This window comes from Leopardus geoffroyi, chromosome B4 (genome assembly GCF_018350155.1).
Source record: "Leopardus geoffroyi isolate Oge1 chromosome B4, O.geoffroyi_Oge1_pat1.0, whole genome shotgun sequence".
Classification (NCBI taxonomy): Eukaryota; Metazoa; Chordata; class Mammalia; order Carnivora; family Felidae; genus Leopardus; species Leopardus geoffroyi.
Window position 1 is genome coordinate 30,433,787 of NC_059341.1, and position 72,089 is coordinate 30,505,875.

Genomic DNA, 72,089 nt, shown 5'->3' on the forward strand with positions numbered 1-72,089 from the left:
AAATCTAAGGTCTCCAACAAATAGAACATGGCCATGCAGGGTCTCAAATGTTAAAAATAAGCCATCATGTGAGTGAGTGATAGCTGTACTTCAGGGGCTGGGAAATGGCTTTTAACCAAGATCTATAATGAGTATGCTGAGTGGTTTGAGGTGTGTCAGAATGGAAGCAGCACATAGAGAAAAGTCATTTCTTCTTCCAGGAACCACATTAGCCATCTCTGTATCACTCAGCACATCGGACACAGCCCCGGGCTTCCCGGAACTCCAGCATCCTGGTGGAAATACTCTATAGAAAGCATGGAAAAGCCAAACCAACAAAGCCAGACTGAAAGGTTTTTAATTAGATCAAAAGGGTTGAGTGTGGTCTGGGTTTCACATGAAACATATTCTTTTTCATCTATTTTCTCACTCAAATACTATTGTGTGAGTAATCTCCAGGATCCACTCAGCCTGGTTTATTTAATTTAATATTATTTTGTTACTTTATGTCTTATGATACAAATGCAACTCTTTATAAGACGTACAGATTATTTCCTGGGCGTCTGAAAAGGAATCTGTCAGGGTCCTTCACCTAAAGGACTCACACACACAACACACACTCACACACACACACAAAATCCTCATTTTTTTTCATTCAGGTAAAGAAAGAAAAAGAACTGAAAGGGGCCAGGAAGCTGGACCACCATTTTGCTTATGATCAGCAGTTTTGATTCCGAGGAGAGAGACAGCACAAACCAGCCATGCAGCAAGGCAGTGTGCAGCCAGGATTTATATGGCTCCAATTTCCTCAGGAGGACCCCCTGGTGTGACCGCTCTGCTGTCCACAAGAAACACGGGAACCCTGGTGCCACTGCTTTAATAATTAGATGCTACCCAAGCCCTCTGATTTTGTGTTATGAAACCTTTCTTCCATGAAAGGAGGGTTTTCCCTGGCAACCCCCTGAGCCTTTGGGACCTCAGGTGACTTCTGTACCCGGGTGGATGTTGTACAGCTTCACCTCCTGCAAGTTGCCTCGTCCCTTCAAGAGCACGTGTGGGCTGGGGGGAAAGAAAGTTGCTCCCTTTGAGCTCAAGCTCATTTGTTCAAATGAACAATTCTTCTTCCAAGAACTTTTCTCTGCATCTTTGTTACTAAATAATGGGCATGGAATCTAATGAAGTTATCACATTTGATGTATCAATGAGGACATTGAAATTAGACTAAAAATTCGTAACTACTCAACTTACACCATCTTCTATATTTTGCCTTCTGACAATCACGTGAAAACCCCAAGGATGTCAGATTTTATGCATCTATTATTAGGCCTGGGCATGATTCTTCCCGTGGAATTATCCCCTACTTGGAGGAGGGGCACTAGGAATGAAATTTCAAAATTGCATCAAAAAGATGTGAAGGGAAAGGCTGTATCAAACCTGCTATTTGCTGTAAAACCACATTGTCTGAGTGTTTATCGAGTCTCTGAAATCTGGCTAGACAAAGTTCCTCTTTTGCTGAAAAATCCAAAGTTTGGAAAATCATTGTCATTTTCAGGCTAATGTCCATTTTCTTAGCTCTGCAATAGAGAAAATTCCATCAGTATATATTTCCTTCTCAATTACTAACATGTTTCTTCAACAATTTTTAAAATTTAAGCTACTTTATACACTATCGTAAAATTCCAATTTAATTTACATACATCAAGATAAAACGACTAGGAGTTTTTAGGGGTCATAATGTAAACAGAGAGAGGGCAGGTATGATAACGAGGGAAGGAAATTCTGGTGTTCTGGCCCTTTCCATGCCGTCTGTCTTAGATTGGTGTGTAAGAGTCTCTCATAGAGCCCAGGTTACTAAGTGAACCTTAAGACAGCTGTAATCCATGGCATCCTATGCAACTTTGCTCTTTACAAAATACTTCCTTCTCAAATTCACAGCTCTTTATCCACAGCTATGAATCCTTAGTGACTGGGAAGTGCTTCTAACACTTGAGCTTTTTTGTATCAAGGCCAGAAAACATGAACAAGTACAGTGTTTTCAACCAGAGTCCCTTATGATTCTTCCATCACCACTATCAGCTATATTCAGAAAGAATTCCCTATATAGTTCTAAGTAAGATTTTTAATCTAAAACAGAAATAACAATAATGACCATTAAAAAAAAAAAGACTGCTATCCTGTCAGTGTATTGGGATGCTAAAATAATAATTGGAGTCTTTCTACTCACTCCCCTCTTGTGGAGTAAGATGTTCAAAAGCAACAGTGGTTGCTGGCAAGGGATTTTATTGGGTAGGATTTCACCATTAATGTGCTCCTATATATTTACCTCTTTCTCCAGTAGGTAACTCCACAATTTTTTCTCTGCATCTTTTATTGTCTTTTAAGGAATTGATAAGGGTCTCACTTCTAGTTTCATCTCTAAGGCCTCTTTTCTAGTTAATATATCTCTTTAGATGTTCAACAAAGCAGAATCAACCAAATTCTCTAAGAAAACATGTCAGAGTAATTGTATGAGAACAGAGAACAATATTCTTCACAGTGTTGTCTATTATTATTAGTGCATGCATAAAAATGCTTAATATTGTAATTCTGAGTGAAGTAGGATTTTGAACAAAATTCAATTCTCTGGAGGGAGGAGAGTGGGAGAGGGAAGGAGAGGGAAACATCTCATCAGAACTTCCTAAAGACATTATCACTGGAAAAGGCTAGAAATGAGGAATAGGGAGCAGTGCAGTAAGATTACCAGGCTTCCAACTGAAAGAGAAGTCTCCTGCTACTTATGACAAGAAAATTTTATATGCTGTCCCTCAGGGAAGGTACAGCCACTATTAAAACCACATCATCATTGAAAAAAAAAAGCTATATCTTGATTAATAGAATCAGGGCCAGATGCTAACTTTCAGAAACAGATAAAGAAATCCAGCTTCTCAAACCTAATGCAATTATTCATAAGGGATGATCGTCATAATTGCACATGCCCAAGGTCCTTGGGGGTATAGTTTGAAATTACCTGCTATAAGCCGGAAATTTCTTGATAGTTTCTTGTTTTCACTTTAAAAAGCTTTGTGAATTGTGCATTATACTCCATAACATACCCAAGCTCATTTTAATATAGAAATAATGTTTTCAGTTGCCACTTGTATATCCCTGGCACATTACTGGTATATAAGTGCCTCGATTTAATATACCAAGGGGAAGACATAATTTTGACCTGTGCAAAGTTTCTGATTCTACATGTCCAGGGTGGGATTCCAGGTTCCACATATCTAAAAAACTCCTGGGTTATTCCTGTATATCTGACACAAACAGCTGCACTTTGAGTATTGAAGCTATAGATCAGCAGGTTGTATGGTGTGATCTCTGACCAGCAGCTTCAGCATTTCCTGGGAACTTGTTAAAGATGTAGACTCTTAGCTCCCATTCAGATCTACTGAATCAGAAACTCTGGGGGGTGGGGCCCAGGAATCTGTGTTTTTTAATAAGCCCTCCAAGAGATTCTGATTTAGACTAATTAACCAAGGCAGTAAGAATTTAGTCAGCCAAGAGTAGAGATTATAGGCGTTTAGGTCCTTATAAACCTATAATACATAGATGGCTTCGAGATCCATGCAGATGACATAAAACCAAGAAAAGAAATTTCCTGAATCTGATTCAAGAGTCATGAATTACAGCTGGACTCACTGCAACCAGGGTGGTCACAGGACAAATATACTGCACAGTAAAGAACCAGAGGGGATAACCAGGAAGTGTATCAGAGAGAAGATTAGGAAGAAGTCCCTAAGAGGAGATGAAAGTCTACCTGAACAATTTCATCCATATGAGCTTAGGCAGCAGATATCTGAGTTCGACATGCAAGCCTGAGAAGTAGAGGGGGCGGGGAATATTCCTATGGAATCAATGTGCCATCAGATTGTAATTAATGTGACATACAGAACCCTGATCGCTGTACATTATCAGTTGCTCCTTGGGAAAGATTTGCTTTATGTACTTTAGGGTCTTCAACAGTTTCCAAAGGAAAATTCCCAACTTTGTCCTTTCTTATCTTCTAAAGCATTTGTATGAGCTTTTGCTTTGAACAGGCAAAGAGATATATTCAAGTTGAGATATAAATAGCTATAGAGAGAGTACTAGAGGTCAGGTCTAGAGGAGCCAGAGGCCCCATGCAGGTAGCAGGGGCTTATGGTGGGAGACAACTAGAAAAAGTCTAAACTAGCCTCTGGAGACAGCTGGGACGGATGCTCACCTCCTGCCTGGAGATGCCCTCACATGGTCTCTGTATGGCTAAAGAGCTGCACTGCTGCAAGAAAAACCTGAAATCTCCTTCAGCTTGGGTCAAAGTCGAAGCTTGGAGTCCCAACATGAACCTGGTATTGCTGCTCACAAATGATGTGTTTTCTGTAGAGATATGAGGTGTGGCTTGTGATTTTATCACCATGCTTCATACCAGAGGGTAAGTGACAGGGTTATTGCTCCAGAGAAGGATTGCTTTCTGTTCTGTTTTTTTTTTGGTGTTGTATTTCCTAAATTTTTAAGGACAGCCTTTAATTCATGTCTGCATGAGCTTTGAGGGATACCTGGACACCCGTCTTTCCCTAACACCTGTCCCCACTGTCATGGCCTATGGCTCCCACTCTTCCTCCGCCCCATCTGCAGATTGTCCCCACTTCTCCTCCGGAGGGTGTCATCTAGTCCTGGCCACCTGGCAGGACTAGACCCTTCTGCTCTGTATGAGCAGCCCTGGCATTATGAAGGGTCCCTGAGGGAGCCGGCCATGGAAATCAGGTCACAGGGCTGTCATAGACCCCTATGAACTATAAGGATCAGGGCCTTCTTTTTGTCCCAGCCCTATTTCTGCTCACCATCCTCTCTCGAGGGCCCTTTATCTTCTTCACCAACTTCCCCCATACCCCCAAAAAAATACTTTTGGCAAAGAAAAGTGAGGTTAAAGACAATCATTCTTAGAGAATCTGAAGAAAAAAAATATTTATATAGAAACATACATATAAACAGATCATGTCTATGCCCCAAGCCTGAAATGCTCCTTCAAAAGGATATAAAGAGGGGCGCCTGGGTGGCGCAGTCGGTTAAGCGTCCGACTTCAGCCAGGTCACGATCTCGCGGTCCGTGAGTTCGAGCCCCGCGTCGGGCTCTGGGCTGATGGCTCAGAGCCTGGAGCCTGTTTCCGATTCTGTGTCTCCCTCTCTCTCTGCCCCTCCCCCGTTCATGCTCTGTCTCTCTCTGTCCCAAAAATAAATAAACGTTTAAAAAAAAAAAAAAAAAAAAAGGGATATAAAGACTTAAGTCAAAGAGGTTAACACCTAAGACCCAACAGGATATTCAGAATGAGTACATTCAGTAATTAGACATATACCTATTAAATTGTTGACAAGCACTAGGTACAATAGTCTATAAGGAGACAAAACAGCATATATGCCCACAAGTGCACAAAGTCACTTTCTCAACAGCTGTTTCTAGTTACATTAAGTTTTTCTACATTCTATACACTTGGTTATGTACAGAGACAAGGCCTTTAGTTATAATGAAGAACTTGAATTGAAGCATGAATCAGATACCCAGAGGAGCTGACCTGGTTTGCCAAACACAAATATTATGAAGATAAAAATTGAACCATATAATTTGTTTTATTGTTGTATTTTCAAAAGAAAACCTCATTAACCAGAATAGAATATGTTTCCTAATAATCACAATATGATGCATAACATTTATTGAACAATTACTAAGGGAAAGGCACTGAGTGAGTTGTTTTAGTATAATTCAGTCCTCACAAAGTATTATAGGGCAGAGGTGGAAACAGGACAGTAAGTACTTGAGTGTCAGTCAATTCCAATGGAATGAATGAACTGAAACCAGTTAATACTCTTTTTTTAATGTTTATTCATTTATTTTGAGAGAGAGAGAAAGAGAGAGGGAGGGAGGGGGGGAGAGAGAGAGAGAGAGAGAGAGAGAGAAAGAGAGAGAATGCAAGTGGGGGAGGGGCAGAGAAAGAGGGAAAGAGAGAGACAATCCCAAGCAGGCTTTGCACAATCAATGCAGAGCACAACTCAGGGCTTAGTCTCAGGAACCATGAGATCATGACCTGAGCTGATATCAAAAACAACCCAAGTACCCCTGAAACCAGTTAACTTTCGGTTTTGCATCACCCCATTGCATCCTCAGAATGAGTTTTTGATACATTGAGCCTAGGGTATGTGCCTATGCCTTGGCTGTGCTGTGGTGGGGAGAAGCAGGAGTTGGGAGGTGTCTCTAGGGACATGGCTGTCTTCCCAGCAGGAGGGCAGTGCTCCTGATCGGTGCCACCAAGGCTGAGGCCAATGGAAAGGAGGTAACTTCCCAGAGAAAATCAGAGCAAAATGTTGGGTGCTCAGGAAAGGAAAAGTGTCCACTTCAGAAACACTTCAGAAATGAGTTGTCCAAGTTCCATAACTACAAAATGTTCACTCTTGGACAAGAAGACAGAACATCTGAAGCTCAATGCAGGTTCTACCTGAAACTTTGAAAGGACTTTGAAATTATTGTATAGAAACTGAAAGAAAAAAAAAGGAACATAAATGTCTTTTAGGAGACAAACTGATTGATTTCAAATGCACCAGGCCTCCTTTCCCTGGCCTCATTAAGACAGAAAATACTTTAGATCAGCCAGAATCCCAAAATGACACGCTTATGTCAAGAAAGTAATAAGTAAATAAATAATAAATGGTGAAGATTTTGAAAGGCTCATATTGATCTGGTTTTAAATCCCACTTCTGCTACATAGTACCTTGTGAGTTTGAATTATGCAGCTAGCATGGTGCTTTTCTCTTAGTAATTGTCCAATAAATGTTATATATCATAATGTGATATTTGGAAACATATCCTGTTCAGATGAATATATCTTTTGAAAATGCAGCAGTTAAAGATGATATTTATGACTTTTGGGTAAGCAAAGATTTCTTAAAATTTCTTAAGCAGAACACATTGGCACTCACTATAAAGTAAAAGTACATAAATTGCAATACATGAAAAATTAAAATTCGCACTTATCAAAAAAATCAATAACGAGAAGGAAAGCCATGAGTGGGAGGTTTTACAATACATATAAATAGCAAAGACTAGACTATTCTAGACTCAAATCTTGAATCTGTAAAGACCTTTTTATATTATTTATAGACTTCTGCAAAAAATATTACCCCAAAACTGAGTGGCCTAAAACAACAAACACTTACTACCTTGCAGTTTCTGTGGGTCAGGAATCCAAGTGTGGTTTAGCCGGGAGCCTCTGGCTCATGAAATTGCATTTCTCATGAAATTGCAGTGGAGCTGTCAGCTGGGACTGTTGTCCTCTCAAGGCTTGGTTAGGGAAGGGTCAGTTGCCAAACTCACTCATGTGGCCATTGCAGGGATCAGGTGCCTTCTGGCCTTTGCCTGTATACATCAGTGTGACATTGAACAATTCACAACATGGCAGCTGATATCCCCTAAACAAAGAGGAGATCTCTGAGACAGAGATAGAGAAAGAGAGAGAGATCCAGCAAGACAGAAGCCACCATCTTTTTATAACCTGATGTCAGAGGTGACATCTCATAACTTTTGCCATATTCTGTTCATTAGAAGTGAGTCACTAAGTTCAGTCCACACTCAAGGGAGAGCCACACAAGGGCATGAATACAGAGGTGAGGATTGTTGAAGGTTGTTTTAGAGGCTGCCTACCATACTCTTACAAGTCACTGAGAAAAGGGAAACAGCACAATAGAGAAATTGACACAGAATTAAGCACTTAAAAAAAAAAAAGTAAATCATCAATAAACATAGGGAAATGTGCTCATCAGTCATGAGGGAAATAAAAATTAAAACCAAGATGAAATACTTCTATTCAACCAACAGAATAGCTAATGATAAAAAGACAGAATACCCCAAGCTTTGGTAAGCATGTAGAAAAATTGGAATTCTCATATACTTCTGGTGGGAGTGTAAATTTGTACAACCACCTTAAGAAACAGTTTGACAGTATTTATTACAACTAAGCTATACATAGTCTATGACCCAACATCTTTACTCTTAGTTAAATGCCTAAGAAAGTTGTATATATGGGGACACCTGCATGGCTCAGTTAGCTGAGTGTCTGATTCTTCATTTCGACTCAGGTCATGATCTCAGGGTTGTGGGATTGAGCCCCAGGTTTGGCTCCACGCTGAGCATGGGGCCTGCTTAGGATTCTCTCTCTCTCCCTCTCTCTCTCTCTATCTCTCTCTCTCAAATTAAAAAAAGTGTATACATGTGTATACCAAAAGACATGTATAAGAACATTCATAGCAGCTTTATTCATAATAATCAAAAAAGTGGAAACTACCCAAATATCTATCAATAGAATGGATACTATAAGTTGTGATAAAAAATTGATTATGATAAAGTAATGATAAGGGGATAAATTACTGCTCTGCCTTAGCAATATGAGTGGATCTCATGAAATAATTGAAAAATTTTTAATGTTTATTTATCTTTGAGAGACAGAGAAAGACAGAGAGAGACAGAGCATGAACAGGGGAGAGGCAGAGAGAGAGAGGGAGACACAGAATCTGAAGCAGGCTCCAGGCTCTGAGCCGTCAGCACAGAGCCCGATGAGGGGCTTGAACTCACAAGCTGTGAGATTATGACCTGGGCTGAAGTCAGCCACTCAGGCGTCCTTCATGAAATAATTTTAGGCATAAGAAATAACCAGGAAAATATATATAGTGTGCAATTTTATTTATATAAAACTCATAACCTTCCGAAATTAATCCATGCTGAGGAAATTTTGGAGAATAGTTACTTTTGGTAGGACTTAATGACTGTGAAGGGGCTAGTTTGGAGAATCTAGGGACCTGGTAATGTCCTATTTTGTTGACCTGGAGATAAACATCATTAACATCAAAACTCAATATACTATACATTTGTGATTCATGCAGTCTTCTGTATGTGTATTTCAATACAATTTTTACTTAAAAAATGATAAACTTTGTTTCTGCTATGCTCTTCAGAATGGTGGCTATGAGTAAAACTTACTAATAACTAATTTACTGAAAATTGAAATTCTGTGTCCACTGGAGCTATGTCCTGAGTCCTAGTCCTTAAGGTCTTAAATAAATACCAAGAATTAGCTTTTAATTTAATTCCTGGAAACTAAAAAATTGCTAACATTATTGACTTTTCTGTTTCCTGTCTTTTCCAAGGAGAACATTAGAAATGTTCTTCAGTTTGGAGGACCATCCACTGATCTCCTTCCCATCTTTAATGAGTCCACAAAGCCCTGTTCCAATACCTTGGCCTTAAAATGAGGAACAGAAGAAGGAATGAAACGGAGGAAGGGCAGAGAGATAAACAAAATGCCAAAGGCAAGAAAATTGGTTAAAATGTGGAATGTGGTGTGTATGTGTATGTGTATGTGATTGTGGGATCAGAAGAAACTGGAGAGGAATGTCAAAGTAAGAAAAGATGAAGGAAGTGAAAAGAACAGCCAGAAAAGGGGAAAGAGTTGAGAGCTTTATTAGCCATATATTGAAATCTCCAATTTCAAATATGCTATCCTGTTGATACCACCATTGAGAACACATATCTTGATTCTTTAGAAAATAAAGATATATTTTATTATATGAAAAGGTTTAGAAAATAAAGTCCTGGATGTGAAATAATTTGCATGTAATAAGTGATGATGGAGAAACTAAAACCATGAAAGTTTGATAAAACTTTGTTTTCTTTCTATGAAAAGGTGAGGGTGGTTTAGAAGGACAGCAGGCAGCAAAGAGTACACCAAATATTTGGCCATAAGCCTCATTTTTATGGCTTCATAGAACTTATGATTTGGAATTGACCTTGAAATTCCTATAGCCTTACCCCAAATGTGAATTTCATAAATGCCAGATGGAAGAATCAGGATGGGGGTACTGGACATGCAACCTGGGTAAATCCGTGCATCATGATAGGACACTTGGTCCTGTGAGAGTCTATTATCTGGTCATTGTCATCAACTGCCACATTTCCTGAACCCAACATGAGACTGATTTTTCCATGAGATTTGAGGGTCCGTATTATTTTATAGCTTCAACACTACAGAATGAGAAAAACGTGTGCACGCACGTGGATGCACAGTGGGTAAGCTGTGTTCAGCACATTCAGAGGCAGTAAATATTTTTGTTTTTAAGCAACTGTAACTTACAGCTATTGAAGAGTAAATATCCCATTGGTCACACATGGAGGTTAATGCTGTGTTAGAAAGCGAACTAAAAACAGCCTTCCAGGGGTGCCTGGGTGGCTCAGTTGGTTAAGCATCTGATTTGTGGTTTTGGCTCCGGTCATGATCTCATAGTTCCTAAGTGCGAGTCCGGCATTGGGCTCCACGCTGACAGCACAGAGCCTGCTTGGGATTCTCTCTCTCCCTCTCTCTTTGCCCCTCCCCTATGTGTAAATGGTCTCTCTCTCTTTCTCTCTCTCTCTCCAAATAAATAAACTTCAAAAAAAATGTTTTTTAAAGATCTTCTACCAAATCCATCACCATTGTTTCCCAACCCTCCCCACCCTCCCTTTCCATCATAAATATTTATACCTAGGTTCCAAGCCATGGTAACACACCAATGATGAGGAGGAAGCTAAATTGATATCTTTACCTTTGTTCTCCTGTTTTCAACCTGGTAGAAAACTCTGTCTCAGAATGGAAGCTTTCTGCATGCATCCAGTGTAAGAAATCATTTAAAAATCTACCATAAACATGACTCTCGGTGAAAAGTATTTGCTTCTGTTTAACATTTGAAATCATTACTTTTAAATTAAAATTAATGTTTTACATTGAATAGTAGTAGGCATCATGGCAGAAAATTAATCTGTCTGGGAAGATACTAAATACTGAAATAAATCCATACATGCTGTCTGGACTGCCCTGTGTACTCTATAGCACATCTTATGCATGTTTCTTGGGAATTATACATAAATGGTTAAAAGCAATGTTTTTTTTTAATAAACCATCTTGTGGCAAGGACTTGGTTTCTATAGAGTGAAGAGTGTGCATGCATGAATGCTGTATTTGAATGTAAACCTCATAGACCAGACTGCTGGATTCTCAGCGGTGTATCCAGGAAATATGCAGTTGGTTGGACCTTTTCTAATACTTTCCATTTTTATCAAAAGCAAAATCAAAGCAATTTTCAGTGCAAAACCAAATTCTAAACAACACCCATGAGAATTAGCAAAGCAACATTTCATCAGAAAATCACCTGCAGAATTTAGAATGCAATTTAGAATTACTAATTGGTGTGTTAAATGGATACATTCAGAAGGAGCTGAGGAGATGAGTCAACACTTCTGAAAGAACCATAATTTCAGGATTTCCTGAGAGAGGGCTCCAAATTATTAGCCTACCTAACACATTAGTGCATGGATTAGAGAAGTCAGTTCACCCAGACATTTGTTGTGTGCATAATTTCAAAAAGAATAAATACTACTTTGGAAATTGCTCTGGTTCATTTTGCCAAAAGTTACACCCTTTCTGGGCACATAGCCACTAGATATTTGCCCTGCTTTCTTTGTGACCACGGAACCTTGAAACATTGTTTGCAATTTTATCAAAGGATTCATTGAGTCAGAGGATAATCAGAGAGAACATATTAGCTATTAAAATGTAGCAAGGTGAACCTGAGATTCCTTAGAAAAAAGTTAGCTTTTATCTTAATACAGTCCACTTTTAATTTTTCACTATTTATTCACACTTGAATCCTATCATCTCACTACCTCAACTACCACGCAACCATCATCTCTTTTCACCTCTACCTGCCCTACTGCAACAGCTCCCTAGATGGTCTTCTAGTCTCAATGTGGCTGAGTACAATCTGTCTTCCACCCAGTGGCCAGCATGAGCCTTCAAGAGCTGCTTAAACAGCAGAGGCTCCAAGGGCAGGAGAGGCAAATCCACACTGAGAGTAAGTATCCACCCTCTTGAAGACCAACCTCTACCCACCCAAGATGGGAAGGGTTTGATATAGTCATCACTATAGGACCTGTGGGTCCCTCTGTTGGGGTTCAACACTGGGGCTTGTTTCAGACACTCAGAGCAAGTGTGTCTGAAACACGCTTCCTAAGTGGGAGTTCATGCTATTGGACATTTCAGTAGCTTGTCTGTGCCACCGTGGTTACTCTGTTCACAATCTGCAGGATGAGTTCTGGGTGGCAGATGACAAAATCGGCCAACTGGCCAAGTCATTTTGTCTACTTAGTTATTTGGTGCCTTTTCTAGGGTGGCAGGTGCTTTCTGGTGGGCATTAATGTGTGATACAAGCATCTTCACACTCTGTGCCTATTCTGATTTGCCCATACCACATGCACCTCTCCCGGAATAGCTTGTCTTAACATCCCTGTCCTTTCCCTTCTAGGCCACTGCTCAGTAACCTGTGTGTATTCACATCTCAAGCAATGTCAGGTTCACCACTCAGTGCTCTGCCCATTGGAAAATTGTCCCCTTTCTACTACTTTTAGTCACCCAGGAATGTGGCCGTAATGCAGCCCTTGTTCATTTTTGGCTTGCACTCACATACTGATCCAACTATCTGCAAAACGACCTTGAACATCCACTGCCTCTTTGAGCAGGCTCTATGCAATAGGTACACTGGTGCAGTGGCAGTAGGGGACAGGTGGATTAACTTAGCCCTGAAAGAAAATGGCAAATGGCTATTGCCCTTCTCACATGAACACAAAAAGTTTCTGATCCCTTTTCCTAATTGGAATGGAAAGAACACACTTCCAAACCAATGGCAATCTGCCACATATCTGCAGCCTTATTAACCTGCTTTATTAGTAATGTCATAATTGACATAGTAGCTGCAATAGGTTGATACTTGGTTAAGTCCTTAATATACATCATCCTCCAGAATCTATCTGGTTTCTACAAGGGCCAGACTGGTGAATGAAATTGAGATATGATAGGAAATGCCACCTTTGCATCTTCTAGGTCATAATCTCTACCATCTACCCACAGTATCAGAGAACCCCATTTGGCCTTCTTCATTATAAAAAAATCCTACTCTGCAGACCAGGAATACAATTTAGAGTTATTCCAGCTGTTAAGTATATCAGTTCTAATTGTGCATCAGGAACTAGGGAATGATATTAGGTACATCCATGGATCCAAGGAGCCCACTGTAAGCTGGACTTTAGCTAGGACTCATTTATTTTTTACCTGGTTTCCTCAGGACCCCACACTGAATGGGGGCTATAATGATTTTTTGAGTCTCTGGTTATCAATGTCAACTCAGACTTAGTTCTTGAAAGTTTCTGTTGTTTTCCTTTTTCCACAGTGTATGGTCAACTGAATAAATGGCTATTGGTCCCTTTGGGGAAGAAGTAGGGGACTGTCAAAGAATATACTTTTATGATGTTACAGGATCCTATTGGGCCTGGCTACCTCTTAGGTAAAAGGGCTCCAGAACTGAAAATGGATTCACGTGTGGGGACTGAGCAACAAATGGTGAGTTTTATTGGAGTAATTGCTCTCACACTTTTACTTTTCCATTCTTTTTTCTTCTTTGGAAATTATAGATAGTAAGCAGTGCCTTGGTTGACTGCTGTCTAAGGCAATGGTCAGCAAAATATAGCCAAATTTACCTCTGGCCTACCACCTGTTTTTGTAAATAAAGTTTTATTGGAACATAGTCATGTTTAGGCTTTTTATTTTTGCCCCTACCATCTGCCAGGAAAGCTCAGGCATTTCTACTTTGCTAAGATTTGACCACCATTTCTTCCAGGCTTTTAAAAGCCACTTCAGAAATGACTTTGTTCCATCCACTGAGTCTTTCTTATTAGGATGATAAATCCCACATCCTGAGAAAATGTCCCGAGATCAATGAATAATTGCTTATCCAGCTTTACATTCTATCCTCCTCGATCAAATATCCTCAGAATATAATCCCAGGAGAACTTTCCTTGCTCTTGACAGTACTGGGTGATAGTTGTCTTCATTCTTTTGGTGTATAGTCTCTTTCTTGCCCTATCAGGCTCTACCCTCACCACAGTAGCATTATTCTGGTATTTAACCCTATTCATCTGGCAGTAAGAAAGACAGCTCCTAAGGTGGGGGGCACATATGTCTTGTGGGGAGGAGGATCTGCAGCATCTTCCAGCCTGGCTTAACTGTCAGCCCTTATTGGGGAAAGGTAGACTCCCGGTGCATGGTACATGCCCAGAGGGTGGGGCTGTGGGTGTTGTAAAGTCAACATCATCAGGGACATCCATCCAGGTTTCTCTGCGTTAAAGAAGTACTTTAATGTCTTAGAGCTCTACCATTCTCAAAATTAAGTCTTAGCTTTGTCTTTTGGTTATGCCTGCCCTTCAGCTATAGGTAATAAGGACCTCTTTATATACTACCACCATTAGCACTGGAAGCTCTATGGTTCTCACACTTGGCTATTAAGTGCATGTTAACAGCTCTCAGTCTCTCATTAATCTTTTCAGGGAGTCCATACACCTAGTGTCAACCAACCAATTGGGCTGTCTTTGTAGGCACTGTCCTCCTACTTCCAAATGCTATATCGTTATACCTAACACAGCATTTGCCTCCATAGGGACATTTTCAAGGGTCACCATCAGGGAAATATTTAGCAACTGACCTGCATCTTATGCTAGGGAGCAGACATGTGTGCTCTATGCCAAAGAGTAGCTGAGCTAATTCTCTGCCTTCATCTTGCTGTCTGTTTTCTCAGACCACTCTTGGTACCACTTGTGTTAATCCAGACCTTCTGAGAAACAGACATTAAAACAGGGTTAAAAAAATGCAAGGGTTTTATTTTAAAAAAAATTTTTTTTTTCAACGTTTATTTATTTTTGGGACAGAGAGAGACAGAGCATGAACGGGGGAGGGGCAGAGAGAGAGGGAGACACAGAATCGGAAACAGGCTCCAGGCTCTGAGCCATCAGCCCAGAGCCCGACGCGGGGCTCGAACTCACGGACCGCGAGATCGTGACCTGGCTGAAGTCGGACGCTTAACCGACTGCGCCACCCAGGCGCCCCAGAAAATGCAAGGGTTTTATTGAGGAAGAAGCCTGTGAGAAAAGGATTGGGGAGAAAGCTAGAAAAGCCTGGGAAATATGTCAAACTCCGAGGCAAGAGTGAACCCAAGTGAAGGAGAGAGAGAAAAGGTTGAGTGGATTGCCCTCAGAGTTGTGCAGTCTAAGCAAGCTCAACAAAGATGACAAGGATTCCTTGACTTTAAAATGGCCAAAAGAGGAGTTCCACATCTCCCAGAAATGAGTCTTCTTCGGTATGTCCCCCACTCTCAGTCCTTGATTAGGGAGTTGCCTGTGGGAGGCATCCTCTGGCCCAAATGAAACAATGGATTTCAAAGGACAGCATCTGGGGCTCTGGGTCAATTATTCTCCCTGTAATAGGAGGTCCATGAGGCACATTTTCCCATTTGCCATATAGATTTAATATAATTTCAATTAAAATCCTATTGGTATTTTTTGATGAGGTGATTCTAAAATGTACATGGAACTTTAATGGACTTAGAATACCTAAAACAATTTGGGGGGAAGAACAAAGCTGGAGGAAACACATAACCTAATTTCAAGACTTACTGTAAAGCTACAGCAACCATATGTACATATAAATCAATGAAACAGTATACGGTCCAAAAGTAAATGCATGCCTATATGGCATATTTTTTAAAGGTGAAAAGATAAAGTGGAAAGGATATTCCTTTTAATAAATGATGCTGGAACACTTGGATATTGTAAACTTGGACTCCTACATCAAACCACAGATCAAAAGTAACTCAAAATAGACCATGGATCTAAATGGAAAATCAAAAAATATAAAATTATTAGAAAAGAATCTGAGACAATATATATAACTTGGGTTAGGCAAAGATTCCTGAGCACATAAAAATCAGAAGATATAAAATAAAAATTTAATAAATAAGACTTCATCAAAACTAAAGACTTTTTACTTTGAGAATACATTACTAAGAAAATGAAAAGGCAAGAAATATATTGGGGAAAATATATCTGGAATATATTTAGAACATATAAAGAGCTCTTACAATTCAATAATTAGGCAGGGGTGCCCATGTGGCTCAGTTGGTTCAGTGTCTGACTCTAGGTTTCAGCTTAGGTCATGATATCACAGTTTTGTGAATTCAAGCCCTGCATTAGGCTCTGTGCCAACAGTGAGGAGCCTGCTTGAGATTCTCCCTCTTTGTCTACTCCTCCCATGCTCACCCTATCTCTGTCTCTCTCAAAATAAATAAATAAAAGAAAATAATAAGAAGGCATAAGTCCAATTTTAAAAGGGGGGAGGGTGCAAAAGTTTCAACTGGACACTTCATAAAAAAGACATATAGATGACAAATAACATGAAAATATGCTTAATATCATAAAACCATTGAAAAATACAAAATAAAACCACAATAATATACTAATACATATGCACTCGAATGCCTGAAATGAAAAAGACTCACAATACCATGTGTTACCAAGAGAACAAAACCACTGGAGTGCTCATGTATTGCTGGTAAAATGCAATCATTTTTTAATACAGTTGAACATGCACTTAACATAGGCACTTAATAAGTTGGTAGTTTCTTAATACAGTTAAACATTCACTTAACATATGACCCAATAATCCCACTCATATATTTGATAAGATAATGGAAAATATATGTTCACACAAAGATGTAAATTGTGTTTGTAGCAGCTTCATTTGTAATGGCCACAAACTGGAATCAATTTATATTTTAGCATATTTGTATATACACATAATGGAAATACTACTTAGCAATAGAAAGGAATGAACTGCTGATATACTCAACAACATAGACAAATCTCAAAAAGATTATGCCAAGTAAAAGAGTCCAGATACAAAAGACTGTATGATTCTTTTTATACAAAATTCTAGAAAGAGCAAAATGATAGTAGCTGACCAGTGTTTTCAAAGAGTGGGGTTGGGGAATAGGGATTGCTTGAAAAAGAGAACTAGGGAACTTTTAATGTTCTATATGCCATCAGGGTGATCGTTACACAGCTCTGTACATTTGTCAAAACTCACTGAATTTTATACTTAAAACTGGCCAGTTTTGTGTATATAAATAATACCTCAATAAGGTTGATTTTAAAAAGTAGAAGAAAAGAAAATAATGACAGGAATATAAAATGGAACCTGGAATAAGATAAGAAAAATTGACTTACTTAATGGACCATAAATTTGGTTTTAAGGCTCCTAACTGCTACCTTGAAGATGGAAATTCATTCATTTACAAAATTTATTGGTCTTGTTTCCAAGACCAAATAGGAATTTTCCTCTTTACATAAAGTGGACACCATTTGGACTAAGAACAAATTACTGTAGTAAACTCAACAAAGAGTCTGAATTGAACTGTCTTTCATATAGACCCATTATACAGGCAATCCAGTAAAGCAATTTGGGGGAACAGTCATTAAAATTCTGTGTTAATAAACAGTTCTTTACTGAGCTGTCTTAATGCATGGTAAGATTTTAGAATATTTAAGTATATGAGGTACTGTGTGACTTCTAATTATTTTTCCTAAATATGATGGGTTTTTTTTCAATAAGATTTTTAAAACATTGGCAATGAGCTCAAGGTTCCATTTCTTGGCATCAGCAGTGATTCAAGCTACTCAATGCTGCCAGTGACCACAGCCTCCCCCAGTACTTGAACAGGTCATTGAGCCAGAGGTAGATGTAACCTCTTTGTGGAAGCCAACAGCTCTAAAAGAGAAGAGTCTGCTAGTTTTATACCTTAAGCAATATTCTTTTGCATTTCACATGAGAAATATACAGGAGTTAGTGGCTTTTAGCTGTTACCTTCCCTGCAGAGACTGACAAGATTGAGTCAATTGTTTTTATGAGGTTCAAATATATAAAACAATAAACATATGCCAGAACAAGTCTGTAAATACTGTGATTAATTTAAGTGTTAATAACCAATAACTTATTATGAATTAGTAGTAGTTTGCAAATCTTGTCCATGTGTCTGTGTGACTGTATGTTTACTTTTGTTTGGAGATAATGTCAGAAATTTACATTGAAGCACTTTTTGAACAGGATATCCTAGACAAATGTCCCTCTTGCAGCCATCCACTCCACCCCACATAGCTTCTGTCCTTCTAGGATAAGATATTTAATTACAGCCAGCAAAATCCGAGAAAAGAGAATGAATAATTTTCTCTTAATGCCAAGAACTCTTCTAAATGCTTTACATGTATTAACCCATTCTTTTTTCATAAGTGTTGTGAAAATGAGATTATAATTATGAGATAAATACCATTGAGATGAGAAAATTAAGGTACAGAGTAGTTAGTAACTTGTCAAAGATCACTGCTACTAAATGGGAGAAGGAGCTCTGAAGTCCACATTCTTAACCATTGCATTACAGGTTGAATCAATGTAAAGTGGCCAGTTGTCAATCATTTGTGATCTACAAAGTGAGCAATTTCATATGGTTCAACTTAGTATAATGCTGAGATTGACTCAAGCCACGTTCATATGAGCACACATATATGGGACACATTTGTTTCAATTGCCACTCAAGAATACGCATCGACCTTTTATCTGAATTTGGCAAATACAGTATTTATAGCAGAGTGCTTTTTGCTCCAGGACAAAGATATTTTAAAATTCATATCTCCTTTGTGAAGAGGTAGGAGGCAGAATAAAGCTGGTGAGGGCTTAACAGAAAGAAAAACTTTCTAATGACTAGAGCTGTCAAAGATGGGCTGATGGCCACTATAGCCAGTGGTGGGAGCTTCTTCCCTGACAGGCATACTCAGAGGTGGAGCATACTATCAGCCACAATGTTTTCTTTCTTGTTTGCTTTTTGTTCCGGTTCAGCCAGGGCAGGAGGTGAGCATCTAACCCTGCTCGTGCAGGATGTGGCAAGCTTGTCTGCTGGCCATGGCACTGTGGATGCTCTAATTTTTATCCCAGAGGTCAACACTTAGAAATCAAAGCCAAGGGGACTCTACTGAAAAACAGAGAGGTTCTTTTTGCTCCAGTTGAAAATTTTTGTAATTTATAAAAGAGTTGGAGAGAAATAATGCTTAAAAAAATCCTTAAATTGCATAACATAGTCTTATAAAGACAAGTTCCTTTCTTGCCGGCAACAGCTCATTAACCACCTCTGATTCCTTTCTTCTGGACAAAGCCCATGGAGTTCTTTAGATGCTCAGCATTGGGATTTAGTAGAACTGAAATTGCTGTCAATTGACACCCTCTAGAAGGGTAATATGATCATGACCACTCCCTTGATCTGCATTTTATTGATTCACAGTGCTTACCTGTGTTCACTTTGATAAAAGGGACAAACCTAGACCTGCTCTCAGCAGTCAAGCCAAACCTGAATAGCCCTGACCTTAGATGGAAGTCAAAGTTACAGCTCAGATTCCACCAACAGGTTCAAATTGGCTCATCCTGACTAATAGGATGAACAATGCCTGGAAAAACAAAATCAAACTGTCCTTGAGGCTGCACAGAAAAACATGGAGCACTTCTGCATGGTAGAAATTTTTTCTTCCTTCCACACCATGTCTCAGTTTCCCTGAGTGAGGCGAGGATAGCAAGTGTCCCATTTGCTGTGAAATTTGGTTTTACTGATTACAACTTGTAATGATCATTCGGCTCAGTGGATCAGATCTTACTTTTCCAAAAGCCATTTTATGTGGGCACTAATGTGTTTGTCCCTCGCTTATCCTGATCAGTGGGGCATTCAGTTATAAGAATCAGGTTGAAAATAATGTCTTTGATTTTCCTTTGCTGTTTCGAAAGGGAGGAGAGATTGTCTGAAGTCCTCTGAGTGCTCCCTGATGGTGTGGGGGACCCTGGGACAGCTGGGGTGGAGAGGTCCTAGTTTCAACCACTAATCACTTGATTAGCCAGGTAGGATGCTCTGCATGCCCAGGCCTTTGAAAATGTGTCTCAGCCATGAGCCACGTGGCCTACCCCTCCAGAATGTCATCCTGTTTGGGGGTTGCTCTTGGATCTCTGGAGCCAGGATAAGGGTTAGATGCCCATCACTGCCTGTCCAGTTTAGTCCTATCAGAGGCTGATACACTTATCACTTTCTGCCCATTACCCTTTCTCTGTGCTTATAGATCCTGAACAGAAGTAGCAGACAAGAGACCCCCACCCAACAGAAGCAATTAAGAGCAGGACAGCAGGACCTGTCCATCCTGAGCTCCTCCCTGGGCCCCTCTGCATGGCTCCATGCTGGCTGTGTTCTCACCTCCTAAGCGCTGGGAAAAGGCTGCTCTTCTTGACTGCCAGGGCCCAGGACCCAGGGCCCATGCAATGTGTCTCCATTCCCCTGTATCACCTTGCTCCTCCACCCCCAGTGTTTGCAATAATAATTTCTGGTTCCCCGGATTGGCTCTACTTTGCAATATATTATTCACTCTCTTCTTCAAATTCTCCCTTAATATAGTCCATGCTCAAAGCTGCTGTCAAGTCTTTATCGGAGGATAATTTTCAGGTGTTAAGAGAAAAAAAAGACCTATGGAAAATTCCTTTCCCTGCTCCCAGTCAGGTCAAACAGAGTTCTTGATAAGGGAAAACAGGAAATATTAAACTGATGCCAGCCATCATCTTAAAATAAAGGCCAAGAGTAATAATTCCTTTGTGTTGGTGCATGTATATATTTTTGTCATCTAAAGAAACTGTCAAGCCCTAAACACCCTGCCTTTGTATGTATACAACTGGCCTGGCCTGGAGGCTGGATCAGAGATTACATTCCGTAAGATCACACCAATGCTTCAATAACTACATCTTTTCATATCCAGATCACATTAGAAACCCATTTGCTTTATTCAAAAGAAGTGTGAGATATTCAGTCCTGAGTCTTCAGTTATTATTGGCATTCGTACATGACTGGGCATAGGAACTTAAGTCTCTGCTCTTGTCATCACACATTTATGCACATTTTGAACTGTGATTTTTACTTTTTAACCTGAGGCTCTTCAACTTTCCTAAAGGGAGAAATCCAGATGATAACACCAGACCTTATGCTATTATATTAGCTATATAAAGGAAACAATAGGGAGTGAGAATAAATGAAATAACCAAAGCCAGGTGAGATAATTAAAACCATCTTAATCCTTTCACACTGAGAGAGGGATGTCAGCCCATTTCTTTTTCTTCTTCTTTTTTTTAACAGTGTAAGCTTCAGCTCTTATTTCATTTCAAACAGCTCTCCCCATCAGTGCTTGTTTTACAGATGTGGATCCGTGGAATGAATTAAGTTTTGCTCAAGGCATTTAGTATAGTAATAATGTGCTTCTCAGAGGAAGGAAAAGAAAGGGGAAAAAATTAGCAAAGAGCATCCACCCTACATGCTAGATCTGTAATGAAATCTAAAGATGCTGAGAGAAAAGCACCCCTTAACCAAAGCAGATCTATTTATAATCACATTTAGACATTATCACTGAACCCCACCGGAAAGGGGAGGAAGAATCACTGTCAAAAATCATTTGAAGTATAAAAGTGAAATGAAAGTCATTCTTTTTTTAAAAATTAATTTGTTTATTTTGAGAGAGAGCACACAAGTGGGAGAGGAACAGAGAAAGGGGGAGAGAATCCCAAGCAGGATCCACACTGTCAGCGCAGAGCCCAATGTGGGGCTCGAACTCATGAACTGTGAGATCATGACCTGAATCTAAATCGAGTCGGACTTAACCAACTGAGCCACCCAGGCACCCCTGAAAGTCATCTTTTAATGGTTGTTCTGAGATGTGGAAAAGGAAGGGAAGGGTAAAGGACAGTCATTAAGGGACGCTGATAGAGAAAGTTACCAAACGGGTGTGAGATCCCAGGTATGTGACACCATGGAAGACCCATCATGAAGAAGGAAAGCCACAGAGCTCAGAGAGCCCCAGGTGGATGATGGTGCATTTATCTTTAATGGCCCTGTAGTGTAAGGGAAGAGCAACCCAAATCAAAATACATCAGGTTGAGCCCTGGCTCCGCCTCATTTATTGAAAGAGAAGAGTTAGCCCTGCACCAGCTGTCGCAGAGGACTATGCCAGCCATGCAATGACACAAACAATCTGAGTCAGCTTTGCAAAGGCTGAAGATAGAGAGCATTAAGGTAGCCTGAAGTTGCGCTCAAGCAACTATGATTTTTTTCATTAAGTTTGGGCAATCTTTCTTGGCACACTCTCTCAGAACACAAAGTAGAAGATAGAAAATAGTGCTTTATTGGAGAGTAGCAGAAGGGTGGAGAGAAGAGATTTTTGTTGTTTTGGTTCTCAAACATTTCAGAGTACTTCGATAGATTTGTTTCTTTTTTTGTTTTTTTGTTTTTTTAATGAAAAGTTCAAAGAGAGGAAGCTAGAGTCATTTTGCAAGATATCTGGCCACATTTATTCCTCTGTGTACAATCTCACAGTGGCTTCCCCATACCTTCAGAAAAAATTGAAATTTCTTAAAAAGGTATCCATGGCACAAAGTAGATATCCTACTTCAGTTAAATGAGTAAGTGAAAAACTGATACCACTGACCACTAATACGTGGTAACAACATAATAAATATGAAAAATGAAAGACTATTGATAATACTGTAGTCTGCCTTGAGCCTAAGACAGTTTTCTTTGTTTAAATGGGAGATTAACATAGCTTACACAGATGCTAAGGACTCTCCAGAGCAAAAATGAGTATTTCTTTTTGATTAATTAACAGGATTGAAAGAGAATTTACAAGATGACACCTCATACTTAGTGCCTCCATCTTATTTCATACATAATCCCTCAAAAATTATCAGGTAGATGTATTATGGGTCTTTCCCTTGGTTTGAGAAACTACCTATATTACCCCTTTAAGTTCTTACCTTTCTATAAAAGCTGACCAATCAGAGTTCCAGCCCATTAGGAGACCAAAACTGATTTGATAAACTCACTTAATGAGGTAATAATGGATGGTAATGCCTAAAGTAATGTGAAGAAATCCCAAAGAGGATCATCCTGGTGTGTATTAATCAGATCCCAGGAAACAAAAAGGAAAATTGCCACCTTGACAGCCAAGGATGAAGGAGGGTGCATGATTCTCTCCTTTAAATTGGAAAGAGGGGAAGATTCAGGATGGTTAGTCCTCAGAAATAAAAAGAGAGCAAAAGAGAGGTAGGAACCATACAGACCATATGAGGACTCTGTGAAAACCCTGGATTGTCCCCTTATTTGTACTTTTGTGTCATTATTTCCCCAGTTTGTTTCTCCTGGTGGCTGGCTAACAACACCCAAAAAACTTAAATTTTAAGAAGTCTATGCTTCTATTCATAACATGTCATCTTTAAACATATTAAAACATAGATATTTGGAGGAAAAATCACAAGTTGGGAAGCGGTGGAGAGTGGTTCATCAAATAGCCCTGTCTCTCAAAATTTCACCTTCCTCTGGGAGTTGTATCTTTCTTCTATTATCACACACTCTGTAACACAGCTTCACTCACAGAACCTTTCTTTTGGCTTGAAAAAAGCCTGGACTGTACTAAAGGAGAGAAAAGGAAAATTAATATTTATAATATACTATTCAAGAAGACTAAAAACACCCCAACACACAAAATGTGTGAAATAGTCACCCAAAGAGACAACCTTCTAGAAAGACCTATCAGATTTGAGCAAAGAGTGGGGGAGGTTATAGCTACCCAAAATGGGTATATGTATTTACAAGACAACAAATACCTTGAGAATACTGTCTTACTTCTGAAGGACTAGCTTCATTTCCTTATATCTAAAACAAGGGAATCGTTCTTCTGCTAATAACAAAAACAAAAACAATAACAAAAACAAAAAAACACATTAAAAAAACAAAACAGAGATTCATATACAATTAGATCTTAAAACCTATTCCCCCACATTAACTAGACATAGCAGATGGAGTTGCCTTTTGCACACTCCCCCAGAACTCCCTTTCTAATCAATGTTTGCTTTAACCTTTCTCAAATCTTTCCCCTTTATTTTTCCCTTCCAGCTTAGTTTCCATGTTCAGCTGAACTGGTTCCAAATGTATAGAGAGGGGCCACAGTGCTATCTGTGCCAGCCTTCCTCCAATCTGTACTGACCTTATTGCGGCTACCTGAAAGGTGTGTAATTGAAGGGCAGAATGAAGAGATCTCTGCCCTTCCTGGATGTATGTCCTCTTCACTTTGCCATGGTGCCTAAATGATGAATTTACTCTACTTTGGACTGAAAAACTAAATGCCCTTGCAAAGTGCAGGTGGGTTCCTGCCAGGGAAGCGCTGTGGGCTTTTGTTACTAAATGCCAAAGCCACATCTCAACCTAAGTCTACTTCCTGGACTATCTTTTTACCTTTTCAACAGTTTCCAGGTACTCATCATTTACTTTTATTCATTCATTCAGCACAGATATATTAAGGACTGTTTGCTTAGCATTCTGCCCTAAGGATGCATTGGTGAAAAAGACTGGTGCTTCTTGCCCTTTAGAGATAGGTAGACGTTATGCAGCTGATTACACACAATTGTAATTACTATTCATTTACCCACTCAGTAATTATACATCAAGTACCTACTCTGTACTAAGCACAATGCTCATTGCTGGGAATGTAATAGGTGAAAAAGACATCACATTCTGTACCTTCATGAAATCTGTAGCCTGATCAAATATAACACAAGAGAATATAAAACTGAATGTGTGGTAAGAGATACAAAGGGTATACAGTTTTATGACAGAATATAATTATATATATATATATATATATATATATATATAAAACTCTATAATTGGAAAAATTGTCTTCATCTGGGATATTACAGAAAGGCTTCCATGAAGAAATGAGTGGGCTGAGAATCTGAAAGAGTCATGTCTAAGAGGGAAGGTGATTCCAGTTAAAAGAGGTAGCTTATGCAAATTCCCGTTAGAAAGGAATGTGGTAGGGGCACATAGGTGGCTCAGTCGGTTAAATGTCCGACTTCAGCTTAGGTCATGATCTCGGTTTGTGAGTTCAAGCCCCATGTCAGGATCTGTGCTGACAGCTCAGAGCCTGGAGCCTGCTTCAGATTCTGTGTCTCCCTCTTGCTCTCTGCCCCTCCCCCACTTGCACTCTCTCTCTCTCTCAAAAATAAATAAACATTAAAAAATTTAAAAATTAAAAAATAAAAAGAAAGAAATGTGATAGAGAGGGAGCTGTGTGGTAGAGATGCATACAACAGGTATTTAAGAAGTAAAATTCCAAAGAACTTGGTTGTTTAGATACAACCAACTTGGATACACAAATGAAAAAGATGACTCAAGTTCCTTATTATCACAACTGAGAAGGTGCTTGAGCCATTCACACAGATAACAAACACTGGAATAAGAGTGGGTTGAATGGAGACATAGGTGTTGAGCTTCAGACCTCACACTCTGGATTTGGCAGGTGAGGCTTTGGAGCATTTGAGGTCAACATAGTTCTGAAAACATTGAATTTGAGGAGCCCATAGAGTCACCTATACCTGTAAGATGTTTCAGGTAGAAAGTCCAATACACAGGCAGGCAAAGCTATACCTAATCTGATTCTTGTCAGGAAGCCTCATAATCTTCTGAAAATGAGAGAGGATGGAAAGCCTGTGGGGGGCTGCTCTGAGTCCATATCACGTTCCCATCTCCCATTCACCTCCCTGTCTTCCCCTGGAGGCTGTCATGAGATAATTTCCCATCACCTCCAGGGTTCCATCAAGGTAGGAGTCTTCCTGTCGTGCCCCCCTCAGAATAGACCTCCAGAATACAAACCTACTTAGCTGTAGTCTAAATTTGGCTCCTCAGCAATGGAGTATCCCATTACTCATGGTGTTGGCATCAGCCCATTTTGTTTCAGTACTGGCCTGTGTGGCGTGTTGGACAAGGATTACAGGAAACTAGCACCTTTGGCTGCTCTCTCTCTTTCTGTAATAAACTGTCTCCTTCTAAAAGTAGCTCATTGTATCTTTACTGGTTCAATCAGTAAGGGTTTGGCTTTAGCATTGCCTTTTGACAAAACCAAGAAAAGACATGAGAGTGAATAGATTTGCAAGATATCAGTCGGTTGTTAGGATTTTAGTTTCTGATGTATGACTCAAACGTAGAAAAGTGCACATAACTTAGAAGCATAGAGTGGTGATTTTTTACACATGTGTATGCCTGCACCCACTCTGTAGGTCACAACATAGAACATATCCGGCACCTGGCTGATCCAGATGTAACTGTGGTTCTTATCTCTGTCACCACAGATTAGCTATGCTTGGTTTTGAAACTTTATACAAATGGAATCTTACAGCATCGAATCTCTCGTGCCTATATTCTTTCAGTCTACATTATACCAGTGAGGTTTATCCATTTTGTGCCTAGTAGAAGTAATTTGTTATTTCTCATCTTTTATTGGAATACAAAAATTGTATTCCACTGTATTAAATGTATCACAATTTTTGGTCCATTCAACTGTGATGGATGTTTTGCTCCCAGCTTTTAGTGATTAAAAACATCATTGTTATAAAGATTCCAGTACATACCTTTTGGTGGGCACAAGTATTCATTGGATATACATCTAGGAGGGTAACTGGGTAACTAGCTTACTAGGTAAAAGGTTAGATGATAGGTAAATAGATGATGATGTTAGGTAGATAGATTAGATGATAGATAGATAGATAAATAGATAGATAGATATCCTTACTAGGGTCTGTCAAACAGTTTCTCCAAAGTAATTGCGTTAATTTACACTTTTACCAGCTAACTGTATGGGAGTTCCAGTTATTCCACATTCTTTTCAACACTTGAGATTGTCTGTCTTTTAATTTAAGCCATTCTGATATGAGCATCATGGTATCTTATTTTGGTTTCAATTTGTATTTTCCTGATGAGTACTGATTTTAAACACCTTTTTTTTTTTAATTTAATTTAATTTAATTTTTCTCAACTTTATTTATTTGAGAGAGACAAAGACAGGTTGAGTGGGGAAGGGGCAGAGAGAGGGGGAGACAGAATCCCAAGCAGGCTCTGTACTGTCAGCAGGGAGCCTGACATGGGACTTGAACTCATGAAACAGTGAGTTCATGACCTGAACCAAAACCAAAAGTCAGACGCTTAACCAGCTGAACCACCCAAGCACCCCTAATTTTTTTTTTTTACTTTTAGAGAGAAAGAAGATGTGAGTTGGGGAGAGGGGAGGGGGATGGGGGGTAGAGAGAGAGAGAGGAAGGGAGAGAGGGAATTTCAAGCAGACTCCACACTCAGCATGGAGCCCAACACAGGGCTTGATCCCATGACCTTGTGATCATGACCTGAGCAGAAATCAAGAGTTGGATGCTCAACAGACTGAGCCACCCAGACACGACGTATATATACATCTTTATATACGTATATAAATATACATATATAAATATACATATATACGTATATAAATATATATATATATATATTTTTTTTTTAATTTGGGTATTCTCTTTTGTGAATTGCATGTTCAAAGTATTTTGCACATTTTCAATTTAGTTGCCAATCTTTATCCTATTATCAGTGGAAGTTACATACACATAACAGACACATGTCTTTTGTTGGATATCTTCTTCCACTCAGTCATTTTCTTCTTTACTTCTTAATGTAATCTTTTTCTGAATAGAGGTTTTTATTCTTAATAAAGTGCAACTCACCAACTTCCACTTATTAAATTGTTTTCTATTTAAAAAACCATTGCCTATTTGAAAGTGGAGAAGTATTAGCTTATGTTTTCTTCCAGAAGATTCATGATTTAATCTTTTGTGTAATAAATCTATAATCCACCTCTAATTTATTTATGTGTATGGTTTGGGTAGGAATCAGAGTTCATTTTTTCTCCTGTATAGATATCTAACTGACCTTCTTATTTAAAAAGACCATTCTTTTCTTACAGAATTGTAGCTGCACAGTGGTCATAAATCTGATATGACCATCTAGAAATGGCTGTTTCTGGCTCTCTCTTCTGTTCCACTGGTGTATGGATATATCCTTGTGCCATGTCATGTTTTCAATAAGCTTTGTAGACATTCAGCAAACTTGTTTGAGTAAAACTTCCAACTTTGTTCTCCTTCTTCAAGATTGTCATGGTTGTTCCAAGTCCTTTGTATTTCCACATACAGTTTGGAATAATCTTGACAATTACTAAAATGAAGAATTTCCTAGGAAAACATTGAATCTTTAGACCAATCTGGGGAGAAGTGATATCTTAAAAATATTGAGTCTACCAATTCATTAAGATGGTAAAGCTCTCAATTTTTAGGTATTCTTTAACTTTTCTTAGCAATATTTTGTAGTAAAAATTGAAAAATGTAGACATCTCTTTCCCTCCCTCCCTTCCTTCCTTCCTTCCTCCCTTCCTTCCTTCCTTCCTCCCTCCCTCCCTCCCTTCCTTCCTCCCTTCCTCCCTTCCTTCTTTCTTTCCTTCCTTCCCTTCCTTCCTTCCTCCTTTATTCCTCCCTTCCTTCTTTTCTGTATATATTTATGTATTTATTTTTGCAATTTTATTGTTTGCTTTTAATTTCAAGGCTGTGCTGGCCTAATAAAAATGGTGAGAAGTATTCTTTTTCTATTCTCTGGCCATGTGTGTTTAAATTCAGTATTGTTTCTTCCTTTATTATTTGGAAACATTATTCAGCAAAACAAACTGGGCCTGGAGTTTTCTTTGCATGAAGTTGTTAATTATAGATCTACTAGAGAACAATTTGGTTTTTAAATTTTCTACTTATGTCACTTTTGATAAGTTGTGTTTTTGTAGGAATTTGTGTATTTTATCTAATTTTAAAAATTAAAAATTATTTATAAAAGCCCCATATTATTTAAAAAAATAGTGTTTATTTATTTTTCAGAGAGAGATAGTGTGCAAGCAGGGAAGGGGCAGAGAGAGAGGGAGAGAATTTAAAGCAGTCTCCAGGCTCTGAGCTGTCAGCACAGAGGGTCGACATGGGGCTTAAACTCACGAATGGGTAGATCATGACCTGAATTGAAGTTGGACACTTAACTGACTGAGCCACTCAGGTGCCACTAGCCCTATATTACTTTTTAACATCTGTAGAACCTATATTTTTGTCCTCCTTTTGAGTTCTAAATACAATTAATTTGTGTTTTTGTCCATGATTTTCAAAATAAATCTTCCTAGGGGTTTGTCAATTTTGTTAAACTTACAAAGAACTATTTAAAAAATAATTCTGCTGTCATTTGTGTTATTGTCTTCAGATATAATATATCCTACTTTTCCCTAGTTGGTATAAAAACTTAGGTTTCCAAACTTTATTTCTAAATTGTGAATTCAGAACTAGAAAATTTTTTCTGACTCCTGCTTTAACTGCACCCACAAGTTCTCATATTTTTATTATCATTCAGCTGAAAATACTTTTTAATTCCACTACGAGGTCTTCATTGCACATGAATTATTTAGAAATGTGTTACTTAATTTTCAAACGTTTGGTGATTTTCCAATTAACTTTTTTGTTGTTTATTTTTAAGTCACTATTATGTAGTCTAAGACTTTTCTGTACAATTTAAATTCTTTTGTGTTTTGAAGAAATTTCTTTGTGACCAAGCACATGGTCCATTGTGGTCAGTGTTTCATGTGTCATAAAGGAGAATGGTTTTGCTGTTGTTACATGTAATCTTAATTTTTTGTCTGTCTTAATTAATCATGTTGGTCAAGGGACTCCTGGGCAGCTCCGTCGGTTAACCTTCTGACTGAGGCTCAGGTCATGATCTCACAGCTCATGAGTTCAAGCTCTGCATTGGGCTCTGTACTGACAGCTTGGAGCCTGAAGCCTGCTTCAGATTCTATGTCTCCATCTCTCTCTCTCTCTCTCTCTCTCTCTCTCTCTCTCTCTGTCCCTCCCCTGTTTGTGCTCTGTCTGTCTCTCTCTCTTTGTCTATCTCACAAAAATAAACGTTAAAAAAAAACATGTTGGTCAAATCTTTCTATATCTTTATGATATTTTTGTCTATTGGATTCTATCAGTGAGAATCCACAGAGAGAAGAGTGTTAAAATATTCAATGATGAGTGAGAAAGCATCTACTTCTTTTTAAAAAATCTGCCAATATTTGCTTTGTGTGCTTTGATCTTTGTTATTGGACAAAGTAGAATTGTTATATGTTACTCTTTAATTGAATTTTTAATCATCATCTCTAGTAAAATGTCTTATGCTTTCTTTTTATATTGATATAGGTACATTTAATTTTCTTTTGGTTAGTAACTGTTTGTGCTTTTATTGATATAATTTTTTCAACCTTTCTAATGCCCTTATATTTAAAGTGGTGTATTGTGAAGAGTTTATAGTTGCCTTTCTTATCCTGTCTGATAATCTTTACTTTTTTTTTATTTTTATTAAAAAAAATTGTTTTTAACATTTATTTATTTTTGAGACAGAGAGAGAGCGAGAGCATGAACAGGGGAGGGTCAGAGGAAGAGGGAGACATAGAATCTGAAACAGGCTCCAGGCTCTGAGCTGTCAGCACAGAGCCCGACGCGGGGCTCGAACCCACAGACCGCGAGATCATGACCTGAGCTGAAGTCGGACGCCTAACCGACTGAGCCACCCAGGCACCCCTGATAATCTTTACTTTAATATAATTACTGACATAAGTGGATTTAAGTTTCTTATCTTGTTTATTTTGTGTGTGTGTGTTATGTCGCTCTTGACTGATGCCAAGCATTCTGTTCCCTCCAATTTTTAAGGTGTTGAATGTCAATACTTACTGTATACTTGACAGCAGTCACAATAATTGAAATGTCTATTATTCAATCAGGTATGTAAAGCAAGGAGAATCTTTGGGTAAGGGACAAGGCTATAGCAAAAGTGATCTTTGAAGACTGCCTGAGGAGAAGAGAGAGAGCACACATGGGATTTTTGAATAATGTTAGGGGAAGTCTAATTTTCAGGCAGCCTATTCCAGCCTGTTCAAATGGGCACGGCTAGGTGCTGTGATTGCACCTTATTAAGATATGGCAGAAATGGATGCAAGTTGCATTTCTTGGTCCCCTCCCCCACCCTGTTAAATTCAGGTGACCATGTAACAGTTTTCACATTTACTCAAACCAGTGTTCAATGCCTTGATTAAGTGATTTTATTTAATAGTCTAAGTGTGATTTTTCTGAGAGTGACCCAATTATGTTTCCTTATAATTGGTACCTTCTGTTTTTTCTATTCTATTTATCACTCCTTTCTTTTATTCATTTAGATTAACTAAATATATTTTAATGCTTTTTCCTTTATTAATTATTTAGTTTTATATTATTATAAACTTACATATACAGCCTTAACGTATTAAAGTTCACCTTAAGTTAGTATTCTTACTACTTCCCCAAAATTCAAGAACTTTATAGCAATGTATCTGTAATTTACTTCCTTATCATTTATGTAGTATAATTTACTTTTATATGTCATTAACCCAGAGATATTATTTGTAATTTTGCTATAAACCATTGATATTTTATATGTACCCCTATATTCACATTTTTAGTGCTCTTAATCTTTTTCCAGTTCTGTACTTCCATCTGGAATCATTTTTCTTTGACTAGAAGAACTTTCTTTAATATATCTTATAGTTCCAATTGTCTAGAGAAAAAAATTCTCATTTTTTTTTTGTCTGAAAATGTCTTTGTATTTGTCTTGAATTTGATTTCTATTTCACTGCCATTTTCTCATAGAATTTTACTTTTAGTTTTTACTTAAGCACTTTAAAGGTGTCATTCCATTGTCTTCTGGCTTTCATGATTCCCATTGGAATGTCAGCCATAAATTTTATTGTCTCTCATTTGAATGTGATGTCTTTTTTCTCAGGCTACTCTAAAGATTTTTTCTTTGTTTTTGGTTTTTAGAAGTTTGACCTATGATGTGCCTAAGGGTGGTTTCTTTATATGTATTCTACTTAGGACCCATTAAGTTTTTTGAGTCTCCTGGTTTGTGTCTTCAATCATTTTGAAAACCTCAGCAATTATCACTTCAAATATTTCTTTCAATCTGCTCATTCTTTACCCCCTCCTGGAATTCTACCCACACTCATGAAAAAACTTTTTACTGAACCCTACATTTCTCTTATGCTTTCTCTATTTGCTCCATCCATTCTCCCTACCTCCATCCTACTGAACTCTGTGCTTCCCTTTACTTTTTATAGATTCATATTTAAGTTCATTAATCTTGTCTTTGTTGTTTCTTATCTTAATTTAAACCCATCCAAGAAGATCTTAAATTTGAATGCTGCATTTTATATTTCTAGGTCATCCATTTGATTCTTTTTTATGAATTACAATCTTCTGTTGAAATTCTTTTTTAATAAAAAAATTTGTTAATGTTTATTCATTTTCAAACGCAAGAGAGACAGAGCACGAGTGGGAGAGGGGCAGAGAGAAAGGGAGACAGAATTCGAAGCAGACTCCAGGCTCTGAGCTGTCAGCACAGAGCCCGATGCAGGGCTCAAACCCAGGAACTGTGAGATCATGACCTGAGCCAAAGTCAGGCACTCAACTGACTGAACCACCCACGTGTCCCCAGATGTCATCTTTAACCAGGAAGTATATCTTCTTGTTTTCCTGTTAGATAGATAAGGTAATGAGGTAATCACCTTGTCACAGTCATAGATTAAGCCCACACAGGGCTTCTTACTAGTCTTAGCATGACTAACTTCATCTTTTAACCAACATTCTTTTAGAGAAGGAGAGGTGAGTGGCCCTTCTGAGGTTTTTATTAAGAGCCTCTGCCTCTTCAGCCCTGGAATACTGCAGGGAATTCAATTCTTTACTTCAAAAGTTGTAGACTTAGCTCTTTTGTCTCTTCCTTCTCCAATACCCTAATTTCCCTCCAACTCTCCCTAACAACTCTGAAATCTAGTACACTGGTAAATATTTGAGGAGGAAATAACCCACTTCCCTCTAGCAGAAATTTCTCCCTTTGTTTTGATCATGAATATGCAGTTTGGGCAGGGATTGGTAGAGTTGCCTCACCTCTGCTTCATGGAACATCAAGTGAGGGTGCTCCAACTGGGTTTGGAAGGACCCAGTTCCATGATGGCCCACTCATATGTCTAACAAGTTTCTGCTGTCAACTGAGACTTAACCTGGGGCTATTGACAGATATCTCTCTTTCATGGATCTGTTTGGATATTCTCACAGCATGGCATCTGGATTCTAAGAGGCAGGAAATGGAGCTGCAAATTTCTTAATGCCTGGCTTAGAATTTATCATAACATCACTTCCATACCATTTTATTCATCAAAGCAGGCAGATAGCTTGCCCAGACTCAAAAGTAGGGGACAGCAATCCCAACTGTCAATTGTAGAAATGTCTAAGAAATTGTGACCATCTTTAGTTTATCATATTCATGCCTTCCTATAACTTGATACATATCTTGTGGTATTTGGATGTAAAAAGGTCACACTTTTGGATCTCCTAAGTTTCTAATATGGTATTTATGAGAACCTCAGTAAGTTCTCTTTCCTTTATTAGAGTGCCTCTGAGTGAGTGATTTTAAATGTAACCCTCAGTGTCGAACCCAAGACTGACAATATTCCTAGAAATGAAATTACTAGGGATCATATTCACCTCTGAGTGGCTTTACCTTGGCTATAATTCAAGTCCATCTGTTCTGCATCCATATCTCTTCAAAATTAAAGAAACAGAGATAATGATCAGAGTGAGAAACAATAGCCAGAGGGCTAGGAAGAAGACCAGAAGAGTGCAATGCACAGAAACTAAGTGTTGAATAGGTGAAAGTGGTCTACCATGTCACAGAGAGGATGGTAAGATAAAGAATGAAAGCTTGCACTGGATATAGAGACAGGAAGATGAGCTGCAAGAAGCGTTTTGATGCAAGGATGGGTATAGCAGCCTGAAGGTCATGGATTAAGGAGTGAATAGGTGATTGATTAAGTGAAAACAATGTGAGTGGACAACTCTTTCAATGGATCTTGTTGTGAAGATAAAGAGACAGATGATAGGAAGAAAAGGATGAGATTGAGTGACAGTTGAATTTTGAGTTAAATATAGGATAAGCTTGAATCTGTTCTAATGTTAGTAAAAAGATGCCAATAAAAAGTGGCTAAAGTATAAGGGTCAAAAGGGATAATTGATGAATAACAAAGTCTCCTGAGAAGCAATGAGAGATTTGATGCAGAGCAGAGGTAGAGAAATTAGCCCTAGGCTAGGATTAACATTATGGGAGTGATGAAGAAGTTGGTAAATTCTCTTCTTCTATTCAATCAAGAAGCAAAAAGTAAAAAGTATATGCCCATGCAGCTAAGTTTTAGGTAGGGTAGCAAAGAATGAAGGGAATTTCCGTAAAATGGATTCCATTTTATGAGCTTAGTTCCCTGTGAAAAGTATAAGAAGGTATTCCAGGGTAGAATATTTGAGGATAGATGAGGTTTGAAATAACCACTGTGGGGAATAAGACAGAGAGAGATAGAAAGATTACTGGGCAGCTTTAAGTCTAATTGAGGTCATAAATCATCATCACGAATCTGAGAGGTTTGTGATATAAGGAAACATAGAAGTTAAACTGTTAAGTTGATTTCAAGTTGGAGTTTTATGGGGCATTTGTAACGGAAGAACAATAGATCAAGGAAACTGAGAATTTTGGCAAGAGAGTCATTGAAACAATGGTCCAAAAAAATCTAGGTTTGAAGGATATAACATTGAGATAAAGTTGTTGAATGGAATAAATTAGAGCAATTATAGATGCTTGGGTGAGGTCAAAGATCCAGGGTAGTGAAAGTAAAGATTTAGGGCAGCCAGAGAGTAAGATGTAGGAAGTTAAGCTTTCAGAGGTGTTAGGGCTCTGAGTGATGGCAGAATGCATACAGCAATCACCTGAAGTGAAGGGGTGGTAAAAAGCTATTGATTCTAAAGGACTCAGAGCTTCAAGGTTTGGTTGCTAAAGTAGCTGTACAAATGAAATCATATAAAATGCTGACAGAATTAGAGTGTTGATGAAGACCTGGTGATGAAGTTTTGGGGGAACGGTGAGGTTCGTGAGGTCCAGAGCCAATGACCAAGAAAGAATTCTTAAAGACATCTTTGGTGCAAAAAGGTGATTTTATGAAAGCATGGGGACAGGACCCCCCGGCGGCACTGGGGTTGTAGGGGGTGACTGTTTTATGGAGTCAGGGGACATAAAGTCAAGAAGGAGTTTCCAAAGAGACTTTCACATGCTAAAGATGACTTACTGGAAGCCTAGCTATTGTCATGTTAAGGTTGTTTTTCCCTCTGGCAAAGTATTAACATTAAGACAGTATGGGGGGGGGGGGGCCTGGGTGGCTCACTTATGCCTCAGACTTGGGCTCAGGTGGTGATCTCATGGTTTGTGAGTTCAAGTCCCGTATCCGGCTCTGTGCTGACAGCTCAGAGCCTGAAGCCTGCTTCAGATTCTTTGTCTCCCTCTCGCTCTCTCTTTCTGCCCTCCCTCCCCCCACACTCACACTCTGTGTCTCCCTCTCTCTCTCAAAAGTAAATAAACATTAAAAAAGGAAAAAAAAAAGATAGGGAGTTCCTGGACTTTAGGCTATGATGGGATTGCCTTTTTCTGGTAAACTGGTGGAGACTCTTATCAGTTTAACTTTTTTTTTTGTCCTTTCCTGTTTTGGGGTAGCCTGGAGTGTCCAAGGAATATCATACATGTCCCACCTGGGGAGGGAGGGTGTACTAACTTGTGCTTTTCCCCTCAGCTTGCCTCCTACTCCCTCATCACTGGGACAAGATCCCCAAGTATATGATTGAGACCCTGTCTGGGGAGTGGATAACTTCAACTGCAGAAAGAGCAGATGGAAACTGGCATAGATGAGGCATGCACTTACTTTCATGGAGAGGAGAGAGGACCAGCATGGTTCTGGACATGGCATTGGGTCTCCAGAAGGATGAGGACTCCATCTGCCAAGACCATGGTCCATGGAATGAGGGCCAATGAGCACCATCCTTTTAAGGGGGCCACAGGCAACAGGAATCCTTATGGATAAACCAGGTATTTTTGTCACAAAGAGAAGTTCTTCCTGATACTGCTGTCTGCTCTCTGCTATCATGGGGAATAGATGGGCATTTGCTGAGACAATAAGCTGTTTCCAGATATGTGCTTGTGACAGCTCACCTGACCTGGGGGAAGAATGACCACATCAATCCCTCTCCAAGCCCCTTCCCCCTTCAGAAGATTGCAAGGAGCTCCCCAGATCCTAGAACCTGGAAATTGTTCATTCAGACAGGGCTGCATTCAGGGGAGTGGTATCCTTGCCTGGACAACCAACAGTTTCTCCCACGTACTGTTCTCATTATTTGCTAAAGCATCATGACATTAATTGTGATGGGCTAGTGCAGAACAGACAAAGACTTCATACATAGATGGACATTCTCATCATGAAAGACCATTGACTCACTGTTATTGTCAGTGTCAAAAATTAATTTTGATCCTGAAACAGAAAAATGAGGCAAATACTGAGTCACCCCATGTTCTGCTAATAGCTTCAATGGGGCAAACTGACCAGAGCATGTTAGCAGTGGTTGTGACCAGTTCATACGCAGGTGATGTGGTTTCTGCAAAAACGGAGTGAACCTCTCTTGAAATTAACATGTGCATTTGAATGCCATGCATTTTATAGGTTTGTTTCTACTTTATTTGCATATTTTTTCTTTTCTTTTTTTGAACCTATAAGTATATTAGTGTTTGTACATAGTTAAGTAACACTATAATTCAATACTAGCATATCTACACATTATTCTATTTTGAAAAAGAGTGATACAAAGAAAGCCAAATGACACAGAAGTCTCAGCTGAAGTTCAATGACAGTGATTGTACTAGGCCAAGCTTTGCAGTTCCTCTACATTTGCTTACAAGGCTTGAAGATGAGATCATAGGTCTTTAGACTCTTTGCTCCAAAATGCCTGGGAAAGAAGAGCTCAGTTTTGCAAACATTGTCTGCGTTGCTTTAGCTTACTAAAGAAGTGGGTGGGGGAAGGAGGGAAGAGATACTTCCATTTATGTCTAGGGGTACCCTAGGGAACATGTGTATGGAATTACACTGTCTCTTACAAGCACTTTCAGTTTGCTATGCCTGCAATTCAAGGATTGCAGAATGCAAGATACCCTATACTATCAAGATGGCCTCAACTCAAAGTGCTTGGAAATGCCACTTGTAATCTTAAAACAAAACCCACCTTCCCTCTTCAAGAACAATCAGCAGTTTAATTATGCTAAGTACTTTTCACCCCAGGAGGCTTAAGGTTGCTGTATTAAGCAACAGAGCAGCATTCTTTTGAGGCTTAAAGCTATACATTTAGAAAGCTGATAAGTGTCTCACATCAGAAAGCCTCAAGTCTTTTAGGTAATTTCCAAGGATTGCATTTTACAAACACACCTTCCAATTCAAGCCAAGAGATGCCAGAACACCCTAGCTTTTTATAAGTGATCCTTGGCCTTGCAAAGTTTTGCTAGATAAATATGGATGGAGACTTTTAAAACCAACAAAGACAAACATTTGGTTGCACATGTAAATGCAATTATTCAAGCTGTAAATTAAATTCAATTACGGACAGAGAGTAGTATCTTAAGCCTTATGCTAATTATACTTGTGAGTTTCAACTCATTAAACTCGGATAATGCTCAGAAAGAAGGAATCTGGCGGCAGCAAGTCATGCATCCCCCCAGACTGTCCCCTCTGTGGCTTTCATCACTGTAGTTGGGCATGTTGGCAAAACCAATTCACATCCAAAGAGTCTAAGAAAAAGTAGAGACATCCAGGGTGTGACAACGAACAGTGTAGCCAAGAATAGACAGCTAATGTGCACCCTACAAAGCTATTGAAAAAATGTTGCTTTGGGGGCACAAAAAAGCAGATGAGGGCTTCCAAGGAAAATGCTAGCACTGGGAGGTGATGAATCTTTCCTCACATCTGACCATCCCCGCCCCCAGGGCAAGAGTCCAAAGCCAGACAGATTCCATTCCTCCTCTCCTTGGAGGGGGCAATTCAACTCTTAGCTGGGCTCTCCTCAGGAAACAGCGCTGACTCAGCCACAGTGGGAAGTGTGTTCAGCCCTCCTGTTTGGTAACTGGGACCTTGTCACCCCTTCAACATTTCTCCTCTTTTTTGCTGTTTACTCTCACCCCAACTTTGACCCCTTGGTGACCGAGATATCTGATAAGAGCATTCACAGGAAGAGGATGACAGTATGCTAACCCAGCCAGGAATGTTTGCATTTTTTAAAAGCCTCATGGGGAGCACAACTTCAGCACAGAGAACAAATTGCTGATGTTGAAATTTCAAGTATTAATCAAGGAGATGTGTGGAGAGAGGAAGCCTTTCCTACAACCTTCAAATCACATTCAGTGGGTCATTCCTGACAACAGGCCAGCCCTGATCACAGGGATTGGATTGTTCAAGTGATGTTGATGGAGTGGCTTCTGAAAACCAGGCATTCTACTAGGTTCCTGCTCTGGAGACGATCTTATAAGAGGAAGACGGGCATGTAAGTCTTGAAGAGAAGACATGGCTGAGAATCCAAATTCACTTTTATCCAATGGATGTTGTCATATCCTTATATGTCTGAGAAAAATCTCAGAGATTCTTCATGGTGTTTTGAAGACTTGGAACTGTGTCACCGTATCTGTTATGTATTGCCACATAACAAACCACCCCAAAACATAGTAGCTTAAAACAACAACCACTTATCTGGCTCATTATTCTACTAAGCAGTTCTTTTATGGGCCCCAGTGGTCTCTGCTGGGTTTGCTCATGTGTCTGTGCTCACTTGGTAAGCTGGCAGGAAGCTGGCTAGTACCAATGGTCTTCCTCACATGGTTGACAGTTGGCTGGATATTGACTGGGGCAACAGGGTGACTGGGCCACGTGCCTCTCATCATCCAACAGGCTAGCTTGGGCTCTTTAGCATGGCAGGAGCAGGGTTCCAAGAATAGCTAGAGGGCAAGCCCAATGTGGGGGGAAAAAAAAAACTCTTTTCAAATTTCTGCTTGTGTCAGATTTGTTGCTGTCCCATTGGCTCCAGCAAATTACACAGCCCAGCCTGACTCATGGTCAGAGGGGTCTAGTCAAAGATCCAGATACTTGTGCATTTCTGCTCCTTAAACTGACATAATGCTCAGAAGGAAGGAATCTGGCAGCAGCAATAGGGACCGTTACTGGAAAATCAACCCAAAGTACATATTATATATATAAAGTTTTAAGCAAAGAAATAAAAACTAGAACTTCTGCCTTTTAAAGCAGGATTTTACAGACATTTGAATTCTAGGGACTAACAGTATTTAAAAACAAATAGGAAGATGGGAGTGAAACATATGATTGTTGAGATTTTTAATTCTGCTGGCTAGAATTACTAAATAACCACCTACCATCCCCATTATTTTGATAAAAGAAAGGACATTTCAATACCAAAGTAGGAGCAAGACATAATTTTAGAATACACTAGTTCTCTAAATAGAATAAATTAGGTTTTATGAAAAGCTATCTACGTTGCCTTCATTTTTCTCATTTCACTGAAGATCAATGGAAACCTCAATTAGAATGGCTCTCGTTAGGTGACTGACATGTGGGAGCCACTGGGCTAGAGAAAGATAATAGGCAGGCAGGGTCTACTGATGAGTCATCATTAAGAGTGTAGTAAGTGTGCAGGCTAGCCCTGCCTCATGTGCCATCAGGGGTGTGACAAGGATAAGACAGCAATTTTCCTCAAAATGCTGCAGTCCAGCCTGCAAGTAAAGAATTACTTGCATTAACATAAATGGTCAAAAATTTGGAAACAGAAATTCTGAGTGCAGAAAAGAATTATAAAAACAGCAGATGAGGCCAGACTATGACTGTGGTACCAGCCATAACAGAGAAGGCAAGAGAGAAGAACCATCATGCTAATTCATTTAATGCTAAATTCCTTAATCCCAATTCAAATGAAGCCTTCCTCCAATCACCTGGAAGACTATTTTCTGAGGTATCTCCAGTATTCTAACTTGTCAGTTTAGATTGCAGATCTCCAGGGCAGAAATATGTCTACTTCTAAACCGGAAAGAGCAATGGCCTGGGTTGCACTGCTGTCCTCCAAACAAGCGTCATTTTTGCATATTTGGATTTGCTGATCACGTTCAAATGGAGAATGAGGAAATAGAGCTTCCAAATTCATTGCTTTTCAAGATTCTTCAAATCTTTCTGCAGAAGTGATGCCAGTTGAGATGGCACATGCATGCAAGAAACTTACCATTCATCCTTTTTTTAAGATCCGTAGATATTTTTTCTAGTGATCCCAAGAGTAGGTGAGCCCAGAGTGGTTTTGCCTAAATTGGGGAGGTATTTTCCTAATTTCTTGTTTGCATTTCTGCTACTCAGAACAGCAGATTTGGGGTAGGGGAGGGCTCTTCCTTGAACATCAGCCCACCAGAAGCTGAAGAGCAACCACTGCTAAATTTTGGCCACTAAATTGTTACTCAGTGTCATCCTGCATTCAAATAAGATGCCTTCTGTAGGAAACCACCTTTTGGGAGAAATCTAATTTTAGAAGGACTATAATGCAAAAACATTCAGTGCATAATAAAACTTCAGATCCCATTATTTTCTTCCTTTCCATAAATATCATTTTTTTTCAAACCTTGTCTCTTAATCCAAACAAGGCACAACAGCTAACCTCCTTTACTATATCTAAACAAATGGATCTTTGCTACTCAGAATGCTTTTGATTGTAGCACCATGGATTTGTGAGTTTAGAAAGATCTAGCAAGTTTCAAAGCATGTCTCCTTCATTCTCATCGCTGACAGAAAAAATATGTCCATTTGAGCTGTGATGATCTAGTCAAGTTCACCACTTTTTAGACTAGAAAACTCAGTTTCTAACATCTAATGTGAAAATTAGAATCCAGGTCTTTGGAATATCAACACATTATTCTTTGAAATTTCCTCTTGATACTAGGCTCTGCTTGAGGAAGAAGTCCTGGCAGAAATTAAATGATGTATTTCCACTTATTCTGAAAGCCTCAGAAAACACTCTCAGAACCAGAGCCATATTCCTCCTCCATAAACTATGCATCTTGTTCACCTCTCCTAGTCCATTCATCCAGAAGCAACTTGTCTCCACAATCACGAATGAACAAAACCTGACTTCTGGCAGCACTATTTCAATTCATAAACTCAGGATTTTATGAGGAAGAGTCATGAATTTAAACAACACGTTACCTCAGTAATTTGAAAACCTAATTGAAGGGATTACCTTTTCAAAGTACTGTGCTCTGAGTTGCCCAGTATGTCTGTCACTCTTATGAGTCATGTGGCCCACCTGTCTAGCTCTGTTAAACCACCACCATATACCATTTTCAGATAAGCAGAGAATACTCACTGCTAGAGGCTTGCATTAAACATCAAAAGATCATTTAGTCCCTGTTAGCCTTTAGCAGGAATACCATAGACACTAACAGATGACCTTTGTTACTCTTCAGAGTGACTAACTTTCTGTAGAGGTCACCATGATCAGAAGGTATAAAAACAGTCTCTTCTCACATGATTACCAACCTTCTCTCTCCACTGGTCTCCTATGGTACTCAAATCACACTTCAGTTTTAACACTTAGAAAACTTTGCTTGAGCATATTTTTTTAGGAGGATATTGGATGAGAATCCAAATTTCTCCTTATATACAGTTTTCATAACGGTGACCAAATAAAATGGTTACTTTCAATTCTGGAATGAGTGTTCAGTTTTCCCACATCTGTCTATAATTATTATATCCAAACTTGGACATGTGGACTTCCCATAGATCAGTGGAACCCAAGGGCTTCATAGGGCATGATGGTGCATTGAAAGAGAGTGATACTGTGAGTTGCTTTTTAACACTTGTAAGAAACATTAACCATTGCTTCCTGTGAGTCCATTACCGCTCTCTATCTTGTGTCAGATCTGGCAATGGTTCAAGGGAACTTCAGTTTCCACTTGTGGGGATTTGTCTATCACTTTAAAACCTAGAGTAAAGGCTCTCCTTTGAAACAAATCCAAATTCACTGCATTTTGAAATAGAGCAACTTTTACTACATATTTGCCTTTAAAAACACATTCGCTGATCTGTTGGTCACATGGTTCATCTGCAATGGCTTTTGTGGATCTTCTGTATAATTGGTAAAGATCGAGGAAAAAGAATGATTTCTCCCCCACTATTAGGTCCCTGCCAGGTTGACAGCTGTCTCCTGTTTCCTTTGACCACTCTTGTTCCCAACATTACCTGCAGCAGATAGATAAAACAAGGGGTCACAGACATTTCACCTCTTAGTTAAGTGTCCTATTGGCCATTGTAAACAGATACCTCAAATTTTACTGAGTCTAGAAGTCCAGAGATAGTTTCTTGGTGTTTTAGGAGATCAGTCAGATGATACAAATTAAGTCACAGCTAGTACAGTGCTGGGTCAGAATGTGACTTGGACATATGTGATGGGGAAAATGTTAAAGAAGGGGAAGCATGGAAGTAAGCCTTCAGTAAAGAAATACAGAATGTGTAAAGGCATGGGCTGTGTGGTAAATGAAGATGGGATGGATGGAATGGATATGAAGAATTTTCAAAAAAAAAAAAAGGAAAATATAATTAGGTTAAAGGAACAGGGCTTTGGGAGAGGTTCTGTATGTGATCCTATGTTTCTTATGAAACATAGTAGAAAAGTAGAAAAAAGTAGAAAAAAGAATTTATTGAATAAGTGAAACTAGGCAAACACATTTTTGTCAGCAAAAAAAAAAAAAAAAAATACATGCCTCAGTCAGCAGGACACTCAGAGTCTCAGGAATAGTAAAGAGGAAGAAACCATAGAGTTTTGACATCTTTGTAAAGAGGAACTGGAGTGGGGTTTAGTAGGAAATTTGTAGAGCAGGCACAAAATAAATCACCGGGAAGAATGTGAGTAGCGGACTGTAAGGATTCACTGAGTCTTTACGCCAGAAAGCATTTTGGCCTGTTACCTATCTAGTGGTCCTTGGGGACATGTTTACCACCACCATAAATAAACCAAGTCTTTGAAGACTCTCATTGACTCAGCTGTCTGCTTGATAGGTCCTCTGAGTGAAGGACAACAAAGCTCATGTCCAGGAAGCTTCCAGAGTTGGCCCAAGTTGATGAAGAACCAGAAGAGGCAGGCTGCTCCCTCACTTACTGTTTTTCATCCCTCTCCCTTCATATAGACACTTTGGGGCTTGCATTCCATGAGAGGGCATCAGTAACATGTCTCATCCTTATTTGTTTGTTTGTTTTAATTGAAGTATAGTAGACATACAACAATATATTAGTTACAGTTGTACAATACAGTGATTTGACAAGTTTGCACATTGTGAAATGCTTACTACATTAAGTATAGTTACCATTTGTAGAAAGGACAAGTGTTGGTGAGGATGTAGAGAATAGGAAACTCATGCACCGTTGGTGGAAATGTAATTGGTGCAGCCATTACAGAAAAGAGTATGGATGTTCCTCAAAAAATTAAAAATTAAAAATTAAAAATAGAAATACCATACAATCCAGTAATTCCACTCTTAGTATTTACCCAAGGAAAATCAAAACACTAATTCAAAATGTCATATGCACCTCTATGTTTATTGCAGCTTTATTTATAATAGCCAATATATAGAAACAACCTACCTGATGTCCATCAATACATGAATATATAAATGGGATATTACTCAACCTTAAAAGAGAATGTAATCTTGCCATTCATGACAACATGAATGGCCTAGAAGGTATTATGCTAAGTGAAATAAGTCAGACGGGAAAAAACAAATACCATATGATTTCACTGATCCGTGCAATCTGAAAAAACAAGACGGGTGCCTGGATGGCTAAGTTGGTTAAGAGTCCAACTTCAGCTCAGGTCATGATCTCTTGGTTTGTGAATCTGAGCCCCACGTCGGGCTCTGTGCTGACAGCTCAGAGCCTGGAGCCTGCTTTGGATTCTGTGTCTCCCTCTCTGTCTGCTGCTCCCCCCACTTATGCTCTGTCTCTGTCTCTCAAAAATGAATAAAAAATTTTTAAAAAATTAAAAAACAAGACAAACAAAAAACATAAACAGAAGCAGACTCATAAATACAGAGAACAAGGTAGTGATTGCCAGAGGGGAAGAGTGTCAGGGGTGGTGATAGGTGAAAAAGGTGATGGGGATTAAGAGGTACAAACTTTCATTCTTGGTTTTTGAACCCAAAGACCCACCTTTCTCCCAAACTGAGTAAAAGAATGAAATAACAAACCCAGTCACACCAAGGAATAAATGACTGACAAGTGATTTAATTCTCAGATGTGTTTCTGACATCACAAGGATCTTTTAGTATGCCAATCACATTCTTGGCTAGCATAGATCTGTGTTTGAGGCCACAAACCTGTCTGAGCAGTTATATTTTCAGGTACCTGCAATTGTTAAGCCAGGAGATGAAAAAGTTAACTGGTCCCAGACCTGCTGGTTAATGTGACTGATTATGGCCCTGTCTTTGGGCTTCACAGTGGCCATACTTTTACCTGAAGAATGCCATCCCTGGGGCACCTGGGTGGCTCAGTCGGTTAAGCATCTGACTTCGACTCAGGTCATGATCTCACAGTTCGAGCCCCACGTCAAGCTCTGTGCTGACAGCTCAGAGTCTGGAGCCCACTTCGGATTCTGTGTCTCCCTCTCTCTGACCCTCCCCCGTTCATGCTCTTTCTCTATCTCAAAAATAAATAACAATTTAAAAAAATTAAAAAAAAAAAGAATGTCATCCCCTTTTCTGGGATGTGAATTTTCAAGCTATGTCTTTCTCCCCTTTTTTGTTTCTCTTAAGGCAAATGCCTGCCCTTAGTATGGTAGAAAAAGTTTTCATAGGTGGGACTTTCTAAAGCTTAGAATGGTTGCATGTAAAATAATCTCTTCTAAGTCCTGCATTGGTGCCTGCCATACCCCCATTAAAGTTGCCCACTGGGCAGTTATTTTAGCTTCAGAAGACACTACCAGGGGTACATATGTCACTCAGGAGGCATAAATACTGATCTGTTCACAACTATTATCTATTCATGCTCATCTTAGGTGCTCACATCAGTTGGCAAAGCTGAGGGAAGAATATTCATCATAATTTCTAATGTTTTGGGGGTATCACTTAGTTTACACACATTTTCTTAGACATTATTTTAGCTGATCTTCACAATAACCCAGGAGATAAGCAAATACAGTTTCTCTTTGCTTATGAGAAACCTAATCCTTAAAAGAGTAATAAAGTCAGTATGTGGGAGCCAGGTTTGGCACCTGGGTCTCCTGACTCAGTATGCCCTTTACACACATGTCACGTACAGCCAAGTGTATATGGATGTGGATGTGGAAAGACATAGAAAGGAGTAAAGGAGTCTGTGGGGGAAGAGAAAAAGACCAGATGGGGCACTGAAGAAGAGGTGGGGGTAGGAAGGAGGAATCCTGGGTGCTGAATCTGCAAGTGGTAGGAGGGCAGAGGGGCAAGGGGGAGCTATTCAGAGATGAGGGAAGGAGTAGTGACCAACATTAGGAGCCTCAGTCACTGAGAGAATTTGGGGAAAACATGCATATTTGGGCTTGAAAGAATGTGGTGTAGGACACAGTATACTGGACTGGGGATAAGAGAGCTCAGGCTGGTCTGGTTGTGCCATGGACAAGCCTGGGCACATGACTAACCCCTCTGGCCTCAGTGTCTTCAGGTATAAAACAAAGGACTTCACTCAGATCATCTCTAAGTTCCTGGGAGGTCACAATATCTGTGACCTTGGTGCAGGTACATACATGACATGAGCGGGTGCTGAGAGTGGCGTAGGGCTAACACGGGCCTCAAGCAGATCTTCCCAGTTATTCATCTCATGGTTTGTGTTCAGCCAGCCTGGACAGGACTAACCTCTGTTCTGTGGGATCCAGGGACAAGATCCCAGTGACAGTACTTGAATGATATTGGCAATAGCAAGAGATACTTTCACCGAATGGGGATTCAATTTAAACCATTTTCTCAAAGTGAAGTGTCTTTATTGTCTTATTCCAGATGCTTCAAGGAATAGGACAAGGGTAAAGGGAATTCTGAGAATATGAGTTAGGAGTGGTCCCAAAGCCCCGGAGAATTTGTCTTTCTGGGCTGTGGTGTGGGGCAGAGACATTTCAACATTCATGCAGCCTTCCATCAGCCACCTTTGACCAACACTAAAAGCCCGTTACCAAGAAGGGAGTGAGAATAATTTCTTTCCTATTAGTACTTCCTCCTTCCCAAATGTGGTACTAGCCACTGGGAGTTGTAATTGCAGATATCACCAAGGACTATGGATATAAATTTCACAAAGGGCAAGACCTTCCATTATGAGTGGGAAGATGGCTTTAATTAAAAAAAAAAATCAATATATTGTTTCCAATCATTAGAATCCCATGTCTGTAGGAAAAATCAATCCTTTTCATATTAAAATGCTTACATTCACACTCAGATGTTATATTACACATGACTCATTGAAGGAGGTCAGGAGGCGGTCTGTCTGAGGCCCAGAATGAGTCCCAGCCATGTCCATACTAAAATCATAGGTGTTTGTGAGAGTCTGTCTTCAGGAAACCTGTGAGCTAAGAAATTCTACACAATACCACAGAGATTTGAAATTCTGTGCAGTAGAGAGGGTGCCTCCTCTTGACACATTCTCTCCTCATTCTTCCAAATCCTCAAATGAAAGCAAAAATAAAAGGAAAAGCTAAAATCGCATCTTAAAGAGTGGGAGCATCTCCATTTTGCAGTGATTTCTCTCACTCCTCCTCCTCCATGTTGGCAGATTTTTACCACAGGGTTCAACCAACAGGCACCAGGGGATTCTAATGTTAACAAAGGGCTCCATTTTTAAAAGATAATTTATCTATTCATGCAAGAAAATGCTTTTGATTTTAATCAGCGGCAAGGGTTTGGTTCTCTCCTCTCGTTTCCTGAGAAGTAGGAGCAAATGGAGACAGGGCAGATCTCCTGGAGAACGTCACATATTACTGAAATAGACTCTTGACAGCATTAAATTCCCAGAGGTGCTATTCCATTCCCCACACAACATAATAGTAATGATCTTACGGAGAAATTTTGCCTTTATGGAAACTGTTTATTTCTAAGAACATTCTAATGTCAGGCTAAGTGTGAAGCTTCCTTAATAAAGAAGTAAAGGAAAACAAGGGTCCTAATTAAAAACATTGTTTAAGAAGACACTTGTGAGAGAAAAGAAAATCCCACTTTACATGGAAAACTTAATGATGTATATTGCTAGAACATATTGCAGAGTATTCACGCCAATTTCCCAGACCCCGTTCCTTGTTACTATTTATACTATTCAAGCCCAATCCTTCTGGGCCCAGTTTCCCTCCTGTCCAGTTCAGCAGTTACTCCCTTTGAAGTCAGTGTGAAACTAATGCCCAAAGGGGAGATATATGCCCCAGGGATATCTAACCTACTGGTTTCTTTTTCTCATTTCACCGGGTTTGGAAAATGATGGAACAGTCTTGCTGTCTGTCAAGTGCTGTCCAGTTTGATTTCCTATCTGTGGAAACAGAGCAGACGTGCCTGCATGCTACCTAGGCACTCATCAGTGAGGGCAATGAAAATGTTTTTATTAGCATTCTAGGAAATCAAGGGGCTGGTTTCAAAAACTCATATATTTGCCACTTTTTGAATTTTTTCCTGCCTAAGGGAACTGGAGTCTACCCAAATTATTCATTGCTGACAACAGGAGCATGGACTCAGCCTGGTTGGATTCGAATAAAAGCATAGTTCCATTCCTTGACTTTGGGAAGTGACTCTACTTCCCTCTGCCTCATTCTACAACTTGGGGACAATCCTAGTACCTATCTGGGAAGGGCATTTATTTATTTATTTATTTATTTATTTATTAAATCATCAGATTCACACAAAAAGCCTTTATTAGATAGATACTACCATTTTCCCCATGTTACAAAGGGGGAAAATGAGGTTCAGAGAGGTAACTCAGTTGCCTAACACAAAGGGTTTTGTGTTAATTCCATGGCTCATAGTACAGTGCCATATACAGAAGAAGAGTATAATGCATGTTAACTATTAACATAATTGTTTTAGATCATCCCAGTGATATTTTCAAATAGTGAACAGAAAGGTGTCTACCAAAAAAGAATGCTGGGAAGTCCCAACAACTAGGGGGCAAAGAGAAGAAGAGAGAAGAAAGTGATCAGTAATAAGGACACAAACACCAGCATTTATGGTTTAATGTGCACCAGGCACTATTCTAAGTGCTTCACATGTTTTAAGCCATTTCATCTCCATTAGACTTTGAGGTAGGGAAGCATCTTATCCACCACTTATAGAGGAGAAGACTGAGACAGAGAGGTTTGGGAAATTTCCCGAGGTCACACTGCTGGTTGGTGGCACAGACCTCCTGGTCTGGTTCTGGAGCCCATCTCCTTAAGCATCACACTCAGCCACTGTCTAAAGGGGACTGATAGGCAGAGCTAAAAAGTTAGCAGAAGCACAAGAGACACCATCATGCGACTCAGGAGGGCCTGAGTTGTTAGTAGTGTTAAATTACCTTATACAGGTCCTGGTCCTGGTGGGAAAGAGATGACACCCCTGAATCGGGAAATTTGAGGAAAGTTTAATAAAGAGACTATTTACAAAGGTATGGGCAAGTATAGAGAACCCAAAAGTACTAATGGAATATTCACTGGCAGGTAAGAGCAGAGAGTAGGGTCAGTACCTCTAAGGTCTAGATAGCTGAGCAGAGAGAGTGGATCCTGGGACTCTGAGAAAAATAGAGAGGGTGGGAGGGAGGGAGAAAGAGAGAGAGAGAGAGAGAGAGAGAGAATGAACAAGAGAGCACTGCTATTTGGAGAAGATACCCTAAGAAGAGCTGTGACTTCTGTCAAGGGCAGCAGCCCACTGCAGGCCTGTCCCTTAGAAAGAAGTGGGATATATACACCCAGCTGTGACTCTTCTATCATTTTCTGGGGCTTTCCACTGGTCAAACCCAACTAGCAGCCAAAGTACAAGGGAACCCATTGAAACAACTGGTAGAGTTCAGCTTCCCAGCATACAGAGTAGGGTGCGTTAGCAGGAGAGGAGATTTAGAGGAGTGCACAGATGATAGCCAGCAGTGACTCAGTAAAGTTATGCAAAATAGGGGCCAAAAGTTTATGAATGGGTTTAGCAATTCAAACACTACTGGTTATTTTGTTAGAACATTTTTCAGTGGAGACATGGGGTGTGCAAGAAACCCAAGGACAGTGAGTTGAATAGTAAATGGAAAGTAACACAGTGCAGGCAGTAAACAGAGACTATTTTCAAGGCTGGTGGCTGTGCAGGGAAAGAGAGAGAGATTGGGGGAGGAGTAAAGGGGAGCAAGGGGGAGTAATGGAGGGAGAGAGAAGTGACAGTTGGAATACAGATGATGGAGCAAGGTCCTCGGGAAGCTGAAGGAGTTGCTAGTGAAGTGGCAAGGAAGAAGGGAAAGAGAAAAGGATTTATATGGATGCAGATAAATGTGTTCTCTCGGGGTACAGGAAATAGATGTTGTCATTAATTATTTCCCTATATGAGACTGGAAGTGAAGTCATCTCCTGAGATTGGCGGGGAAGGCATTATGGAAAGTATAAGAGTGGAGGGTAGTGCTTGAAGGAACCTTACAAGAAACGGGGGAAGGAATTAATCACAATCAAACAGAAGGATTACCTGGCTCAGGTAGGAGAAGATAGAATTGCAGAAACATGGATTTGCTGCTGTCTTTTTCCTCCAGGGAATCTCATAGGCCTGGATGTAGGACAGGAGAAGGCAGAAAGTTGGCTTGGCATTTTCTCAGTCTGGAAAAACAGGATAAGGACAAACGTATTGAGGGTGTTGGTGAGAAGTAGCATGAAGCATAGATACTGGATTCTAGACTGAATAGGGAAGGAAAAGGCCAGGGGCTGATTAGAGAAAACAGCTACAGTGACCTGGAAAGCTTGGGGGATGGAAGTGTGCATTTGACCAGCATATGGTTGGGAGGGAGAGAGGTGGAAGGACAGAAGGTCATGATCAGAAAGCAGGATGAGAGGATTTGTAATTTGAAGTGATGATAACTTCTTAGGTATGGCCGTGAGTTAAGCATCACGTTTATTTTACTCTGTTTTCCACGGCTTATCAATGCTTATAAATGAAGATTGTGTGAAAAATGTCAGCCAGCTCAAGAGTGAGGAAGGCATAGCATGATCTTCTCCAGGCACTGGGCCCGCACTGCTTAGAGATGCCCCAACTGGGAGCATGGAGGATTTCACTGTGGCTGAGAGCGGCGGTCACCGCTGGCAGCAGAGGGACAGCTAGACAAGGGGCAGACAGAACAGTGGGGGAGCATAGACGCACTGCGAGCAAGCGTTTGGGAGACATTGGTTCAGCTGGAACACCTTTAAGACGATGGCATTTCGGCCAGAGGCTGTGCACTTAGGGCAACCCACGGAACGTGCCCGCGGAGAAGGCGACACTGCACCACAAGCTCCAGAAAAGCAGAGGCTGCAGAGGGTCAGGCAAGGCAAGAACCGGCCCTGGGGCAACGCCCTGCGCGCATGTGCGTGGGCTGCTGACTCCCGGCAGGAGGATTGCACTTGGAAGCCGGGCCTGAGTGTTCTCGGAAGCTGTGTAACGAATTCAATCTGGATTTTCATTCTATGAGAGAGAGACAGACAGAGAGAGAGAGAGAGAGAGAGAGAGAGAACTTTTTTCATGACACATAGGGTAGAATTTGTCCGTGTCTCAACTCCAAACTTGCAAAGAAGAATTTATTCCGGAGTATTTGAGATGTCACCACTTATTTTAAGATTTCTTTTTCTTTTGAGGGGTTAGTGGGGAAAATAATCAAAACATTTCTTTAATTAGAAGAAGCCTACAATAAAGAAGGGGGGGATCAAGATTTAATTGCTGTATTTTTTTGTTTAGCAAAATGTGTACCCAATTAAATGCAGTTGAGCAGTTCTGGGAAGAAATTAATAAACAGGGGGTGGGGGAGAAGATGAGGAAGCAGAGGGAAGAGACTGTTCCCAAGCTGAGATTTTGTTTGCCAAGTTTCAACAAAGAGCAAAGCTTAGCTCCGAAGGAGAAGCCCTTGAGAGATGGGGTTTAGAATAGTAGTGCAAACAGAAACCCCAAATGAGGCAAGTTGGGGAGACATTTCTCTAATGCAGTTCATCCTCAACAGGTGCTGGCAACATCTGTAATGAGACTATCCATGATAAAAAGCTTCTCATACCTTAATCCACACTATATTACATTCACAAACACATTGCCATCCTCTTCCATCTCCTCCCCCTGAGATGCAGGAATAAATAATGTACTATTAAAATCACATCTCTGCTTTCTGCCTAAGAACATGAAAAGTGAGAAGAAGAAAAATAGATTCTACCATCCCATTATCCCCAGGGGAATGCAACTGGTAAACATGAAGATATATTCAGGATGATCCAATAGAAGAAACCCTCATATAGCCAGCCACACCAGTCTATTAAAAAAACCTAAAGATTATACATTGAGTGGATCCTATGATAGATACAAATAAATGAGGAATCTTAATTTAATACAAGTATTACTACTGTAATACAAATGCCCATGTTTGGAAAATGGAATCAATTTCTTTCTGAGAGCCACACAACATCAGAGCCTTCATTCATTCATTTATCCATTCATTCATTCATTTGTCCTACAACAAATATGTATTAACCATTTACTGTGTGCAAGACACAGAAGTACAGGAATTCAAAATCTAGAAAAAGTCGAGGAAGCCCTGTGTATCACTTAAGTTTTATGGTCTGTGAAAAAAAAAGGTGGCTGGTAAAAGAGATATTTTTCTACCTTCCCGCCTTAATTTACCTTCCTTTACTATGGGCTTACTGTAAAATTCAGTTAACCAGTTTACAATGTATCTGAAGGTAGAGCTTTATAGCCTGGCACATAGGTGCTTTTCATAAAAATAGTTTGAGATGATTAAATTTCACAGTGTTGTTCCTTTTGGTCTAAAGAAGATATGCATGCTTTGGCTTCCTTACCTATACGTTGCCTTTGATCCGTTCATTCATGCATTCATCAAATGTATATTCCTCATCTACAGAGCAGCAGAATATTCTTGGTGCTGGCAATACAAACATGAATAAGATTGAGTCTTTCCTTTAAAGGAGCTTATCATAAGTGGGATGCAAGAAGATAGACACATCTCTGCAAAAATCTTATAGGTTCTGGGATAGAACAGTGAGACCTAAGAGACAAAAGACAGTGGGAAGGTCAAGAAAGTTTCCAGAAATGCTTCATCAAGTTCATGGCTTCTGCCTGAATTTGAATGATAAGTAGACATGGGGGATGAATAAGGAGAAAGTCATTTTAGGTGAAGGGAACAGCCTGGCATGCTTGTGGAAAGGTAAACATCTGTTCAGCCAAGTAAATGGGTCCAGATTGGGTGGTGGAGGACTGGAAAAGTGGGGGACAAGAAAACCCATTGGGTGATAATATTGGGAGGTGGGCGTACGTGGAAGGAGGTAATCCTTGTTCAGTGGTAGTTCCTTTCTGTTGCAATATCTAGAGATTCCTTTACTCATGACATAAATCAAGTCTATCTTCTTAAAGATTTTTTAAAAATTAATATAGATTTATAAAGAAATATGGAGGATGTGAGAGAGAAGATTATTCTGAGATTATTAAAGTGGTTCTACAGTTTACTGATTGGAACACTTTGAGAAATTGCTGAAATAAAAAAACTATAGTTTCAAAACAATTGACCTAACAATTTTGTTTGGCAAAATAGAGGTGTTTGTTTTTTTGTTTTTGTTTTTGTTTTTTTTAACCAAACCAACATGAAGTTTTTAAAAATTAGGGGTTGATTGCCCCATAAGAGGTCATATAGAAAATATTTATTGAATATCCAGATATAGGAGGTCAGTAAATGTACACAAAAGAATAAACAGAATTATATAAATCTCATAGATCTCTGTGAGAATGTACATACTATGTATATATACATATTCATTAATCTATTTTTTTACTCACTGGTCTCATTTTAAGACTAATAATGCTACCTAAACTGACAAAACAGGCAAGCTTTATAACTCAGTCCCAATTTACAGAAAAAACAGCAACAACAAAGTCAGATCAAGCGTGAGTCAAGCAAAGCTCTGTTTACATATTATGCACAGAAAGAGTACTGGAAATCCCTATACCCAGAATATAGACACACACATTTAATGATACAACTACATATTAGCATCATTCTGGGTGTTTTTCTATCCAAATGCACTTGAAACATTTAGTCTGAGTCTATGCCACAATCATGCATTTCATTGGAGTGCCATGGATGGTAACTCAGATTTGAACTGCCATTTTGTTTCACTATGGCTTCCTATGTGAGTCTCTGCTAGGGAAGAGTCAGAAAAAGTGTTTCAGACCAATGTCTCCAGACCATGAGGTATGTGCTTTTTTGCATTTATATCTTTTAAATGTCCCCTTTGCCATTTTCAAATATGCAATTTCTGTGTTACCAGCTACACTGTGAACTCTGAGCATGGTATCTGGATTAGGTCTCAGAATGTACCAGGCCTATGACAGTCACTAAATGACCAGCTGACTTTTGATCAGGTCTGAAGGCTAAAACTTTATGCTTGGTGAATTGAAGACAAAGGATAACCTGATAGCATTTCAGCTGAACTGAAATTGTTGTGTATCGCAGACTTCCAAAAGTACTAAACAACTTCATCTAGAAGATCAATTTGCTGAGGTGACCTGAGAGAATGTTTTGTAGTTAATTCAGTTGAGCAGGCCTACTGGTGGGCAGTGCTGATCAAAATCAGATACACCACAGGATGGAAACTCTTTATCGGAAAGGTGGAAAACTAGAGATACCTGTCTCAAAACTTCCCAAGCGATAATGGAATTTGCTTAGTACTGACAACATCTCTGGAATCATTTGTACTACAGTCACCTGGGTGTTGATTTAAAAAAAAAAAAAGACAAAATTCTAAGTTCAAGCATATACTGCCCCCAATAGACTCTCCGGAAGTGGGGCCCTAGAATCTGGATTTATGGGAAATTTTCCAGGAGGTTTATTCATTCACTATAGTTTGAGATGTCCAAAGAATGTTGTTCTAGACATAAGGACAGACCCATTCTCTATAGAAAATGGTGTGCCATGGGGGGGCCTGGGTGGCTCAGTCAGTTAAGCATCCAACTTCGGCTTAGGTCATGATCTCACAGTTCATGAGTTCGAGCCCCACGTTGGGCTCTGTGCTGACAGCTCAGATCCTGGAGTCTGCTTCAGATTCTGTGTCTCCCACTCTGCCTGCCCCTCCCCAGCTTGCTCTCTTTCTCTCTCTCTCTCTTTCTCAAAAATAAATAAACATTAAAAAAAATTAAAAACAGTGTCCCTGTCTGTGGGAGCCCCTGTAGTTCACCTCACTGGAAATTTGGGTGCCTGACTGTACTTCCCATGTCATGGCATGCAGAAACCTGTCAACCACTCTGCCCTCTCAGGTGTCTTCCATCACATCAGCAACAGTTTTCAGAGAAGTCTTCAGTTCTCCCAGAAAGTCACCATGCAATCCTTCACAACACAAAGCTGAACATTCTCACTCCTCTGACCATTTTGAAAATACAACACATTGTTAATGTACTTCCATCTAAATGGTATTTCCTCAACTTTTTAATAATTACTGGTTACCAGGCTTGACATTCTAAAATAGGGTGATGCATTTACCAAGGTGACAGGGTGTTTGTGAGGCTTAATTAATTAAGGCTTGGAGAGTGCATAGAGAAGGATTTTTTATCAGCATTCAATATTATTATTTATTTGCAATACAATTTAGAACTTTCTCCATAATGGGGAAAAATTACAAACATCCATTTAATTCCTCAGGGTACTTGAGAGTAAAAAGCTGGCTACAGGAGAGTAGGGAATTGCTGCAGTTTCTACTATAATAACCACCAGCGTGGAAGTGAAATAAAAATATATTACTCCAGGTGGAAGGTTATCTGAAGCCCTAAATGGGCCTGTTGTTGATATCCTCATGGTTGGCACACACAGAAAACCAGACACTCAAACCCCTCCCCTGTTTCCCCTTAATAGGTCAGCACTGAAGCCCAGAAATACCGAGTGCGTGAAGATGTCAGTGACAATAAATATTTTTTTTCAGTTAATGGGCTTCATGAATACATAGATTTCAAGTTAAGGCAATTATCTAATTTCAACTCACCACTTGCTAATTTACTAATTCATTAACTTGAGGAAACGGTCATCCTGCTTGATGCTGGCCTCCTGACAATAGAGCTGAGTCTTGGCAGGGATTTATTTCCAACAACACCAGGGACAAAAAGCCTGAGATATTTTTGAAGAATAATAAAAAATGGATTAAAGGGAATAGAAATAATTTATCACGTGCAGATGTGCAGAAAGAAAAGATGGTGGCTTTGCAGTCTTATTTTATAAAAACAAAATTACAGTGAAGGTGTCTTACCCAATCAACAATCTTAACACAGGGATCTTATGAGCTATCAGGTGTACTAGATTTCATAAAAATCATATCATCAAAGGAATAGTCAGTAAATTTCCCCTCTTCTGCCTAACCTACCTCAGACCTTGCAACCCTGATGAGAAGGGAAAGCAACACAAATCTGGCAGATTCTTTGTTAAAATCCAAAGGCTGTGTGCATGTCAGTGCCTCCCTAAGGAGGTTCATGTCTGCCGAATGACTTGAAAATCCTACACCAGTTCTTCTCTGTAGGAAAGAATGAAAAAGATACATTCAAGAAAGGAAGGAAATATGGATTGAGATATGACTTGTGGCTTCTGGAATCTTCCAAGGAGGAAAGCACTTCCAAAAAACCACTTATAGGTACTTTTCTGCGTCTGAGAAGTATTAAATGAATTATCCAATGAGTCTTACTTTCATACAGGACTAAAATATTTCATTCAGGCATTTTCTTTAAAAAAAAACAAAACAAAAAGGAAAACAAAAAGTATCATGGTTTTTAGAAAGACTCACAATCAAAATAGTTGTGGGGCACCTGGGTGGCTCAGTTGGTTGAGCATCCGACTTCGTCTCAGGTCATGATCTCGTGGTTTGTGAACCCCGCATAGAGCTCTGTGCTGACAGCTCAGAGCCTGGAGCCTGCTTCAGATTCTGTGTCCCCCTTTCTCTCCACCCCACCTCTGCTTGTGCTCTGTCTCTCTCTGTCTTTAAAAAATGAATAAACATAAAAATTTTTTTTAATTAAAAAAAATAGTTGTATTTTCTACTTTGTGACTTGCTTTTTATACTCTTAGAGATGCCCTTTGATGAATAATTTGCTAACCTATTTTCTTTTTAGTTAGAACTTTTCTATCTGTTTGAAAAATATTTCCATTCCTAAGGTCTAAAAGCTCTACTCTTTGACTTTGTCATTTAGGTCATGAATCAACCTGGAACTGATTTTTCCAATATGGATGAATAATCATTTGTGCCAGCACTCTTTAGTCCTTTTTCCATGACTCTGCAGCGTCACCTTTGCTATACATAAGTCTCCATTCATATGTGGGTCTGTCTCTGGATTTTATATTCTGTTCCACTGATTTGATTTATCTGCTTATCCTTAACCCATACCATACTGCTTTATCTGCTGTGGATTCCCATGAGCCTCAATACTTGATAGAGAAAGTCTTCTTCCTCCTCTTTCTTCTTCTTTGGAAACATCATGGCTGTTTATGTTTGCTTTTGCTTTTCCATATCAATTTTATAATAAGTTTGCCAAATTCCACAAAAAAAGGGAAAATATTGATATTCTAACTGGAATTGCCTTAGATCTATGGAACAATTCAGGAAAGAATTTAAGTCTTTGCAATACTATTCTTCTAAGACATGAATATTCTATGTCTACGTATTTAGGTTTTCTCTAATTCTTTTCAATTGTGTGTCATGGTCTTCTATAAAGAGGTACTGTACATTTTTTGTTAGAGAATTTTGCTTTTTGATACTGTCATAAAAGAAACACAGAGGCACAGAAAAATATATGCTATATATTCAGAATATATCCCTTTTAAAAATTCAAACCAAAATCAAAAAGACAAAAAGTCTAGTAGCCAAGACCTTGAACGGTACTTGATAAGAAAGGTTATCCAAATGGTGAATAAAATCATAGAAGGTACTCAATGTCATTATCACCAGGAAAATGCAAATTAAAACTACAGTGAAGTACCACCCCTGCCCCCAAATTGCTAAAATTAAAAAGATTGACAATAGCAAATGTTGACAAGAATGTGAAGCAATTGAGAACTGTCATATACTGTTGGTGGGGGTGTCAAACTACTTTGGAAAAAAGTTTGGTGCTTTTTACTACAGTGGATGATATTTATACCCTATAACCAGGCATTTCTGCCTTAAAGAATGTCCTAGAGAACTCTGTGTGTTTGTCCTCCAGATTACATATATGGGAACATTCACAAGAACACCCTTATAATAACCAGCTACTGGAAAAAAACTCAAATGTCTATGGACAGAAGAATGGATGAATAAATTGTGGTAAGTTCATTCAATAGAATATTATGCCACAATTGAAATGAACAATGTACGAGTACACATAAAAGTCAGGTAAATCTCACAAACATAATGTTGATTGTAAGAACCAGACAGAAAGTAATAAATATTGTATGACTACATTTATAGCAAATTTAAAAACAGTCAAACAGCATAAAGAAAGGTAAGGGGCTAATTACCACAAAAGTCAGCTCAAAGCAGAAGGAACCTGTGACTGAGAAGGAGAACCAGAAGGTTTAGAGGTGTTGACAATGGTCTCTTTTGAACTGGGCAATAATTATAAGGGTGTTGATTTTATAATAATTGAATAAATGTACATTTCTGTTTCATGCAATTTTCTGTATAGGACTACATTACAAAATATGACAGTAAAGGGGTACATGGGTGGCCCAGTTGGTTGGGTGACTGACTTTGGATTTTGGCTCAGGTCAAGATCCCAGGGTTATGGGATTGAGCCCTGTGTCGGACTCCATACTGAGCCTGGAGCTTGCTTAGAATTCTCTCTCTCCCTTTCTCTCTCTCTCTCTCTGCCCCTCCTCTGCTCACATTCAAGCACACTTTCCCTCTATCTCTCTCTCTCTAAAATAAAGAAATAAACTTTAAAAATATGACAATAAATAAGATTTTTGCAATTTAATTTTAAAAACTTAGAAAATCACACACACACAGACACACACACTGTACCTCATTCTTTAAAATTTGTGGATTATATCTGTGGGAGTGCAAATACAACATGGAGAGTATATGCTGGCACATTATTTTACATTTGCAGTTGCTCATTTATCAATTCAATAGTGAATAACCTTTATGATATGACCCTCTTGATTATAATACTCAGCTTTGAAAAAATTGTTTTAGCACCATATTATATATGTCAACATATCTTTAATTATAGATATATGCCCATAAAATATTTAAGGATTCATACATTTTTCTATGAAGGCTAATAAATAGGTAGTTTTGATAATGAGACTTTTTCCTGAGAGAAAGCATGTGTCCAATTACATTCTGTTGTGCATTTTCAGTTGAGTACTCCTCTGGTTTTTTAACTTATAAACACTTAGATGATATGAGTATAATCTCCCACAAAGCTGTTGAGTAACTTTTTATATGGTTAGGAATATCAGAAATAGTTTTTTTTTTTTTTCCCCTAGTGGCTAAAATAAGACTTCTTGTAGTCTTCATAAATAACAGCAACAACAAAAATGATTAAACAGGTACCTGGAATTTGGAACCTACATTTTCCTCATGTATAGTGTTTGGGGACCACCCTGTTCTTACCCTCACCTATCCCTTGTAGTGTGTGTCTGATTCACAGAAGTGATTACTCATGAAGCAGTGTTATTCCAAACAATGGTAGAATGCTGGCTGGTACTCAGACTCTCAGCAACCAGTTGGAGGAAGAAAGGAGAGAAAGAAAGAAAGAGATACAGAAGGAAGAAAAGGAGGAAGGGAAGGGAGAGTACAAGAAAAACTGTCTGACAAATTATAGACCAAAGAATGAAAAAAAAAATGAATGAATGGGTAAAAAGTCAATGGATGGATGAAAAATGAGAATATAAGTAAAAGAATTAGTGACTGCTTTAAAATCAGTGGATATGTGAGTGAATGAATAAAGAAAATACAGAAGAAGAATAGAAGTAAATGAATGAAAGAATGGATGGGTGGATGAATAAGTAAAAAATGAGTGAATGACAGAAAGTATAATGGCTAAATGAATGAAGAATGGAAATAAGTAAACAAAAAAAAGAGTGAGTAAAAATGAGAGAATGAGTGAACACAAGAAAGAATGAGAACCAAAGGGATTAGTCCTTCATTTTATATAAGTGGAAACAAGAGGTCAGTGTAAATAAGCTATTTTTTTCTTTTTTTTTTAATGTTTATTTTTGAGAGAGAAAGAGAGCAGGGGAGGGGAGAGAGAGCAGACAGAGGATCCAACACAGGTTTTGCACTGAAGAGAGAGCCCAATGTGCGGCTTGAACCCATGAGCTGTGAGATCATGACCTGAGCTGAAATTGGACACTTAACCAACTGAGCCACCCAAGCACCCCAATAACTGATTTGTTTCTAATGGTGGCCAGAGAGCCACTAGAACCTAGGTTTGCTGAATGTGAGTCTTGTACACTTTTCGCATAATTTAGCTTGGCATTCCCTAAGATCGGAGCCTGAGACAAGGTCTTTGTACAGATAGTTTATCTGGGGTATCATCCCAGGGAATAGTAGAAAAGTGCAGGGAGAACAAAACAGGGAAGTAGAAAAAGCCAATAATAGTGTGTTGCTGAGAATTGTCCACCCAAGGGTTAAGTGGTGGGAGCATTCATCCATCAGTGCCCAATCTCCTTTGGTTGATAGTGGCCCCCAGGGATGTTAACTCCAGCTTGCACATGTGCACTGGGCAATCCCCAGTAGGTATGGTGGATCCCAGGGGACAGAGATGAAGAAGGAAGCCTATACCAAGTCATAGGTTCAAGGTGGGAAGTGAGTGAGAGCCCAGAATGAACTGTCCTCCCAGAGGTGGCTAAAATCAGAGGTGAGATTTTAAGAATGTGAGTCACGAAACCAGAAGCACCGGGAGTATTTGAGCACAATGATTTGTTCTAGGAAAGTTCTAGAAGGTGTTAGAAAAATGTTAGGGAAAGGAAGATGGCTAAATAATCATGATTTAGTTGTACAATAAATTAATAAACACCCAGCAGCAAAAATACAATCAGGTTGAAGTCTGTGTTTCCTTCAAGCTCCAGGCACTTTATAATTCTATGATAAATCACAATACTGGTAATAGATTATTATAATAAGGGTTACTTTTATTTTTCTTTCAACTCATAGCTGTTATTAAATTTGAAATAAAAAAGAGGAGCCTTTAAAAAAATAAGAATACATGTAGAACTATTAAGGAAATAGGAGAAATATTTTCCCTGTTGAAAAGCCCTATAGCATTGAACAACAATGTGTAGATCTTATCGGTGTATGAAAAAAAAAAAAAAAAAACTTCTCCTCTATCTTATATTTGTGCCTGGGGCTTGCAAATTAAACTGACAAAGGACAGATTCACAGGAGAAAAGGCATACAAATCTTATTTGACGGTAATATTTTAATTTTATATGCATGGAAGCCTTCATAAAAAAAGTGGGGGGGAAGAACCAAAGTGGTGGTTTACCTAGGGGCTTATATACCATTTTAACAAAGGGTGACAAATGTTTGGAGAAGTGCCAAGAGAAAGGAAAAGGGGTTTGGGCTTCTGGGAGCAATAAATTGTGGGAAGATAAACATATAGGGAAACTAACATAAGATAAAGATTATTTTTGTAGGGTTTGTTTGTGTAGACCCATCTCAGTGCTAACTTTACATCTCTAGTGAAAATGGTTGCTTTTTTTTCTCCTCTGGTATGGGAGAGGAGAGGGAGAAAGCCTTCACAAAGGGATATTTATGTCCCACTTTCGGGAAGGCAGATGGCAGAGGGCAGGGAGCTCTTTCTGAGTTTGCTGTTTTTTTAATTGCCTTTGACTCAACACAATCCTTATTCCAATGTAGCAGATTTTGGGGTGGCATATTCTCATACCCTTCATAGGTAAAGCCCACTCTCCATGCATTGTTACCTATCTTACCTCTTATCACAGGTTAGGGCAATTTGCCAGAGAAGACTTTAGACTTTGGATGTGGCCATTGTTCTAATCCCTGTACTGATAATCCCCAGCTCAGGACCCCGTCCATTTGCACGTGCTCAGAGTAGAAAAGGAAAGCAGCTTTAACTTTTAATGCGATGTGTTCCTTCAAGCTCATCCTCCCCCACCCCTCACTTCTTTTCAGGGCTCCCCTAATCATGCCTTCATGATATCCACTTCAACCTCCCAATATGTTCTCACCTGTCTTCACTGGTAAGGGCCAGTGTGGAAATATAGTCCTCCCTCCAGAAATAGTAACTGTCTTCCTTACACTCTCAAGGGCTCCCCTTGCTGCAGGGCCAAGCTGATAATCTATTTCAGACTGAAGCATTTAAGGCTGGTCATGGCAGATCAAGCCTCCTTCCAAAGTTGTGTTTATATTTTAACATGAATTTTGGTGTTGTGATTCCAACTAACAAATAATATGGAAATTACTGGAACTGTCAGGGCCAAAGAAGGAGATTCTGGAGGTCATGAAAGATGTTTTGCCTCAACTGCCCATCCATGAAGTAAGCCTTTACTGGGCCAATAATTTTGTTCTGAAATGCCCATTCTACTGGAAACATTATTCTCCTTTTTTCCTTATCTTGGTCATGAATGTCATCACCAATTTGGTTCTGAATCCAGAAAATGGACACCAGTGTTCACACTTTCTTTTTTCTAACTTTTCCCCATCCAAATCCTGCCAGTTTTCCAGCCTAATCATCTTACTAGATTGAACGTTTCTCTTTCACTTGCTCTAATTGAGGCTTCCAGAGAGAGCCTCATGTAAGTTCTGCCTAATCAGCATACTGCCTGCGTATGCGCACTTCTTCCACTCCCTGCCCTCAAAGTCTGCATTCTCGTCCACATGACACCTCTGTCTGATGGTGTGATCTTCTGCCACCCTCTCCCCACTTTGGAGACCACACTATACTCTCTCTTGACTCCAGGTTTTCACACCTACTTTTACTCCTGCATAGATGATCTCTTTTCCTTCCTTTCTCTTAAATACTCTCAAAGCTTATTATGACGTCTGGAAGCTTTCCCTGACCCTCATCCACTTGGATTTGGTCAGGTGCCCTGACCACACACTCCAGATGCCCTGCCATGTTGGTCTCCTGTGTGGCTGCTGTAACAAATTACCACAAACTATTGGCTTAAGACAACTGAAGTTTATTCTGTTACAGTTCTGGAGGCCAAAAGTCTGAAATTGAAGTGTTGGCATAGCTATGCTCCCTCCAGAGGCTCTGGGGGAGAATCTGTTCCTTGTCTCGTCTAGCTTCATGTCTCCAGTGGCATTGCTCTGTTTGTGGCTGCATCTCTGTGCTCCATCTTCACATTGCCTTCCCGTCTGTGTGTCTGTCTTCTTCTTATAAGAATACTTTTCATGGCATTTAGGCCCCATCTACATAAACCATGATTATCTCCTCATCTCAAGATCCTTAACTGAATCACATCTGCAAAGATAGCCTTTTCCAAATAAGATAACACTCACCAGTTCCAGGGAATTTTGTGGATATATTGGGCAGAAGACATTTTCAACCTACCACTTCAGTACTACTCTGATGGACCTGTCATTGTGCCTTGTAATTATTGTTTCTTAAATTAGTTGCCACTTTATATGACTTGTCAGCCTTGTTTGCCTCTGACCCTCATTTGAAAAGAATGGCTCAAATCTCTTTAGAAGGTCAAGGACACTAAATATTTAACTTTAGCAGACCCCCTAAAACTGATTCTCCACATGGTCAACCCCATCCTTACTCTCAAGACACTCCAAGTATCTGCTTTCCCAACAAATTCTTCCCAGGGCAGAAGGCAAAGGAAATTTCCTTTCTAGTTCAGGAAATTCTGATCCAGCAGATGATCCCTTGGAAGGGTTTTTATTTCTCATGGGCTTGACTTGGCCTAGCCCAACTTGCTGCTTCTCCTGAAGAACCTCCTCAAAGGAGTCTGCATCCCTCTAAAGACCATCATGCAAAAGAGCACAGGTCATCTGAGATGCCAAAGCGGTCATGTGTGCTTCTCCATTGGGACCAATAGTGGCTTCCTCCTTCTTCCTTGGCCTTGGGAGGAAGGACTCCATAGAGTTACTACCATGTTTGCCATTGCTGGCCTCACTCAAGGTATCTGAAATATCCCCTCTCTCAACATTTTCCAGGTACTTCACCTCATTTCCCAATCCTCACCAGCAGAGAAAATTCAAATTCTCTTCAGTCTCTGTGGGCAGTCTTTAGAAAAAATAATAATTTCAGCCTTAGGTTCAAGTGTTTATTCCAAGACTCTTTTCCTCCTTATCACAGCTCAACTAAACAACCACTTTCTTGTCTCTTTATTAATGGAGATCACTAGTTGCAGAGATCCTGACTCTGTGACATCTTTAAGAAGCCTCCCTGACACTTTCAGGCCCTGAGGAATGCATGCTCCTGATTTGGGGCATAGGTCAGTACTCCCCAAGGTCCTTATGTAGAGAGTTCAGACACCTTTAGTTGCATCCTGTAGACCCAGTGTATTTTAGCAACATAAGATACAGCATCGCATAGCCATTAAGGGAGCTGTCTACCAAATCATCCAGAACTGGATCTTCAGTACATTTATGTAAGTCTCAGTTTCCTCTCCTATTAAATGGAACAATCCTGACTCATATGGTTACTGTGAGTTTCGAATGAAAACATGCTTGCATAATAAAGAGGAATTTCTCCAAGATACTTAGAATGCACACGATGTTTTTGTCCCCTCTACTGACTACAGACTTTGCCAAAAAGACATTTTTCTTGGCAATTAATGGTCATTTCTCCCTGGTTTTCACACAGAACACCTTTGGGAGTTGCAATCAAATGGAGTCCACATGTAGCAGACTTCTAAGTGGGATTTTTTTTTCTCTGTTACATAGGAATTAGAGGATAAAACCCCCCAGTATGTGTCAAAAAAGATTAAGTGCTCCATAGTCTTAAAAAATCCAACCATATTTGTGACTTTTTAGAGATTGAGATTGCCTTCAAGAAAGAGAGATAGGCATCTTCTTTCTTTACTGAATGCTTGCTGATCTATTAAACTTCAAACCCACTCTGCTTCTGCCAAGGGACTGGAGAGGAGTTAGGGGATTTCTTGAGAAAGCTTGACATGGGTCCTCAGGCATTTAGACATGCAGGTGAACAGACAGAGATCTCCAGAACATCTGGAGATTTCCAGAGGCAGTAAGTAGGCTTGTTGGGAAACATTGAGAAAAGGATTTAAGAAGGAAATACAGGTCGATGGGCTTTCTGCTCTCCAAGGCCTTTGAAAAAAGAAAACCTTAATGGTTCTCAAGCTCCAAAGGAAGTACCATGGCAATAAGAGAAGACTAGGCTGGAAGTAAGAACTGGTGAGTGTGCTGGCGAGGAGGCAAAGTGAAGAGAGACACAGCCATCCCTCTTAACTGGGATCTTCAGCACAGAGAATAAAACTGAGTTCCTACAGGGGAGACCTCCATTTCAGCAGAAGTGGAAGCCAATGAACCAGAGAGAATCCAGACATTTCCCCATCACTACTGTGCTAACAGTTATAAAACATGGCACTCTGTGCCTATATTGATAGCCCTTTTCCTCTCCACCTTCAACTTTTCAAGAGGATAGGATGGGAGGAGCAAGGAAAGAACAGATGAAGTTCTTCCTCACTCCACGTGCCCCTGGCCTCCTGCCAAATCCAACCTAGGGATGGGGGGCCCGAGATTTAAACTGAGTTTGAGGTTGGCTCATTAAGTTGAATAGGCTTTTATTATTATATACTTTTAATTGTAATAAACTGTACATAATATAAAATTTATCATTTGAATCAAAGTGTACACAGTTCAGTGGCATTAAGTACATTCACAATGTTGTGCGGCCGTCACCAAAGCATTTTCCATATCCCAAACTGAAACTCTGCACCCATTAAAAAAGTACTCTCTGTTTCTTCCTCTCCTCCCCCTGCGCACCCTGCACCATGGCCTGGTAACCTCTGTTCTACTTTCTGTCCCTATGAATCTGCCTGTTCTAGGTCCTTGATATGAGTGAAATCATACAATATTTGTGTTCTTGTGTTTGGCTTATTTCAGTTGGCATGTTTTCAAGGCTCATCCACTTTAGAACATGTACCAGAACTTGATTCTTTTTCAAAGCTGAATATATGCATATGCTACATTTTGTTTATCCATTCATCTTTTGGTGGACATTTGGGTTATTTTCACCTTTTGATAAATAATGCTGCTGTGGCTGCTGTTACTCCTGTTTTACAAGTATGTGTTTGAGGCCCTGATTTCAAATATTCTGGGTAATGCCTAACTAAGAGTAGAATTGCTGACTCTAATAATAATTCTACACTTAACTTTTTCAGGAACTGCCAAGCAGTTTCCCACAGTGGCTGCACCATTTTACATTACTAAATGCACATTCTGCATTCTTCATCCTCTTCTCCAACACCTATTGTCTTCCATTTTTGGATAATAGTCATCCTAATGGTGACAAAGACTGTCTCCTTGACCTAATTTCAGTCAGACTCCACTCCTCTGAGCCTTCTTTTTAACTGGGCCTCATCCTTAGGGGCTATGTGGCCTGAATTGCCTAGTCCAGTTGTAGCAAAATCCCCTGTCTTTGTTGTCCCCTCCCTAGTAATTTCCCATCCATTGATCATCCCCCAACAACTCTGTTTGATAGCTATATGTCCCCAGCTGTCTTTCTGTGTTTGGAATGGAGCAGACTCTCTCCCCTGTTGCAATAGTCTTGACACTTACAATAAATTCTTCCTCCCCATATTAAAAAGTGTCAGAACAGTTTTTTTTTTTTCTATAACAATGGGTGTAAAGTTGTATCTCATTGTGATTTTGGCTCCCTAATGGCTAGTGATGAGCAGCTGAATGGGTTCTTAATATCTGAAAATATACGGAAATGATGGCATCTGCCTTAAATTTAAGGGACAGGAAAGAGATTTTTGACAGAGTATTGTCAACATACTGAAAAAAATAGAGAGACAGATTTATGTTTGCCTTTCACCAATAATGCCCTCCTTCACTACAAAATACCCCTCTCCTTACTTATAGACAACCACTGTGGGGCCACATCTTTCCCTTCATTCTCAAAGCCTGAATTTTCCATCTAACTGCTCCTCCCCTCCTTAAATTCCAGGTAGTCCCTGTTTGGACCTAAATTTTTAAAAGGTCAGGCTTGTTAACTGTTCCCTGTAAGAGATAAAAACACAGGCCTTCAGCACTCAACTAACCTCTTAGAACATGGATACACAACAAGAAAACTGGATGAAAAGGGAGATGCATGGTGACATCACATCTTCCTGACTCCATCCCTGAGCCCTAACCTGAAAGCATTCTTTTATTTTCCTCCAAATGACAACATCTGTCCCGGAAGACAGGATGACTAGGGAGAGGGAACTGACTGGTGGGCAGAAACCTGGAAGACAAAGCCAATGCAAGTCTAGTTTTATTGAGCATACAGATGAGAATGGCTCACCAAGAAGGCAGGGCAGTATTGGCTATTGGAATTGCAGACATAAGAACTCTCTTCAAAGAAAACCACTTCATAATCCCCTATGGGACTAATGTCTGCAAAGTGGCACTGGCCTTTTATGAATTGTATTAATTATACTCTTAAACCCAATGCAAATTGCAAAATCATTTTTTTCCAATTGAGTTAATGAAGCCCGTTTAGTACAGGCAAACTGTCAGCAGAAAATTAGCCAAGCACATTGTTTGCAGATAAGAGAAATTTGGTTGAGGGTTTTCCTGGGTTATGATTGCAATACGTTCTGGGATGCCTGCTTTGCGATTTTTCTTTTCCTTGAGTGTGATCCATTTCCTTCTGACTGAGCTGGATGTGCAGGGGACTGTCACACTTTCTGATGGTGTTTTATCTATCACTGGGGAGCTGCAAATTCATTCTCAAAGTCTCAATACTGAGAGATGTTATTATCACTTGGAAACTTTCATTGAAAATAAGACAGTCTTTGAAGGTGGTTGGCTGCTTCTTGACTGCTCTGACCTTCTGTCAGCTTGGGCCTCTTTTCCTCTTGAACTCCAAGCTGCAAAGGAGAGAGTACCCCTTTCATACCTTCCAGCCCACTGCAAAGGGACCCCAACTCTGTAAGAAGCAGAATTCCTCCACATTCTTCTGACCTTGCAGTCTGGAAACCAGTGGACCTGAACTATTGGGCCTGTGCTTTGTTGATATTTTCAAGAATTTAGGATGCCTCACGGCATAAAACAATAGGATGTTTCCTTCAGGCAGGGCAGTTGCAATTATCCACCACTTGGGGAAGCACCTTTCTCTGTGCTGTGGTCTGTAGGAAGCATTACTCTTTACTATTGTGGTAGTACACAACCCACACATCTTTTCCTGGCAGACTTTCTTCAAGGACTAGTCAGAGAATGCAAATAGGTGAAGTTTGTGATTAGTGTTTTATAAATTCTCTATTCTCTGTTTCATTTCCTCAGGGCTGTCATGGTGGAAGCAGATAACCTAATGAAGTAAATTCACATTAAAGGAAGAAAGGCTATTAATGGTTTAGTGTGCTATCTCCCAGATGATTTATCTTTTATTGAGAAGCTTTCAGAAACATTCAAATGTTCCTGATTAAAAAAAAGAAAAATTGGAAATATCCACCTGAAGGTCAGTCAGTGAGGGAACTATATTTGAGTGAAGAGCTTTCTATTTGGGCCTCTCAAACAAGACAACTCTGGCCACTTCAATCAAAGCAAGAATATGTCCGCAGCCTCAGGTCACCACAAGATGGGATTTGGAATTGGTTTTGTTGTTATACAGTCCCAGACACCAAGGTGACTCAAAAACTGCATATTTTCCCTTTCCCTACTTTCCACCATGCTGAATCGTCCTTCTTTCTGCCCAGTCTTTGGAGTCTAAGAATTCTTTGCTTCACTTTAGTATGATACTTACCCACATCCTCTCTCAAAAGGTAGAGCTCTCTACTCCATAGCACCTGCTGCTGACTAGAGTCCCCTTGCAAGAAAGCTGAGTCTTTTCTGTTCCAGACCCCTCAATACTGACCCACTGGAAAAGGCCTGTGTTCAGTCGCATGAGATCATCTGGCTTCCCTAGGGGACTGAGCCTGCATCTTGGCTAACTTCCCAGCTCTTTGTACAGTCTATCCCAAATTATTCCTCTTCCACATAAGACTCTGAGTGTTCCAGAATGTCCAATATCTTAAATCTGCCTAAATTAACATCAAAGAAGCCTTCCTGGTGTGGTTCCTCAAACCACACATGGTTAGTTCCTGAACTAAATCCCAGGCTCGTTCAGGTCATTACACAAAAAATTATGATTGCTATCTCATTTTATCCTCACAACAATCAGAGTGAAGTAGATAAAATAGACATTGCTATTCCAGATGAAAGATAATTACAGATAAACAAATGGAGATTCAAAGTGACCTTCCCCCAGTCACACAGATAACTAGTGATGAAGCCCGCCAGAAGAGAACCTGTCTCCTGGCTTTTGTTCCAACTCCACTACCTTTCACAGTGCCAACCTTATCTCATTGTCTATCAAGGTTGATTTTAATCCAGAGAGATTATTCCCTTGGCACACTGAACTCCTGGCTCTATTGACTAAATAATACTTTAAATTTAAAGGTTTCTTCCAATTTCACAAAATAGAACCAGTTTTATGGATGAAGGTACCAGTTTCCAGAAAACATACAAGGTAACATATTGGAAGATAATTTAGATTTGAATTTAGAAGTAAGAAAGACTTCATGCTTCCACCTTCGTCAGAGAACCCATGGTGGAACCAGGTACCTGGTGTTCATACCTGGTGAAATGCCCCCACCCCCACACACTGGGATTTAGTGAGTAGTGCACACCCATAGCCTGCAGAGCTCTCTCCATGACATCTTAAAGGAAATGAGACAGAGCACTCAGGACTGACCAAGGGAGGCACATATTTTGAAATCCATGAATTGTGTGATTTTGAGAGAGAACGGGTGTCCAACAATTGATGAGTAAAGATCTGAATGTTGTGGAGACCAGAATTTTTTTTTTTTTCAACATTTATTTATTTTTTTTGGGACAGAGAGAGACAGAGCATGAACGGGGGAGAGGCAGAGAGAGAGGGAGACACAGAATCGGAAACAGCTCCAGGCTCTGAGCCATCAGCCCAGAGCCCGACCTGGGGCTCGAACTCACGGACCGCGAGATCGTGACCTGGCTGAAGTCGGACGCTTAACCGACTGCGCCACCCAGGCGCCCCGAGACCAGAATTTTTTTAAACTACTTTCCATTCCAAGTCCCAAGATGAATGTGATTTGTTTATTCATCTGTTTGGTTAATGTTGGTCCTATTTTACCCAGTATCATTTAGTTTGGGTGTCAGCAAATGTTTTCCCTAAGGGACTAGCTGGAAAATATTTTAGCTTTTACAGGCCATAGGGTTATGTAAATGAAAGGGCGTGGCTGTGCGCCAATAAAACTTTATTTACAAAAACAGGTGGTGGGCCAAATTTGGCCTGGGGGCATAGTTTGCCAGCTCCTGGTTTAGAATGATACTGTCTGTGCCTTTCTAAATTTAAAAAAGTTAACAACATTCATTACCAGCAGGGAGCATTCTTATAAACTCCTTCCATGCTTGCTCAAAACCATTATTCTAAGCATAAGGGCCTCACTAGAAATGAAAATCCACTGACGTCAAGCCAGAAAATTCTCTTACTGAATTCAGAAATAAAATCTGTTTATCATTCCACTTTGAAAATCAATTTATTGCTTAAGAGGGTGTACCTCCGTTAAAGATGTAATTAATGGAAACAATTTGCATTATACAAGAATTTTAGAATGTGAGAAGATTCACCTTGTATAAGGAAAGTTAGAGGGTTTTCATTCACTGACAAAGGTTACCTTATCTAAGCAACCTCATAAAGACAACTGTGACAAAGAGGCATATGCAATTAATAAACTTTAATTAACTTTTCCAAATTGGCTACTATTTCCTTTATATTCGAAAATTTTTAAATGATAGATAAAATATAAATAAATTTGAAATTTTATAATAATATAAATATATAAGGGTATATAATTTATCCTAAGAATATATAATATAAAGATATATAATATTTCTTACTGATTTGCACGAATACTGTTTATAGGACAGTGAGCATTTGAGTAGGGTTCGAATGGTCTGAATAGTTCCCTGCATTTTCATCTATGGCTGACAGGAACCTGCCTCCTCACCGCTCTGTTACACTGCCTCCCAGAAGCGCAAGACGCTATTAATGGGAATATGTTGCTCAGACAAAACAAATGGTGTCAAGAATGAAAAAAAGTTTTAGAACCTCTGCACTAAAGCAATTAGGTCCTGTGCATCAGTGATAATGGGTTGACTTTCTATGTGTTTGGGTTTCATAGCAGAGACTCAGACCCAGAGCACGTTCAGGTACAGTGGCCTGTCTTTTCTCTCCAGGTGTTCCCAGTGGCTGTATCTTAATGTAGATTGCGAACAAAGGACATGTTAGAACTGCCAAGTACCACAGTCAACCTCTCAAATGCTATCAGCTTTGCCTGCATCAGACATCAGTGAAGAGAGTAAAACACGTGAATAAAAGCAAAAGGTCTGTAATATGCAGGGCTTTATTAGGCAGTTCTGAGCGAACTCCAAACAAAATGTGCGAAAAGATGAGGCATCCCAGAAAGACACCTCTAATCAAGTCCGTGTGCCTTAGTGAAGCTCTACATCACAAAGGAAACAGAAAACAGAGTCCAGATTGGGAAAGGTGTTCGTCTTCCGCCAGTACAACATTCTTACTCCCTACAAATTTACTGAATCTATAAAGACCTGAAGTTAAGCTCCTCCCAAGGCTAGATTCAATGTAAGCGCTGGTTCTGTGCATTTAATTAATGATCTTTGTAAATATTTGAAAGATCGAAATCGATTGCATGTGCTCGGCATTTCTGCAGGCATAGATTCCAAACTTTAAGCAAGGAGACTGCCCCTTTCGATTTCATCCGTGGTAGTTGAGGCAAGTTCGTCCTGTGAATGCACATCCTGACGCATGAAGCAAAGGGCCAGGCTCCCCAATTCCTTTCAAGGTTTTTAGCAGTCTTCATTGAAATAAATGTACCGGAAACAGCAGAAGTAGAAAATGGCACAAGGCGATAACGTTTGCATAAAGAAGCCATTAGGAAGGTGTGCCAATGGAACAATTGTGTGATGTTGCATAACAAATGCACACTTTCCTTTAGTTATTTTAAAGATTCCATTTATCTAGTGTTTTTTTTTTTTTTTTTGCATTTAAAGAGCATGATGCTGAATGATTCTCCATTCCTGAGATGCCAGCACTTCTTGAAAAAACGTTCACAGAATGATTCAAAGCATAATAAAAGAGTAAATCCAATGTAATATTTATCCAGCCTGAATTTTCAGCTTTAATACATCCAAAGCCACCCCATCCCCCAATTTGCACAATCACAGCTTAATAAAGCACATATTTTAAACAGGCTGTTAAAAATTGGTGAGAAAAGCCAGAAACAGAGCCACAGAACTCCCCCAAATGCCTCCAAGATGGAGACCACATAGACTAGAAACTGGCTGGAACTTTCTAGGCACTGCCTTTTAAGTCCCTCTCTAGGGTAGGAGCTGAAAGGTCTCCACCCCACTGAAGGCAGAGCAGGGGTGGTCCTGGGGAAAGGCTAAATTCAGTTCACTGTTCAAAGAAGAATTCATGCAAATGCTTAATAAGTACATGGAAAAGGCAGCCTCACAAGTAATCAAGAACACAGATTAAAAGGAGAAATATGTTTCTTGTCTATCAAATTAGCAACTAGTACATGGCCTTCTAACTGGTTTTGCTTCCATACTTGCCACCCTACTGTCTCATCTGAGAGGCATACAGCAGCCTGAGTGATGCTGATAAATCTTGAGAAGCATGGACTAGCTTCTCTGGACTTCCTAGCCTTGGTTTCCCACTAAGAACAACCCTCCATCACCTCCTGCTGACTGGCGGCCACTCCAAGCACCTACTCATCTCTTTCCCCTTCTTGCTGCT

General features: G+C 39.6%; 3 long non-coding RNA genes across 4 annotated transcripts in view; 2 read left to right on the forward strand and 1 right to left on the reverse strand.

Annotated features, from left to right (window-relative positions):
* The first annotated feature begins 13,391 nt into the window (after positions 1 to 13,391).
* LOC123591060 lies at positions 13,392 to 38,609 on the forward strand. The gene is made up of 2 exons (XR_006709098.1): positions 13,392 to 13,459; positions 35,629 to 38,609. It is a non-coding gene; the product is annotated as an uncharacterized LOC123591060 (long non-coding RNA).
* Positions 38,610 to 48,116: 9,507 nt separating this feature from the next.
* The window catches only part of LOC123590306, a 29,241-nt gene continuing 5,268 nt past the window's right edge, over positions 48,117 to 72,089 (reverse strand). The window contains exons 2-5 of one of the 2 annotated variants that reach the window (XR_006708713.1): positions 51,932 to 52,014; positions 49,593 to 49,720; positions 48,590 to 48,666; positions 48,117 to 48,494 (exon numbers count right to left, since the gene is read on the reverse strand). This is a non-coding gene — a long non-coding RNA (uncharacterized LOC123590306). Of the gene's footprint in view, positions 48,667 to 49,592; positions 49,721 to 51,931; positions 52,015 to 72,089 lie in introns of both variants that reach the window. The other variant, XR_006708712.1, reaches the window with a different exon arrangement.
* The window catches only part of LOC123590307, a 2,473-nt gene continuing 900 nt past the window's right edge, over positions 70,517 to 72,089 (forward strand). The window contains exon 1 of the long non-coding RNA XR_006708714.1: positions 70,517 to 70,913. This is a non-coding gene — a long non-coding RNA (uncharacterized LOC123590307). The remainder of the gene's footprint in view (positions 70,914 to 72,089) is intronic.